Source organism: Elaeis guineensis, chromosome 15, assembly GCF_000442705.2.
Source record: "Elaeis guineensis isolate ETL-2024a chromosome 15, EG11, whole genome shotgun sequence".
NCBI classification, from domain to species: domain Eukaryota; kingdom Viridiplantae; phylum Streptophyta; class Magnoliopsida; order Arecales; family Arecaceae; genus Elaeis; species Elaeis guineensis.
The window spans coordinates 58,863,404-58,935,492 of NC_026007.2; the positions used below are offsets into that span (position 1 = coordinate 58,863,404).

General features: G+C 37.6%; 2 protein-coding genes, 1 long non-coding RNA gene and 1 pseudogene across 4 annotated transcripts; 1 reads left to right on the forward strand and 3 right to left on the reverse strand.

The window, feature by feature from the left end:
• Positions 1-15,198: 15,198 nt before the first annotated feature.
• LOC105058270 (uncharacterized) lies at positions 15,199-23,583 on the reverse strand. Its single transcript, XR_012137123.1, has 4 exons — positions 23,430-23,583; positions 21,205-22,972; positions 16,026-16,187; positions 15,199-15,919 (listed from the first exon to the last, which is right to left on the reverse strand). It is a non-coding gene; the product is annotated as an uncharacterized lncRNA (long non-coding RNA).
• LOC140850887 (diacylglycerol kinase 1-like) lies at positions 16,562-21,205 on the reverse strand (annotated as a pseudogene).
• A 328-nt stretch (positions 23,584-23,911) lies between the features above and the next one.
• On the forward strand, positions 23,912-30,903 carry LOC105058065 (microtubule-destabilizing protein 60). 2 transcript variants are annotated; one of them, XM_010940844.3, is made up of 10 exons: positions 23,914-24,943; positions 25,052-25,100; positions 25,222-25,299; positions 26,910-27,029; positions 29,262-29,360; positions 29,476-29,535; positions 29,635-29,729; positions 30,019-30,084; positions 30,169-30,208; positions 30,363-30,902. In XM_010940844.3, coding segments are annotated over exons 1-9 (1,404 nt in total). In that variant the 5' UTR covers positions 23,914-24,107; the 3' UTR covers positions 30,170-30,208; positions 30,363-30,902. The 2 variants fall into 2 exon arrangements, with proteins under 2 accessions (XP_010939145.1, XP_010939146.1); XM_010940843.3 differs by lacking the exon at positions 30,169-30,208 and having other exon boundaries at positions 23,912-24,943; positions 30,363-30,903.
• A 7,204-nt stretch (positions 30,904-38,107) lies between these two features.
• On the reverse strand, positions 38,108-42,185 carry LOC105058066 (small ribosomal subunit protein eS19y). Its single transcript, XM_010940845.4, has 4 exons — positions 41,955-42,185; positions 38,895-38,985; positions 38,582-38,765; positions 38,108-38,437 (listed from the first exon to the last, which is right to left on the reverse strand). The coding sequence occupies exons 1-4, from the start codon at positions 42,033-42,035 to the stop codon at positions 38,365-38,367; spliced, it is 429 nt and encodes a 142-aa protein (XP_010939147.1). The 5' UTR covers positions 42,036-42,185; the 3' UTR covers positions 38,108-38,364.
• Between the last annotated feature and the right edge of the window lie 29,904 nt (positions 42,186-72,089).

The following is a 72,089-nucleotide window of genomic DNA, read 5'->3' on the forward strand; positions in this document are numbered from 1 at the left end:
TTAGATATGGTATTAAATAATAAAAAGTGTGTGGAGTCTCATCATGAAAGGACGATAAAAAGGAGAGAACTTTTGAGATTGGTTTAAAGACTCCTTGCATCTTTCTCTCTCTTCTTGTTCTCTCTTACTTGCTAGTCTCTGGAGGACTTTATTGAAAGAGAGAAATCTTGAAAAATTTGGTCAAATCTGACCGACATTGATCGATCTGCGGATGGTCGGATTTGACCGACATTTGGGCCGATATGATCTTTTAGAAATTTGGTGGCACTGGAGCGATATGATGATGCTCCTTTGGCTAGATGCTTAATCCTTTTCGTAAATGAGTCTAAGTCCTTCTTTTAGCATTAATTTATTACAGTAGAAATCTATCTTGAGGTCAGATTGACTGGAGCTTGGCAGCGACTGCAGGTCGACGACGGTTGGACGGCGATGGCAAGGCCTACAAGAAAAGTCTCCAACTAGAGTTGGCTCCGGTGGGGACCCTCCAATACTTAAGTCAGATCTCTGGCATTGATGGAAAGTTGTGAACATATTGGGAGAGAGATTTTTCATACCTTGGAGATCCTCTGTGGGCCTCTATTTATATGCAAGACTGAAGAGCTATAAGAAGCAAGGAAGATTAGACGGTTAATTTTACGTTATCTAATGAGATTCAGCCGTTATCCTTTCTTTATCTAGAGAGATTTATTTATTATTTATTGTTGCTCCTAGATTGATTTTGATGATTACAAAGCAGATTGAAGGGATACAAATAATTTTAAAATGAAAAAGTCCTTATGCTCTTCAAGGGCAAAATCATAATTTTACTAAAATTCTGATTTGATAGTACCATTTGGTAGAACAAATGATTTGAAATCTATTGGTGAAAATTTCATTGTATTTGGACTTATATTTTTGAAGTTATGAAGGTTTGAAGTGCATGAGTCGACTCATGAGTCAACTCATGGCACTGTGAGCTGATTGGCACGCAAAAATTCTCCTTGGCACGCTAGTTTTCTGGCTTGGCACGACCTGTGAGTCGACTCATGAGTCGACCCACAAGGCATGAGTCGACTCATGAGTCGACCCCTGCTAATTTGAGCCAAGAATTTCCAGAAACGCATTCTCTGATTTTTGCAAAAGAGGTCGACTCATGAGTCGACCCCTGAAGCATGAGTCGACTCATGAGTCGACCCCTGCGATGGGAAATGTCAGCAACGGCTATTTTTTTGCCCGTTTTAATTGCTATTTATGCTTCCTAAAAATCCTCTAACGGCTCTTTATCTACCTAAATTGTTTTCTCTTGCTTCTAATGCTACAAAATGCTTTAAATGGTGAAAGAAATTGCAGATTAAATAGCGGATCAAACGTGAAATCAAAAGAAGAGAAGAATAGAAGAAAGAATCCAAAATTTGCAAGAAAAAGCCTGAGATCAATGAAAAATCCAAAAAGAAAAAGAGAGATGATCCACAATATACCAGAGAGATTGTGAAAGAGAAAAGCAAGATCTTTCAAGGAGAGAATTCTTCACGCCTATTGTTTCAACATTGATCTAGAGATCGTTCAAAGCTTTCAAGAGATCTTCAATCAACAATCAACCTCTTCTCAAGCATTCAAACGTTCATCCACTTTGAGAAAATTCGAAAAAGGGGTTCTTCATTTGAGTAAAGCTTTTATTGTTATATTCGCTCATTTAAAGGAGCTGTTATTGTATTAATCTGTGCTCAAAATTTTCTAACTCTTTGTGAGTTTTTGTTCTTGTTTTTGGAGGATTTCCAAAACAAGGAAAGGTTGATCCGAACCTGAAATCGGAGTGTTTTGGGTTTACTTGTACCCGGGAAACAAGTGATCTAGCTTGGGATAGCTAGTGTCGGAGTTTCCGACGTTTTGTATTCGGGTTGAATACAAAGGATAGTGGATTGAAATTCCCAAGTAGGATCTTGGGGAGTGGATGTAGGTGCAAGGTTAGCACCGAACCACTATAAATCCTTGTGTTTGTGGTGTGCTTTATCTCTTCACTTTATTTCTTTATTATATTCTTGCATTCCTGCCTTAGGAAATTAATATTGAATTAAAGTCTTTGTTTTGTTCTTCATAAGTAATCTGTTGAGCTTAAAATTTTTTAGAAACCCAATTCACCCCCCCTCTTGGGTTGCATAGCTGGGCAACAAGTGGTATCAGAGCCGGTGCTCTAGCCCTTCTTTGATCTAATAATCAAAGAGCCAAAGATCTATGGCAACCCATGTTGGTACTTCTCTAGCCGAGGGGCAATCAACAAACCGACCTCCACTTTTCAATGGGTCTAATTATACCTATTGGAAAGCTCGGATGAAGATTTTCATACAAGCACTCGACTATGATATGTGGAGTATTATAGTGAACGGTCCTCACACACCCACCAAGATTATAGATGGTGAGGAGTCAACCAAACCCGAAAAAGAATGGGATGAGGTTGACAAGAAATTGGCACAATTAAATGCCAAAGCCATGAATGTTCTTTATTGTGCACTAGATGCTAGTGAATTTAATCGCATTTCTACTTGTGCATCTGCTAAAGAAATATGGAATAGGTTAGAAGTAACCCATGAGGGAACAAATCAAGTAAAAGAGTCTAAAATAAACATGCTTGTACATAAATATGAATTATTCAAAATAGAGCATGATGAGTCCATAACTGCTATGTTTACTCGTTTTACTGATATAATCAATGGTTTAAAGAGTCTTGGCAAATCTTATACTAACAGTGAACTTGTAAGGAAGATCTCAGGTCACTGCCAAGAACTTGGGAAGCAAAGGTGACTGCCATCCAAGAAGCAAAGGACTTGAACACTCTACCTCTAGAAGAGCTTCTTGGATCCTTGATGACTCATGAACTTAGCATGAAGCAACATCAAGAGGATGAAGTCAAAAAGAAAAGAACCATTGCCCTCAAATCCACAACTTCGTCTGATTATGAAACGGATGACTCTGAAGATGAAGAACAGGATGAAGAGATGGCACTCATCACCCGAAAATTTAAGAAGTTTCTAAAAAAAAGGAAACAGGGGATGAGAAAGAAATTCACAAAAGGGGATCAAAGCAAAGAAAAGGAGAAAGATCAACTCCTTACATGCTACGAGTGCAAGAAGCCGGGACATTTCAGATCCGAATGTCCACAATTGAAGAAAGGTCCAAAGAAGTTCAAAAAGAAGGCAATGATGGCGATCTGGAGTGCGAGTGATGACTCAAGCTCCGACGAGGAAACCTCAACAGAACAAGCCAATCTGTGCCTGATGGCACATGAAAATGAGGTAACTTCTGAATCCACTAGTGAATTTACTTTTGAAGAATTGCATGAAGCATTCTATGATTCAATTGATGAATTAAAGAAACTAGGGAAAAAAAACAAAGAGCTGAAATTGGAAAATCAGTCCTTAGTGAAACAAGCTGAAAATCTTTCAATTGAAAAATTCACCTTGATTCAAGAAAATCAAAACTTAAAGGATGAAATGAACAAGCTGAAATCTATAGTAGATAAGTTCACCTTAAGTTCAAACAAACTAAATATGATCCTTGAAAATCAGAAAGCTATATATGATAAGGCTGGACTTGGTTATAAACCCCTGAAGAAACAAAAATTTTTTAAGGATATTTATTCAAGTAACAAGTCTACAAATATTACTTGTTTTAAATGTGGAAGAATAGGACATAAATCATACACATGTCTTATTAATAAACATGCAAACATAAAGAAAATATGGGTTCCAAAAGGAACCATTCTGACTAACCTGAAAGGACCCAAGAAAGCTTGGGTACCTAAGACAGAAACGTGACCTTTGCTTGCAGGTGTGTCTAGCATCCCAAGAAGAAAACAGAAAATGGTATCTTGACAGCGGATGCTCGAGACACATGACTGGTGATGAATCATAATTCATCACGCTTGATGCTAAGGATGGAGGGATGGTCACCTTTGGAGATAATGGCAAAGGAAAGATCATCGGGATAGATAACATTGGTATCACTCCCTCCAAATACATTGAGAATGTTTTATTAGTTAAAGGTTTAAAGCATAACTTACTTAGCATTAGTCAATTCTGTGATAAAGGATATAAAGTAAGTTTTGAATCATCTGTTTGCATTGTGACGAGTCCTATTAACGATGGCATTAAATTTATAGGACATAGGCATGGCAATGTTTATATGGTAGACTTGAATGATTTAACTAATTTAGACATGCAATGCCTAGTTTCCTTAAGTGCTAAAATAAATGAGACTAGTTGGCTGTGGCATCGTAGACTTGCACACATTAGCATGCTTTCTCTCTCAAAATTAATTAAAAAGGATTTAGTTCTCGGTTTGCCAAAATTGAATTTTGAAAAGGATAGAATTTGTGATGCATGCCAATTAGGTAAACAAACTAGAGTATCATTTAAATCCAAAAATACTGTTTCAACTTCTAGACCTTTAGAGCTCTTACATATGGATTTATTTGGACCAACTAGAACCACTAGTCTAGGAGGAAAACGATATGGATTTGTAATAATTGATGATTACTCTCGTTTTACTTGGGTTTTCTTTTTAGCTCACAAAAATGAAACTTTTCAAATTTTCACTAAATTTCATCGAAAAGTCACTAATGAAAAAGGGTTTTCAATTCAAAATATTAGAAGTGATCATGGAACAGAATTTGAAAATCATGACTTTGAAAATTTTTGTGATGAAAATGGAATTGGCCATAACTTCTCTGCTCCTAGGACACCCCAACAGAATGGGGTAGTTGAAAGGAAAAACAGAACCTTAGAAGAAATGGTCCGTACCATGCTTTGTGAAAGCAACCTTCCAAGATATTTTTGGGCAGAAGCTATTAACACAGCATGTTACATTTTAAATCGTGCTTTAATTAGACAATTTTTAAAGAAAACTCCCTATGAACTTTGGAAAGGAAGAAAACCAAATATTACATATTTTCATATTTTTGGTTGCCGATGTTTTGTATTAAATAATGGCAAAGAAAAACTTGGTAAATTTGATGCAAAATCAGATGAAGAAATCCTTCTAGGTTACTCCTCCACTAGTAAAGCATTTAGAGTTTTCAACAAAAGAACTTTAGTAGTTGAGGAGTCCATACATGTTGTCTTTGATGAATCTAACGATCTTCCTTCAAGGAAGAATGAGGGTGTTGATGATGCAGATTCACTAATAGAAGGTATGAAGGAGATCACTCTGAAAGACTCAGCAACTCCAGAAGACAAGGATCAAGAAGTCAAACAAAATGAGAAAGGTGAAGAAATTCAAGAACAACCTCAAGGTATAAATGACTTACCCAAAGAATGGAGGTATGTTCACAACCACCCTAAGGAGTTAATAATTGGTGATCCTATGCATGGGGTAAAAACCCGTTCTTCACTTAGAGATGTACTTAATCATTGTGCATTTGTATCTCAACTTGAACCTAAAACTTTTGAAGAAGCTGAAAATGATCATAACTGGATTAATGCTATGCAAGAAGAACTTAATCAATTTGAAAGAAATAATGTTTGGACCTTAGTAACAAGACCTAAAGATTATTCAATAATTGGCACAAAATGGGTCTTTAGAAACAAATTAGATGAGCATGAAAATGTAATTAGAAATAAAGCAAGACTGGTTGCTAAGGGATATAATCAAGAAGAAGGAATTGATTTTGATGAAACCTTTGCACCTGTTGCTAGATTAGAAGCCATTAGACTTCTACTTGCTTATGCTTGCTTTATGAAATTCAAACTATTTCAAATGGATGTTAAAAGTGCATTTTTAAATGGATATATTTCTGAAGAAGTATATGTAGAACAACCCCCTGGATTTGAAAATCATGCTTTTTCCAATCATGTCTTTAGATTAAATAAAGCTTTATATGGTCTAAAACAAGCACCTAGAGCATGGTATGAAAGGCTAAGCAAATTTCTACTAAATAATGGTTTCTCAAGAGGCAATGTAGATATAACCCTATTTATCAAAAGAAACCAAAATAATATGCTAATTATACAAATTTACGTTGATGACATAATTTTTGGGTCTACTAATGAATCCCTTTGTCAAGACTTTGCTAAGCTTATGCAGGGAGAGTTCGAGATGAGCATGATGGGAGAACTCACCTTCTTCCTCGGACTCCAAATCAAACAATCAAAAGAGGGAATCTCCATCATCCAAAGCAAGTACACCAAGGAACTACTCAAAAGATTTGGAATGGAGAACTGCAAACCAATTGGCACACCAATGAGTCCCTCAAGTAAGCTTGACAAGGATGATGAAGGTAAAAGCGTAGACTTAAAATACTACAGAGGTATAATTGGCTCATTATTGTATTTAACTGCAAGTAGGTCTGATATCATGTTTAGTGTTTGCTTATGTGCAAGATATCAATCTAATCCTAAGGAATCTCATTTGAATGCTGTTAAAAGAATCCTTAGATACTTAAATGGTACACAAACTATAGGGTTATGGTACTCTAAGGACTCACAAATTAATTTGTTAGGATATTCTGATGCTGATTTTGCTGGATGTAAATTAAATAGAAAAAACACAAGTGGAACTTGCCAATTTCTTGGAGTAAACCTAATCTCATGGTTTAGCAAGAAACAAAATTCGGTGGCACTGTCTACGGCTGAGGTCGAATACATTGCAGCCGGAAGTTGTTGTGCTCAAATCTTGTGGATTAAGCAACAACTCGAAGATTTTGGAATCAAACTTAATGAAACACCAATAAGATGTGACAACACAAGTGCCATAAATCTATCTAAAAATCCAATACAACACTCAAGATCCAAACATATTGAAATAAGACATCATTTTATAAGAGAACATGTTCAAAACAAAAATATAATTCTTGAATATGTTTGCACTGAAAATCAATTAGCCGATATCTTTACAAAGGCCCTTAGTGAGGATAGATTCTGTGAAATTAGGAGAAATCTAGGAATTCTAGATCCATTTATCTGAAATTTCTCAATTTCCAAAGAATAGATGTCAAAAACTCTTAGAGCTCAATTTTCAACATCTATCCTGGTCCCAAAAGCTCAGATTTATCACTCTAAAAACTTATCTTTGAGCAAAATTCCTTCTCCCAAAATTTCAAATTTTTTCTGGAATTTATTTGCATTTTTCCTGAATTTCTGAACTTCATGAGTCGACCCCCATGAGTCGACTCAATGGCAAACTTGTAAATCCCACCAACTTTCAACGGGTTCATTGTTTTTATAAGGGTTACTGTTTGTGAGACGACTCATCTTCCCATCGTTCTTCTTCCAAAAGCCGTCTTCTCCAACTCTTCTTGCTCCAAATCCAAGGATCAATTCTGAGGCAATTCTCCCTCCTACTCTCCACCAAAAATCGCCTCCTTTGAAAAGAGATTTCTCGTGCTTTCTCGCTTTGCTTGGCGCGGTTTGAACGTGCCCTAGCACTTCACCGAACTTCCAAAATCCACTTCTTTTCTCTACTAAAATTCCTCTTTGCTCTCTTGTGATCCCTCCTCCTCTCAATTCAAGTCTTCTTGTCTGCTACTTTATTGGATATGGCTCCAAAGATAAAGCTTCCTCAAAGAAAGAAATCAATCCGTGAGCCTGAAGATATTGTCCGAAAGAAAAGGCATGCTCAGTCTTCAACTGCTCCCACTCCAGTTTCAGTACCTGCTCAAGGTCTCTCTCAATCCTCCATAAGCCCCAGTGTAAATCCTCTTTCTGATAGAAAAGTAGAAACCGGAAAAAATATAGATTTTCGGTTCTTTGAGAAAGAAGGCTTTACTTTTGCTACCAAGATCAAAAATCAAGGATGGGAACTTTATTGCTCTCTTAAGGAAGTCACCTATGTTGATCTAGTTAGAGAGTTCTACCAGAACCTAAATTATGGAAATGGGTCAGTGACTTCAACAGTCAAGGGGATTGACATATGCTTGGATTCTAGGATATTGGGAGAAATACTTCAGTTGCCTAGTGAAGGATACTCATATATGGAACTCCCAATTAAAGAAGAAGGGATCAGAATTATCTTAGGAGAAGCTTTTTTAGGAAATTTAAATAAATTGGAAGCAAAGCTATTATCCATTGAGATGAGGGTCCTGCATCAGATTGTAACAAAACTCTTCTTTCCTAGGAGTGGTAGACATGACTTACTATCCGACAGAGATGTATGTGTCATGTTTCATATCATCACTCAGACCCCCCTAAACCTCCCTGCACTTATGATAGAGGCCATGAGAGAAACTTTGAACAGATCCAAGGCACACTTGCCTTATGGTATGGTCCTTACTAGAGTATTTAGGAGGTTTGGAGTTAGTTGTGAGGGGGAGACACCTACCAAGCTCTCACATGTGGATACTTTCAACCAACACAGCCTGCACCGAATGGGAATTACAAAGACTGTTGGTGGTTGGATCAAGGGCTCTGAAGAAAGAACTGAGGAGAGAGTTGAGGAAAGTGCTGAAGACAGAACTGAAGGCAGAGTAGAAAAAGAAGGTCCATCTTCTCCTGTACATGACTTCAGGGCAGCTTCACCAGATACCCAGTTCATTCCTGATACCGAGGCTGGCCCTTCTGAGTTTACTAGGATGCCCACACCAGTGTATCAACCAGAGAGCAGAGCACCTCATTCAGAGTTCAGACTGGCTGATGATCAGATCGAGCATATATCTCAGCGTGTGGCTTCTTTGCTGTCTAACCAGTGGAGTAGTACGTCTTTTGCACCTGGAGCTACCTCTTCTGATCAGACCATTACTCCCCACATCTCCACTGTATTTCAGATGATTTCAGATCAGTCCGTCAGGATACAGCAGCTTGAGGACACAGTCTGGAGACTGACTGGCAGAGTTCTTGACTTGCAGGGGCAAGTCCTTGCATTGGCCCATCCCCAGCCACAGGAGTCTACTATTGAGGTCACAGACCTCACTGCAGAGGCTGGCAGGCTCAGAGGAGCACTAGAAGGTGGATATGAGCTACTGAGGAAAGAGATCCGAGGATCAAGTGAGCATGCTACCACCCAGTTCACTGCTCTACTTCAATCTGTTTCCAGAGCACTGAACGTACTTGATTCTATTAGACTCACCCTTTCTGTTCAGTCCCTAGCATCTCAGCATTCTCAGCCACCCAGTTCATCTCGCCCTCCTACTCGTGGCAGAGGCAGACGGGGTAGAGGACGCACTTCTGATCCATCATCTCCTCACCCTATATCTGATGACTCCGATCATTGACTTATCTTGATCTTTACTAGGTCCTAGGAGTTAGTATCTTGTTCTAGGATCTATACCTTGAGGCCATGTATTGACAATTAGCTGGTTGAATTTTATTTTTAAGAACTATGTATTGAAACAATTATGATATTAATGGAATCATCTTTTACCTATATTTCTACCTCTTTGTAATGATCATATTTTGGTTATATATTTTCTTCTTGAAATATTGTCTTCTCCTTGTTGTTGTTTGCTGTTGATAATTGCTATATTAAGGGGGAGCAAACATCTGTGAAAAACTCTAAAGAGGAAGAAATTAAAGAATATTTCAAAAAAAGAAAAGGAAGAGTTAACTATGTTTGATGATGTCAAAAAGGGGGAGAAATTAAATAAAAACAAAAATTGAAATTAGACAAAAAGCAAAACTCTAAATTATGAGAAAAAAAAAGGGGGAGAAATTAGACAAAAAGCAAAACCCTAAATTATGAAAAAAAAAGGAGGAGAAATTAAACAAAAACAAAGATTGGAGAGATTAAAATAAATATTGAAGAGATTAAAACAAATATTGGAGAAATTAAACAAAAACAAGGATTGAAAGATTAAACAAAACTTTGAGAAATTTGGTATCGAAATTTGGTATCAGACAGAACTTAAACAAAAAGCCATCCATCAAAAGCAAAATTATAAGTACAATGCAAATAAGTATTTTTTTATATGCTCTGATATATTTCAAAATTTAAACTTGCTCTGATACATCTTTTGAAATTTTATTCACCTTGATACATCTTAAGAAATTTGTTCTACTCTGATACACCCTACAATTTCTTTTAATTTGCTCTGATACATGATAAAATTTAATCCGATACAGTGTGAAGGTTTCTCTGATAAATTATAACATTTGATCTGATACAGTGAGAAAGTTTCTCTGATATATTATGACATTTGCTCTAATACAGTGTGAAATTTTCTCTGATACATTATAAAATTTTTTTTTGCTCTGATACATTGTAAAATCTTTTCTGATAATATTGTAAAAAAAAAATTATTTTTCTTGCTCTGATACATTGCAAAATTTATTTCTCTTCTCTTGCTCTGATATATCTTGAACTCAAAATGATCTAATACCCTTTTCAAATCTTTAAGAAAATGGAAAAACTATTTTTGCATTTATATTACATGCCAAAAGAATCATACTCTTTTCAAGCATATACACCTATAATGGATTCTTTTGAAATTAATGCATTAACATAAATATTTTTGTTCAAATATTTTGTCATCATCAAAAAGGGGGAGATTGTTGCTCCTAGATTGATTTTGATGATTACAAAGCAGATTGAAGGGATACAAATAATTTTAAAATGAAAAACTCCTTATGCTCTTCAAGGGCAAAATCGTAATTTCACTAAAATCCTGATTTGATAGTACCATTTGGTAGAACAAATGATTTAAAATCTATTGGTGAAAATTTCATTGTGTTTGGACTTATATTTTTGAAGTTATGAAGGTTTGAAGTGCATGAGTCGACTCATGAGTCAACTCATGGCACTGTGAGCTGATTGGCACGCAAAAATTCTCCTTGGCACGCTAGTTTTCTGGCTTGGCACGACCTGTGAGTCGACTCATGAGTCGACCCACAAGGCATGAGTCGACTCATGAGTCGACCCCTGCTAATTTGAGCCAAGAATTTCCAGAAACGCATTCTCTGGTTTTTGCAACAGAGGTCGACTCATGAGTCGACCCCTGAAGCATGAGTCGACTCATGAGTCGACCCCTGCGACGGAAAATGTCAGCAACGGCTATTTTTTTGCCCGTTTTAATTGCCATTTATGCTTCCTAAAAATCCTCTAACGGCTCTTTATCTACCTAAATTGTTTTCTCTTGCTTCTAATGCTACAAAATGCTTTAAATGGTGAAAGAAATTACAGATTAAATAGCGGATCAAACGTGAAATCAAAAGAAGAGAAGAATAGAAGAAAGGATCCGAAATTTGCAAGAAAAAGCCTGAGATCAACGAAAAATCCAAAAAGAAAAAGAGAGAGGATCCATAATATACCAGAGAGATTGTGAAAGAGAAAAGCAAGATCTTTCAAGGAGAGAATTCTTCACGCCTATTGTTTCAACCTTGATCTAGAGATCGTTCAAAGCTTTCAAGAGATCTTCAATCAACAATCAACCTCTTCTCAAGCATTCAAGCGTTCATCCACTTTGAGAAAATCCGAAAAAGGGGTTCTTCATTTGAGTAAAGCTTTTATTGTTATATTCGCTCGTTTAAAGGAGCTGTTATTGTATTAATCTGTGCTCAAAATTTTCTAACTCTTTGTGAGTTTTTGTTCTTGTTTTTGGAGGATTTCCAAAACAAGAAAAGGTTGATCCGAACCTGAAATCGGAGTGTTTTGGGTTTACTTGTACCCGGAAAATAAGTGATCTAGCTTGGGATAGCTAGTGTCGGAGTTTCCGACGTTTTGTATTCGGGTTGAATACAAAGGATAGTGGATTGAAATTCCCAAGTAGGATCTTGGGGAGTGGATGTAGGTGCAAGGTTAGCACCGAACCACTATAAATCTTTGTGTTTGTGGTGTGCTTTATCTCTTCATTTTATTTCTTTATTATATTCTTGCATTCCTGCCTTAGGGAATTAATATTGAATTAAAGTCTTTGTTTTGTTCTTCATAAGTAATCTGTTGAGCTTAAAATTTTTTAGAAACCCAATTCACCCCCCCTCTTGGGTTGCATAGCTGGGCAACATTTATTTCTTATCTGTTTGTCATTATTTATTCCTGATAGCCACGAGATTTGAAGTTCTGCGTGGGGGTTGACAGTCAACTTTTCCTGTTTTGCCGAATAAGATCAACTCAAATGCTTTGTTGGGTCGGCCAGCATCAAGGTTGTTGGAGATAGATCACCGAAGTAAGGACCAGTGTTTGAGGGTTGGGATTAGAAAGACGGTCGAGCCCCTATCGGGCTTCAGATCGGAAGCTATCCGAAGTAAGCAAATCAGAAAAAACTGACCGAGCCCGAAATACCTTCGTGTCCTCGAATGCCTCATATCTTTGGCTAGTACGAAATCACCCCCAACAATAAGTTAAAAGAGAAAAATATGATCATTTTCCTTATATATTAGCATCCAAGGAGATTATATTCACATATCTCAATGCAACACTTCAATTCATGGTTCCGTGTAGGATCTACTATTTCCCCGTTGGTTAGGTTCAAATGACCCTATTTCTCAAGCCGAGCCTTATCAAGCTTTGTACAAGTATTGACCGAGAATGCACCACTCAAGACTCAAAATCCAAAACCTCACACTATCAAATAGAGCATGACCGATGAGATAACCCTTGGATCATGCAGTTTCATTATCTAATATTCTCTAGTGCTAATAACATTTCTATGGTTCATACTCTACCCACCAGATCAATAAGAGAGAGGGGTCAAAAATTTATTTTTTTTAAAAAAATATTATTTAAATTTTTTGATCCTATATAAATATTCAAAATTTATCTTGAACATAGTCAATATGAGATTAAATATATTTAAATCCAGTCACAAGCATTATTGTGATGTAGAAGGGAGGGCATCATTAGTCTCACATTGGTTGTGAATCAAGGAGAACTTTGACTTATATAGGAATAAGCCATCCTTCCCACGTGAGGCATCTTTTAAAGATCAAAATCGTGAGGCCCATTAGCTAAAGCGGAAATACCTCACGTGCTGAGCCATGAGCCCTTAACCGCAATAGTGGCATCCCAGGTAGGAGACCACCTTTGCAACTATAGGGTTCCTTCTGATTGTACACCAGTTTGTGGTAAAATAAAGAGGACACCTCCTATTTGTACACAACACCTCCTATTTGTACACAGACTCTCCCTTGACTAAGAGGCTATATTGTAGTGTAGAAGAAAAGAGAGGGCATCATTAGTCCCCCATTGATTATGAGTCAAGAGGAACTCTGGTTTATATAGGAATGAATCATCCTTTCCATATGAGGTACTTTTTGGAGGGTAAAATCGTGAGGCCCATGAGCCAAAGCAGACAATACCTCACGTACTGAGCCATGAGCCCTTGGCCATAACAAGTACTATAATCAGCCCATAATCAATCCAAATATACATATAGATTCATACTACGGTATCCCTCAGTCCACATGGATTATTGATCAAATCTACTCTAATATCATTTATAACAACTTAGGAACTCACTCAAAAAGACTCATCGAAAAATATTATTTGAATTTTTTGATCTTATATAAATACCTAATGTCTATCCGATACATGACCGATGTGAAACTAAACATACATTTACATAACCTTCACAATATTTTCTTCTTTTTTTATCTTCAAAAAATAAAAATATAAAATCCAATACAATAAAGATGTTTGATTCTCCTATTTTTATTTTTTATTTTAAAAATAACTTATATAATTTATAAAAAAATTATTTTACTATTTTTAAAAATAACCTTTTAAACCATAAAATCAAATTAAGCTTAAGCTTCTGCAATTTATTTCTCTTCCATTCTCGAAGATTGCTACTCGTCCCCTCGACCCCCACCGGCTTCACCAAGAAGGTCCTCCTTTCCTCCCTCTTGCCTCTTCTACTTAACCTGTTCTTCTGGTCCTTAAGTCCCTCACCTCCTCTTGGCCCCTCCTCTCCCTGCTATCTCGTTTAGCTCTCCTTCCACTCCGACACCATCTTTTCTCTTGATCTCATGTATCATCCATTCAATGATCGCTAGTCACTCTGTGCCTAACATCCACCATAGAGATTTTCTATGTTTAGCTCCCCCAATGTACCTTTCTATTTTTTATCATGAAAAATAAAAAATAGTATTGTCTATCGATCATGTTTTGTTATCAAAAATTTTGAAAAAAAATAAATAAATCATTTTTAAGAAAAAATGACAGCGAAGTCTAAATTCCGCAATCAACGAAATGCTGGACTACGGGACTTGCAACCAAACCCTTTTGTTTCTTTCTCTGACGTGAGACAATCTGGTCCATGTACTTGCATTGACTTGGATAAACTGTACCATGGAAATGCCACCGGGAGCCACCTACCATGACATTGGGCTTGGTTTGAAGAGAATTAGCCGTGGACTAGTGGTAAACGTGTTAAACTTGTGTACCTAATTATCGCTCCAGTTTGAACGTCGTGGTGCCGAAGACCCGGAACACCGGATGCGTTTTAATCATCGCTCCAGTTTGACTTGCAGGTTAGTCACTACACATAAGATCAGGTATAGCACCTGATTTTTTTTTTGTTTTTTTTTCAAAGAAATGCATCCAGAGTCCTTTTTTTCTTTTCGGTAACCATCCGGAGTCAATTTGATGAGATGGTAGATTTTAAATGTATTAAGTATGTTTTGAGTTTACAAGTTCTAAAGATTTGGTCCAAATCGACTTAGGACACCAATCTGAGTTTAAATTGACTTACTATATATATAATATGACCCTAAGCGAAGAGAATAATTGAGTATCTTAGATATTATTAGGTGTATTGAGGGTTAGAATTTGTAAAAGAATCTTGTACTATATATGTAAGCTCCCATCCTTTATATATATATATATAGTAAAATTTTTGCATCATCTCCGCCTATGAATGTAAGTCGACAAACTGAATCATATAAACATTATGTACTCTTGTTCTTCTCTTATTATCTTCTTGTTCTTTTCTCTTTTTTCTTCTTGATTCATTATTCTTCGTATCTGTTGCAGCAAGGTCTATCTAAGAATGGTGGGGAAAGAAGTGATACTTGAGGGAGAAGGCATGCAACCATGATAAAATGCTGCCATCCTCCTCTGAAAATGCAGCCATCAACCCCTATACCTCAAGTTGGCTCCAAACCCCGACATGGATCCTCTAAAATTTGAGTAATCAGCTGATAATCTCTCATAAAATTCTAGAGATGCATGCTGACTTTGCGCTGTGAAAAGGTTATGACAGCCATGCGTGATTCACAACGTAGCAACACATAAAGCTGATTCACAACTTGGCAAATGTGGCCACCCTTCTTGCACCCAAACAACACCTTTCTCGAAAACTTTGTTTGATTCACAAGAGGTGGGCTCAGATAATAATTCAGATATAAGAGGGTGCAAGTGTCCTCATAGTCATAATAACCTAGCATGACATGACATTTTGCTCCCAAAGAATGCCACGTAAGCTTGGATTACAACTTTAGCTAATGTCATTGCCATGACGTTAACTTAATCCACCTACTCATTTCTCACAAACCAATAGTTTTACACGTATTTCATCATTGAGCTCGTCATTCCAATCTATAATTTTGTTTCCTTTTCTCCTGGAATCTATCGAAGTGACATAGAATCCTATGTTCCCTCCTCAGCATCATCGTCGCTAAAATACCTTCCACCACCCCAACAAGCCTTAATGATCACAGAAGAAACAACAAAATTTTCCTCCTCTCTCCAAATGGAACAGCCACCTTCCATTTCAAAAGACTCACCATCCCCAGGAGAGGTCAAACAGCCTCCACTAACAGCCGCCACCTTTCTTCCCTTCCAATCACCCGGCATCCGAGATCGAAACAGGAGCTTACTCTATGACAGGCATGAGCTCGGGTCCCTCACAAGCCATCTCGGCCGGGCCTTTTCACCATTCTGGAGGTCAAGCCCCAGTAGAGGTGGCAGCACTTTATACGACTCCTATGAGTTCAGAGCTGTGGTAAAGCAGCTTAATGGTGCACTGCATGCAGCCCATGGTGGCTTGTTGCTCGATTCCAACCCAAGCTGTCTCGATCATCTGAACATGAAGAAGAACAAGAAGCTGAAGCAAATCACAGGACCGGAAAAGGGAAACAAGACAAACTATGCTGGCTATGAAGCAACAAGAGGACGACCACTCATACCAAAGATTTGGAGGAAGCTGAAAAGGGTCTTGTTTAGAAACCAATCAGCATGAAGCATGAAACGCGCCCCAGAGCCCTTGATGTGCAAAGTGAACTTAAAATACATATGTGTATTCTGTATCCAAGCAATTTGCCAGTCCAAGGATCTCAAAACTTTTAGTCCTAAAGAAATAGTGAAATCGAAGAATATCAGTGCACATAAAAATAAGACACATAACCATGAGGCCCTCATCTAAATTGTGTACTACTTCATTCTCCATTGTGCCTACTCCTGCATATCATACTCCTTTTTAATCCTAGAATTACGATGCAGAATGAACTCATTTATGCAGGCTCACACTTTATCAGGAACAATAAGAAATAAAATACAACAACGATAATTCCCAAATTTGGTAATTAGAAAGTGTTATGGATTTGACAGTCAAGAGCATCATGTTGAATCCTCAAAGCAGGAGGCATTGGAAAGAAGCATGCATAAACTTGATCTTTGAACATGGGAAACCAGTCATTTATCATCAGCTATTGTTCAGAAAAAATGAACTCCAGAATGGAAAGGATGTATATAGAATTATGGTTCTCCGTTATCTACAGAAAAATTTCATGATATATATATTTATAGCATATCAGCAATGATTTGTGAGACATCACAAGAATCACCAATATTGCAGAAAAAACAACAGCTGATGAGAAAGACAATCAACTTGCTGAAGAGCTGCTGCCCTTGGATAGACATCGCATATAAAAACATAATTGTCATGACAGCATCTGGCAGTGCTGCACAAACTAATAAGCTTTTTCAGATATCTAGCAGACTCGATCAAAGCTCTAGTGTCATCTCCTGAAGGAGGGCCCCCTTCTGTGAGGCGGTGATCATCACATGGCTCATTTCAGCATTTTCAAGCACATCAGTTATTATGGCAGCAGCATGACCAAGAGGCTCCTCTGCGGCTCTCTTGAACATGAAAGCCTAAGAATTTCATCATGGACAAAATTGAATGCAGTTATAATCTATCAGTACATCATGTACATGAAGACAGCAATGGATAGGGGTTGAACCTGGCCATGACGAGATTTTACTAAAGTGCAAGGTCACTGAAACCAAGCTTCTCCATCTACTTGAACAGGGAAGTGAGCAAAGAGCTGAATCTTGATGGATTGCTCTTGTGCCACCCTCCGAGGTCGAGAAAGCCCAACCTAGCATGTAATCTGTTAGATAACTCTAAATTGAATTTTTGTGCATTCAAAGAGTCATAAGTGCCACCAATAGTTGCTAGTTCAGCCGGTTGGTACCTTCCTCTCCAAGTGAGAAGTTTTATTTTGTCCAAACTAGAGGGATGGTGATTAGTGAATAACCACTGTATTCACAAAAAAATAAAAAGGTTGTAAGTGCCTTACTGTTATACTTCATGGACAACCCTAATCTTATTCTAGTGAGTTCAAACACCTACAAATTCAGTTCTGAAAAGATTTGGCTGCCACCTGAAGCTCACCTAAAGCTTTGGCTGCTTTATAGGCCAGACCCATGTTGCTATTAGTTTGACCAGGCACTACAAAGAAGATGATTTATGACCCACACTCAACTCGAATGAGAAGGCATAATGCCACTCCTGATGCTAATATATCAGGACATTAAATTCCATGTTTAGGCTGATTGCAAAAGCTACGTAAAAAACCACATTTTATAACAAACCAACCAGAAGAAATTGAACCTCCAATTTTAAAAAAATTAAAAAAAAAAAGAAACATAAAAGAATCTTAAAAAGCAAAACCGCTTTTATGAGCCATATTAAGTTTGTCTAGGGGTTTTTCCTTGTAAAGCTTATAAACAAACAATTCAAAAGAGGAAGTGCTTTTAGATTGCCATATATGGTGATGTCACATGCAGGTTGCCGCATATGGAACCAATCCCGACATCCATACTGTCAAACTCATGGTTGTGGATCACCACATATGGTCACCTAAAATGGTCCCTTCAAATAAACAAACCCAGGACAGCAATACAAGGCAACTTTACATGTTGGATTCAATTTACAAAATGCAAATTAATAGGGGAAATTAATACAAAAATATTATGTTAGCATGTATATGAAAAATATTTTGTACCATAATATATAGAAGTTTCAAGATGAATAGCAGAAACTCAATATAACTTGTTTTTGAGTCATCATGTGAAGCAGATAAGTGAGTGAGATGAGCAAACAATTGCCTTTACGACTTTCAAGAATAGGCAGAACAAAAAATTGTTGGCCAATGATTGATGAATAACTAATGATGATTACTCACCTGTATTGGATTTAGAGAATATACAATGGTGCCTGAGTGAATCTCCTCATGGGGCACCACTTCTTTTGTTGATGAAAATGAGGAGGGGTCCGGCATTGGGAGGCAGATCAATCAGTTCATACTCTTGTTTCGTTCCTAGTATCTGAGAATGATCACCTTGAATGAATGAAGCAGTTCTGCCTGACACTGCCTCCATCTCCCCCTTGCAATCACTTTCACCGCTTTGATGCTGGTTACCCGCATCAGTCACTCCATTACAATATTCTCCATTACCATGAGAACCATTAGATGTTAGACGAATATCTGCTGTGCTTCCTGGAGGGATGTATGTCACTGGTGCTACTGCTATTAGCTGAATCGGCAGATAATTCCCTGTCATGCTTGTATTTTTTCACTCTCTTCTACATTGTTCGCCGAACCGTCCCGAACCAGATGGTTCCGAGCATTCCAAGCCGTATCGGCGGCAAACCAGAATGGTTCAGACAGGTAAATCAAGACATCCGACAAGGGAGAGGGAAAGAGAGGAAGGGAGAGAGAGAGAGAGGAGGGGAGGGGAAGATGGGACGATGTAGCCGGAGGCTGGCGGTGGCCCGTCGAGACCATTGGAGGGCCACAAAGGCCTCCGTGGCTCTGTATCACCCGATAGAGCATTTAAACAAGAGAGAAAGAGGGAGAGATAGGGGCCTCTGTGGCTCAATATCATCCGATAGGGTGTCTAAACGAGAAAGAAAGAGAGAGGTGGGGAGAGCGATAGTATTGGTGGGACGTGCAGCCAACGGAGAGGCTGTCGGAGGGCATGGATAGCCGCCATAGCCGTCGGATGGCATAATCGACGCATGTGGCACAGCTTGCATGAAACAGGGGTGCGCCCCTATTTCATAGATTTTTTTTTTATTTTAAAAAAAATGGATTTACGTTGAAGTCGGCAACAATTTTGCTAGCTTCACTTAGATCCGCCTTTTTAAAAAAAAAAATCCATAAAACAGCAGCACACCCGACGGCCACAGTGGTGAGCCAGTGGCCCTCCGACGGCCTCTCCGATAGCTTCGCCTCCCTGCTTTTCTTTCATTCCTACCCTCTCTCTCTATCTCTCTTTTCCTCCTCTTTGGTTACCTTCTTCTCCCCTGTGTCGGTTTGCGCCAGTCCAATCTAATATGGACCTGTACCGGCTCATACCACCGGCCGGCCAACATGGGTATTAGTTCCGGCTCTGACTTCCTTGCTCTCCTATTAATGTCCTCATACATACATGAGATGCCAATTCATTTTCCCCAATTGTTATAGAACTCGGAAGACCACTTGCTCGTGTACTGCTCGAGTCCTTCACCATCAGAGGTGATAAAAAAAACAGAAGGAAATTAAGTGTTCAAAACTTCAAATGTTCTGAGGTCACAAATCTCACCTGTTTCAGGAGGCATGATTGAGTGACAATCAATGTGCACTAGCTGCTGACACCACATACAGCAGCAAACAGAAGAGCCACCAAGAAAGGATCCACTGCAAGGTTCTTCACAATAACTACAAGGTGTTTCTTCAGGTTGATCTGCCACTTCAGTCCACTGGTGGATTACATGTTTATAACCAATCATGGGCACAGATTTGTTATCTCTTTGTGCTCTTGAAGAGCACATCAAATGCATAGCCGCACCACAAACATCATGGCAGTGTATGTAGTTATCCAAAGTCATCATCTGTCAAGAGGTTGAGGTGATAAAATCGATTCCAAACATACATGACACTTCAGACCTTTTGTATGAGAAATAGATTCTATGCTCCAAACATGAGATCTGAAAAGAACTTTATGCTTTGTTTTTTGGATTTGTCTTTAACCTTGCTATAGTCTTCATCCAGGTGGAATCATGGTTGCCTCCCCCTCTCCCTCTCCCTCTTTCTCTCTCTATCCATTAGGGTTTGAGTTACGGTTTCCCTCAGCCCTCCCCCTTCCTTCCTTCCTTCCTCCCTTGATCTCTCCCTCCCTCTCTCCCTCTCTCTCTATGTTGCTCTGCTAGGGCTATGGTTCCTTGGCTTTCTCCTTCCATCACTCGTTATCCCTCTCCCTCTCTCTCTCTCTCTCTCTTCCTTTCTCCTTTTCTCCCTCATCCCCTCCCTCTCCTTGTTTGTCGTACACCCCAAAATGGCACAGCATGGACTTATGTAATATGGAGCCAGTGGTCAACCGGAACAACCTCTAATACTGATTCAATAAACCTCATTAAATTGATATTATGCTTCTACAGGGAAAAAGCATTTGTTAATGTGAAGGTTCCAATAAAAACAGTTTCTATATAAGTAACACAAAACAAAATTCTGCCATATCAAAAGAATCATTGCCCCACTTGAGAAGAAACATCCCGAATTTTTCTTTAAACCAATTCATATTTCAGTAATTTAATGGCATCATCATGTTCCTTTTTTACAAATAAAGCTATCCAATTTAAGAAATTCCATCTCGGAGGTCAAGAGTGTAATTCATGCATCACACAGGATAGACATGTTCCAGATTTTTTAAAAAAAATGGAGCTACTAGATTATTAAGCATGGGTCCAAATTTCTAGCAATCTTTGTGTGTATTCATGAACCAAAACAAATAAAACTGAAGTACAAAATATGCAACATCTGGGAACTCCAATTTTGATGTATGTACACATGAATAGCAACCGTTATTACCTCATGAGGTGACTTTGTAAAATATAAAAATATTGCATTGAAAGCATCAAGACCATAAAACATCAAGGAACATCATTACCATCAGACTAGCTGTTACTCATGTAATGCCAGCTTTCAGTTCACACCACGAAGTATATTTATAACTTTATATCGGTAGGTATACCCGGCCAATTAATGTACTATCAACAACACCTTAAGAAAATGAAAAGTGGAAAAGTGGCTAACTCACCCAATTCAAACATCTAACATATTTCACTCCAAAAAATTGTGATCATCCCACCATTGTTGCTTCAACAACACAATATTAAAGAATACTATCCCACCAGTTGATAAGATGTGATCTGATGAGAAAAAAATAGTGTACAAAAGCTAATCAACAAAAAGTAAGTAAAGAACAAATATGAGTGAGACAATCTGCAATCAACAAAATAACTAAGCAATAATAATTTATCACCCCATGAAAGGCCTTAGTTTTTGCTAATGACAGCAATATAATTACTATGCCAACTATTTATGGTGGCATGCAAGATGTCAGTTTGATAAAAGGAAAACTGCCAATGGTAGTGCCAGTTGAAAAGATAATTATTACAACAAAGCCATTCCAAGTGTCAACAAACGATAAATATAAAGATCCATCCCAGTGCATGAGTTGTGATCTTCCACCTACAAGACAATGTCAATTTTTCATACAGCATATCAGCAACAATATTTCTTAATATGAAAACCGGTATACAGTAACCAGTGGTCCTTCAGCATTTTCCTTTATATGCTGCCATGTTCATATTAGGTTTCTGCTGCTACTGAAGTTGCCCCACTTTTTATCTTTATAAGCTACATCATACATTATATCTTCTCTAGCATGTATAGGAACTTTTCAATGACAAGTTAACCACCAAGGGCAAGAAGATTCATTTTAATTGGAAAATACAAGCCCTCAAGCATTACTTCATCAATCTATTTGCTGCTAAACTATCACCATATATCTGTTCATTTAATATAGCTTGTATGAAAACTCTCAATCCACTCAATCATAAGTGCCACTGTCAATCATAAAACAGTAATTGGTGTAACCATCATGATAAATCAATTCTCCCACAAATGATTGGCTGAGGTTAATTTGCTTGGGTTTATGAATCTAAAAAGTCTCTCTCATCACATATTGACTTCATGAAGCACCATGGGATAGTTGCCAATTGTTCTATTATCAAAACTTGGAAGCCAGGAGAATGTTGGCTCTAAGTGCGAACCTTATGCAGACAATACATGGAAAAGTCCAATCAGGAGGACCAGTACTCCACCAAATTTTTGCCTCATCAAATTAGTTAAAAGTAAATATGAAAAGCAGAAGAATTGATCCAAAATATGATTGGAAATTAATTTTTGAAACTCGATAAAATAAGGGTGTTTCCAATCACTGATCTGAACCTACATCTACTAGCTTTAAAACTCTCAAATGAAAAAAAATGATACTCCTGCTTCAGCAGATAAAGGCCTAAAGAGTTTACTTAAAAAGGTCCAGATACACATAAACCTCTGATTTGATCTCCTCTCATCAGCACATGCACTGGGGATTGGTCCAAGAAGATGCTGCTATATCTCCCAAAAATAAAAAGCAAACTGATCATACCAATTACTATGATACAAAAGTAATTAAGATCAAATAAAAAAAAATTCCTATCTTTCCAACATCAATTTGGACATATGAGATGCTTATCAAGACATTGTAAAATGATACGTGGAAGGATCAATTCTTGGGTGGACATATCTCATTCTAACTCCGGTTTAATAATTTTCACATTGACTTGCTCTAAAGGAATGCAAACAAATGATTCCTACCTGAAAGTGCCAGCAACAGTAGAGAACAACAAATTTCAAGATAACCAATAAACCCCAGCAACATTACATAGTTTTCTTTCTGGGGTGAACCTGCACTGGTACTGCAAATCTGATTGAAGAAGGGTATGCTATCACAATCTTCATAAACTTCAAATAATTGACTACATCATCAAAAAAAAAAAACATAAACATAAACCATAGCCAACCTGAAAACAGGTAACCAAAAGATTAACAATGATGAATTATGGATAAAGACAATGAAATATATACATTTGGCTCATTCCAAAACAGAATTACATGTTACCAACCACGAGTCAGCAGAAGGGAAAGAATCCAAAAAAAAAAAAAAATCATAAAAAAATTTGACCTTCCCTACTGATTAATACTATCAAAACTAACGGAAATCTCTACTGCTATAACAGCTCTCATATCTACAGCACCAACTAAAGTGAAACAAACAAAATTTCGTGGAAAAATGGAAACTTTCAAGCATTGCTATCGATCATTGTTTAAATAAAAAAAAAAACAGAAAAACGAGGAAATCGCTAAATAAAGGAAAAAATAAGAAGGGAAAAGAAGAAAAACGGGATAAAAAAGGAAGGGGATCCCTAATCTCACCCAAGGGCTCGGAAGTGATAGAATCGATCGAGAACGAACTCGGAATTCCCGAACCGGCAGCCTTCTGAATAAAAAAGCACCACATAAAGCTACGCCTTTTAGCGTACGCGCTCCGTCCTCGACGCCTCGTGTCGCTCCAACCGTCGGCGGATTAATAGATGGGCATCAATCTTCCCAGCAGGTAAGGAGAAATTATTCCCTGCACTGCGTGCACCACGTGGCCGTGCACTTCTTGTCCCAGCCGCTCGTTCCTGTAAAGGTTCACCGAGTAAGTGGGGCCCGCCAAAACGACTGGTTATGATTGGTGTGTGCACTGATCGCCCGGTGCTTGTAGTGTAGGAAATAAATTCTCAGGAGCCAAACCAATCCAACGGTTACAACGAAATATTATTTAAAAATTCTCTTGCTCGGGCCCTTCAGAAAAACTAGCCGTTACTGGAGTGTTTTTTCTTGGGTGCGGTACCGAGAGCTTCTAAACTCTTCGTTCCCTTCTCCCCGAACTCCCCTCTCTCTCTCTCCCTCTCTCCCTCTATGAAACCCTAGCATTCGTTCTTCCCATTTTTACCAAGAAGTTCTGAACCCGATTGAAAGAGAAAGCCAGAAAAGACCCCTTCTTGATCCAGTTTTCTCTCCTCTAAACCTTTTTTTGATCTGATCTGGGGCTCAAAGAATCCCAAGATGGCAACACCGGTAAAGAACACACACGCCTCTCGTTTTCAAACCTCGGAAATCTGCAGGGTTTCCGAGAATTCTGATCCCAACCTCCCCATTTCCCCCCCTTCCCAGAAGCCGATCAAGTCTCCGGCGATCAAGTCAGCACGGTCGAAGAAATCGGCCCCTAAAACCCCTAGTCGTGTCGTACCGCCTCCTCCGTCAGCCCAAGAGAGGAAATTTATCGTCGTCAAGAAGAACTCCAGGAGAGGGGGGAAAGGGTTTGATTTCAAGAAATGCCGGCAAGAGGCCTATGAGGCCCTTCGGGCATCCCAAGAAGAGTTTTTTCATAAGGATCATGCGACTGGTGCCACTGGAGTTGCAGACGCATCACCTAGCGAAGGCCAAGGGATGAAAGATGGAGTAGGGAATGATGGAGTGGAGAAAGATCAGAAGGTCAGGAGCCCGAAGAATATGAATCAATCGAGAGGAACTTGGTCTCCAGAGGTGGAGGATCTGGATGTCCAAGTTCTGGAGGGCAGTGCGAAGGTGAGGAAGATGAGGAGTCTCGTGATGGAGGAAGCGATGAGCAGTATCCCTGAGACAGGCTCGGGGCGGGTGAAGCATTTGGTGATGGCATTTGAGAGCCTCCTTTCCATTTCAAAGGAGGGAGAGGCTGTGAAGAATGAAGATAGAAAGCCAAGAGCAATGAATTGGGCCTTGCCAGGCTTGCAGCAGGCTACAAAGACTGCAGAGACCCAGGTTTCATCTGCATCTATTTTCTCCTCAGCAGAGTTCTTCCCTTCGCGGGACTTTGAAAGGGATTCGAGGTTGTACTCTTCAATGGACAGTAACAGTGACAGGTTAGTGAGGCTGAAAATATATTAAAGAATTGGGATTTTTAATTTATCATGTTTTTTTCCCTTAGATTTTGTTGTATTGAAGCTTATTGTAACTAAATTGTTCCGTAGATTGAGCTGGGGGAGTAGGACATCTGGTGGCAGCCGAAGTAGGCGTAATGTAAGTATACTTCTTGTTTCTATGACTCTGTTTTCTTTGATACCAGCCATTATTGTGTTGGAGCTGGCACTGCAATTTTTTGGTATCGGAATTAACAGTGGAAGTTGCTTGTGCTGTCCAGAGCTCTGAGTTTCCAGGAAGGAGCTGGAATAAAAAGCTAAGGGTAACAAGCCAACAGCCATTCAAGTTGAGAACTGAGGTGCTCTCTTACATTCATATTTTGATCTTTGTTATACTGCTAGGTAGGACAAAAAGATGTGGAGAAGGGATGAATTAAATGCAAATCTGTAATTCTAGAATTAACAGTAGCCAACAGATACACAGGACTGGAGGTTAACTAGATTTTTCGATCTTGCATTGCAATTTAATCATTAAATGACATTGAAATATGAGAACTGAAACAGTACAGTTTTACACTTGTTGTGGATGCTTTTCCGAACCCGAAGTAAGCAAAGGGTCTATTGTTATTAGTAAAATGAAATATTAAATGATTGAAAACTTTAGAGAAATAACAAAATCTACAATCAAAGGCACAATAGATGGACTGCAGATGTTTGAGCATGCTCTCCTCTTTTTCTTTTTTTTTTGTTTTTTTTTTATTATAGCAGTTGCAACCTTATGTAGGTAGTTGTTCAAAGTTTTAAGGATGAGCTTCCAAGGTCAAGATTATAACTTCAGACATAATTGGATACCCTGCAGTGTCCTGAAGAAGATGATTACATAATTTAGATGCAACATGGTTAAAACCAGCCAGTATTCAGAGATAGGATCTTTCATGAAGCTATATATCTTGGGACACAGAAATTCTTAGTGATGGAGGCATTAACTGAGCATCCTATAGCCAAAATTTCCAATGTGTTTGATAAGATTGTGAGAGGGAAATTTGCTGTTGCAGTAGTTGATTATAGCAGTTGCAACCTTAAAAGGAATTGATGATGAAATCAATAATCTTTATGTGATGACTTTGAATTTGAATTATGATGGATTCATTTTACTGTACATTAGAGAACATATTATGGTGTACATTGAAAAGAATGGATACCGAAAATCTCTCTTGTAACCTGAAGATGTTGGGACAACACTTGCAGGGACTAAGGATCACCCGGAATGGGGGTCACAGGGGTTTGAAAGAGCAATGATATGTTGCATGAAGGAAGATTATATGTTTAGTTATGATAAATGAACTTGTAATGGTACAAAAAGTTACATTTAAACTAGTCATCATATGATTAACAAGAAGCAGAGTTACTGGAACAAATTGCTGCACATTTGTTTTGGTTTGGTAAAGCAAATGATAGTGGTTTCATCAAAGTTTTGTTGAATTTATAGAAAAAGCTATGGTTCATGAAAGGTAGAACCAAAGTGTTTGGCAATCTTTTAAGCAGGAAGCCATCAAAACACATAATCATCTGATGGTTTGTTTCTTTTAAGAAGACAGAAAATGTGGCAACATTGAATCATTAAAGCAGTGAACTAGATAGAGTCATTTGGTATCAGGATGGAGAAGTTTGTTTTGAATTGTATTCTGATCTGGAATGCTAGTAGCTTGTGGAGCTTTTGTCACTGCACTCTTCTGCTGAGATATGAGTAGTCATTGCATGTCAACTTCTCCTTTGTGTTCTTTTCTTGGTTAAAGGGAATGCTCAAATATCATATTGTAATTTATACCAATTCCATCTTAGGTTTATTAATTTTAACCAGATTCCTAAAATTTGTGTGCTATAGTAATTATAAGAAACTGAATGTAAAAATTGGCACTAATATATGCTGATTATTGTAAATTTAGCCATATATGTTTTGTTGTCACAGCAAAGAGGAAGGTTTAAAGAAGAACAATTCCTTAAGAAAGTCAAAGAGATGCTTGTAGAGGAGGAGAAGAAACGTATACCAATAGCACAAGGCCTCCCATGGACCACTGATGAAGCAGAGGTGCCCTTGCTGTTTTCTATCTATACTTGAATTAATTAACTTGAAATGAATGTTGACATGTTGTAGTATATTATCGCATTGATATCTTTGTTTGAAATCTTTTAATTGCAAGATCTTCATATTCTGGCAAAGAGGAATTTAATTTTTATGCACAAGATATCATGCTGTTTGCTTGAAGATTCTTTAAGGTTTATGAATAATGTAAACTCATATATCTCACAGTGGAATATTCAGCTAATAATCAACTAATATATGTCTTTTAGCCTAGAGAAAACTATGGTAGCTGTAACCAAGAGAAGCTGGCAAATTACCAACATTAGCTGATTAAAACTAATATTTGATGTTATGGATAGTTAAATTCGATTAACTGTTATGGATTCCATTCAATCATAGATTATATAAAATGTTTTAAATTGTGAGCTTTTCTGCTGCATGAGAATGAAATTGATACCAGAAACTTAACTGGTGGGGTTCTTTTTCCAAAAATACAAGCATGGCTTGGTTTTAGTTTGCTGCAAAATATTAGCCTTCTCAATTTCTAAAACTCAAAAAGGCATACATTTTGTTTCTAATTATGAACAAAAGACTTAGAGATATGCATTGCCTTTTGCACCTCACTTTTATAGTCTCTACTTACAGGTGTTTCCATGCAAGTTAGCTTTTCAAACTGTGTTTGTCCACCAATTATTTTGTAGTTCTGTGGAGCACTCATTTTAATTTTCTTGTAGTTCCATGTATTATTCGCTATGTTATTATCTCATCCCATTTCATAAGAACATTGATCTCCACTGTTTCATTTTTCTTTATTCACAAAAAATTCTGGGCCAGAACTTTGAGGTTTGGCTCTACCTCTAATACCACCCTGTAGAATTTTTTTTGTAGTGATAAATGCACAAAGAAATATTGACTTTGAAGAAGAAAAAGAGTAGATGAGGATATTTAAGTCACTGATTTACATGCAAACCTGAAGATATAATGCAAGATTACCATGAGTTTAATGAACAAACAATTGCATGTTATGCTCTACCACTCTAATCTATTTAGTTACCTCAATTGATTAGTCTAAAAATTCTTTCAAAAGGATAGGTGACAGTACTTGCTTTTCATTTTATTTTCAACAATTTTGAAAAAAAAAAGGATCTGTAAAGAAAGAATCCTGGTTTGGATTTTTATGTGGGTTTCAAGTATTGTGCAACCATACATCCAAACATACACGCACATGATTGCACATACATGCATTTTTACACGCACATGATTGCACATACATGCATTTTTACATAACATACGATCATTTTATTTTCAACAATTTTGAAAAAAAAAAGGATCTGTAAAGAAAGAATCCTGGTTTGGATTTTTATGTGGGTTTCAAGTATTGTGCAACCATACATCCAAACATACACGCACATGATTGCACATACATGCATTTTTACACGCACATGATTGCACATACATGCATTTTTACATAACATACGCACATGTATACATACACTCTATGTATTGTGTACGTACACAACATAGGTGTAATATATCTGCCCTAATTTATATAGGCAATTGTTGTTATCAAACATACTGACTGAAACCTTGTGGAGCAATTCTACTTAAAATCTTTTTGAGAGACAAGTGATAATGATTCTATTCTTGTATGTGTGCAGAACTTTTATCCCAATTTTTCATGCAAATTGTGTGAAGAAAAACTGAGTTCCTGATGTGAAACTTCATCAACTAAAATAAGTATATCTTGAACAAAATTTTTAATATAAAGAATCACATCTACTGAAAATTGACCTGCCTTATCCAGCAAAGATGATAGTAGTGACAGCATGTTTTTACCAAGAAAATTTATGACCTGCATTATAAATAATGCTTTGTGAACAATCAGTAATATCATTGAAGATCATTGATTGAAGATTATTGATTGAAGATCAATCAATCATTGAAGATCATTGACAAGTTAATGTGATCAATCAGTAATATTTTCTCACCATCAATTCAATTTAAGGAATTAAGGAAAATGTTAAGATTTGAGAGAATTTTCCTTGAGTCACCAGGGAAAAAATTAAATGTTCTTGACCAAATTATGTCCCTCTTGCAACAAAGCTGCGTAGGATTTGTCAAAAGTTTTTGTCATTTTATGGAGCATTATGATATCTTGGTTAAATCTCCACTCTCTTTTTGAATTCAATATCATAATTTTGTCACTCATCTCCTGACATCTGGTTGTAACATTCTCAGTGCTTGGTGAAGCCCCTTGTAAAGGAAAGCACTGAGCCAATCGATATTGTTCTTCACAGTGATGTGCGTGCTGTAGAACGGGCTGAATTTGATCATTTTGTGAGCTCTCCACAAAATATTGACATTATTAGCAACATGTACATACATTATATGAACTTGTTGTGTTTATTACCTGAAATGTTAAAAGGTGTATTTGTTTTGTGTATTTATTTAGATTGCAGAACGGATGACTTTTGCGGAGCAACTAAGGTTGGAAAGAGAGAGGCAACAAAAGGTATATGTATGATTTAAAGACTAGTATATAATCCTCTAATTGATATTTTTGTATCATCTTTTTTGTACTCCTCTGAATTATCTTTTATTTATTATACAGTTGGAAGAAGAAGAGGAAATACGGAGGCTCAGAAAAGAGCTTGTGCCCAAAGCTCAACCGATGCCATACTTTGATCGGCCTTTCATTCCAAAAAAGTAAGTATTGTATCGTAGAAGATCCATTTCAACCTGTGTATATGCTCCCCAGACCCTCATTCTTGCTCTCCACTCCTTTGATCAATCTACATCTTCCAACCTTTTGATGCATGCAATGCCTCTAATTTTGCCTTTATAACACCATTTTATTGAACTGTTTATTTTCATTTCCCTTGAATTAATAGCATTTATCCCGAACATTTCCATTTCGATTGAAAACATTATTACATAGCTCGTTCACATTCCTGTGATTAATCAAACCAAACTTTTTTTTTTATATATATTAAAGGTCAGCAAGACCTCCGACAATCCCTAAGGAGCCAAGATTTCATATTCGCCCGGTAAACTCATCATGGTATGTCTTGAGTATCTCTTTCTAACTTCTAGTTCAAACAATTAGAGCACATGGATTATAGTATAATAATTGCTCTAATTGCAGATATAAATGTTCTGAAGAAAACTTGCATGCAATTTGAGAGGTTCTTTTTTTTTTTCCTTAAGCTTCTTTTTACGTAGAATAAAATCATGGTGAAAAAATTTATATATCTAGCATGTAATATATGCATATTTCAATTCGAACATCATCAGAATGTTATTCATGGATAATAACACTTCTCTGTTGATCAACTTTAGTATCTCGATGCTGGGTAGATGACGGATGATGTTGCCACCTGACAACAGTTTCCCTAAACCATCAAACAACTTATGAAAGGTCATCAACAAATTTAGGATGATGAAAGGCTATGCTTCAAGACTCATGGAAGATCCGCTGCAATATCTCGGATGCTTGTATTCAGAGGTTGCATTTTGCTTTCTCAATGCACTCTCTGTTTCTTTTTTCAAATCATTTGTTCCCATCCCTGGAAGAGGTCATCAGGGGATTGGTCATGCTTTGGACTAACTTCTGATGGGAAGATATTATTCATATGTGTTTATAATCAGAAGAGCCTTGACATTTGTTGCACCAAGAAAGTTTCAGCATTAATTGTTAATTTGTAGAGCTAGTCAAATGAATATTGCAAATGATAACCAATCAAATGTATGAAAATCCTAGTGTCATTTAGATGTCTGGAACCCACTTTACCTTCCATTGCATTTTTCTTAGTTTGAAATTTTATCAGTTTAAACAATGTCCATATTTTTTAGAAATGCATATATCTGTAATGTTTAGTCAATTTATTTAGTTTCTTTGATTTCTTTCCCATCTTAATGGAGGAAATGTTACCACCTTTCCATTGTGTTCATGCAAAAAGAATCTGATGCTTAATATCAGATGGTGAGATATTTTAATTAGTGGGTTATGGGGAGATTTAATTACTTTTAGCAACGAACTAAGCTGAAAATCCTGTTTCACTTCATAAATCTCCAGTTCCAACAGAACATCGCCTTCTGAGCTCTATTTGGAAAGCAACATATGCCCCTCTACAAACACAAACACAGAAGGCACGTCCAAGACAAATCCAATTAGAGCAAAAGCTTTCAAAGTCAATCTATAGAAGCTGCACTCGCTCAAAGTCTTGATTTAGTAAACTTGTTCAGCCAAAAAGAAAAACTAGACAGCCTTGAATAAAGCTCCACCTCTTCAATGATCCAAGTTCCTTCAATCAAGAGATTAATGATCTCAAACCTTTCTTCCTTTCTTCTTAATCTTCTCTTCAATCAAACCATCTCAAAAAGGCTAGGCAGTCCCTTTCCCATGTCTTAAAATCAGGTTCTCTTCCACCTATATATTTGATGCAAATGTGTACATATGTATATAAAGTAATATGTGTAGTAGTGTTCCAATTATCTTCTTATTAATTCGGTGCAGGGGTAATGCCATCATTTCACATTTTGGACTTTGGTCAAGGGCAGCAATTTTTATATTGGCCTTTGAGGTATTTTTGTATTAAAAGTTATGTTATTGGGGGGTTAGGTGATTATGTGATTTTTTTGGGAGATTTCTTATGTAATATGTGTTGGCTCCCTCAAAAAGCCTTAAGGTATATATAAGTTTAAAACTTCTAGCTTGCTCCATCAGCTTTTAGTTACTTTTTCTAGGGAGAGATTCTGCAGAAAGCTATAGCTTCAAACCAGCTAGGGTTTTGAAGCATTAAGAGGTTAAGGTTTTGAGGAGTCAACCCCGTGATGCCTTTCGATCGCTTTACGCTACAGTACGCATGAGAGGCTAGCAAAAGCTGTTGATTTTCTTTATTGTCCTGATTTGAAAGTGTTCAGATTTCAAATATTTCTCCTAATTTTGGGTGAATACTTGATGTTCTATTTTGATCTACTCCTAGTACCAGTTGTTTGTGGAAGATTTGGCATGAGTTTGCTATTCTGAAAATTTTCAGCACTTATTTTCTAGTTTATCTACTCTATTTTTTGTTGTTGTTTGCATCAAATTGATATCAGAGTAAGTTCTTTCCTTGTTGTTGTTTGTTCATAGGTTTATTAAGTTTTGAACTATGAGAATGATGGCCGTAAGAGATGGAAGAGGAAATCGTGGCCATAGGAGCAGATGTGTTACTGTTGAGAACTTGAGATGTTTGAAGCACTACAAGAGCAAGTTTAGTAATTTATTTGTTTGGTTATTCAACTAAATAATAACCATAATCATGGGGATGAGAGCGACCGAGAATCTGATCATGTTAGGGAGGCTGAAAATGAACTAAATCATGTGTCAAAGGCAGAAAATGATAGCTCTAATGATGGACGCATATCTTTTTTGGGAAGACCTGTTCATCATAATAAGAGGCCTCAACTATGGGAAACTTGCATTGTACGTGCTCTACAAAATTTCAAAGAATATAGGGTTTAAGTTTATATTGCAAAATTTGATGGAGACATAGAAGCAAAAGAATTTTTGGACTGGATAGACAGCATTGAAAGTTATTTTGATTGGAAAGAAGTGCCTGAAAAAAGAAAGATGAAACTTATAGGAGTAAAGCTAATAGGTCCAGCTTCTACTTGGTAGAAATGCTATCAAAATGATCAAGAATCAAGGGAAAAAAGGAAGGTTAGAAGATGGGACAAGATGAAAGAATAGTTAAAAGCTCAATTTTTGCCTTGGGATTATGAACGGACTTCGTACGAAAGCATGTAGAACTTAAGGCAACATGAGAAAATTGTGGAGTACACCCATGAGTTTCATAGATTGTCATTGAGAAGTTATTTTGTTGAAACTGAAAGCCAAAGGGTCAACATATATGTGAATGGTCTCAGAATAGCCATACAAGATCAAGTAAGCTTACAATGGCCTTATAAAGTGAGTAATGCTTATCAACTTGCATAAAAAGTTGAGGCCCAGCTCACTCATGGATCCTCTAAAAAGATTAGAAATGATTGCAGCAGTGGTGCATCAATTAGTAAGGTGAGTAATACTGCTCAAGGTGGTCGAATAGCAACTCCCACTCGTCCTAATCAACAAGTGACTGTTAATAATGGGAAGGAAGTTCAAACATAACAAAACACTCAAGGGCCAATGACTAATAAATGCTATAGGCACTTTGAAGTTGGGCATAAGTCCAATGAGTGTCCAAATAGGGCTAATGTTTGTGTTAATCTTGCTGAGAATCATGAGATAGAATTTAAAAAAAAAATTGCTAATATGAATTATGTGGGTCAACAAGTTGAAGCTTGCGAGGTGTATGGTGTTGAGAAGAAGGAATTGAAGATGATAAAGTTAGCAAAGTGCTTGTCATCCAACATTCCATGTTTGCACTGCCAGTTAACAACAAAGATGACTAGTTTTGTAAGAATATATTCTGAACGCATTGTATCACGGGAGGAAAGCTTTGCAATTTGATTATTTATAATGGAAGTAGTGAGAATCGATTGCTCAAGAGATGGTGGATAAGCTGAAACTCAAGCTAGAGAGACACCCACAACCATATCACATTCTTTGGTTTAACAAAGAAAATGAGGTAATTGTCTCCTCAAGATGTCTTGTTAATTTTTTCATTGGATTTTTTAAAGAGTCAGTGTATTGTGATGTGGTGCCAATGGATGCTTTCCATATTCTACTTGGCCGACCTTGGCAATATGATCGAGGTACACTCCATGATGGCAGCAAGAACACTTATTCTTTCTTTGTGAAGGATGGTGATAAGAAGAAAAAGCTTGTATTGAAACTTATGAGAGATGATAATGTCACAAGGAAAGGGGTATTCATCTTCTCTTCTAAATATGAATGAGTTTGTAGATGAAAGCAAAAAGAGTGGAGTTATATATGTTTTCATCAGGATGGAAGAAACGTAGCTACAAATGGTGCCTGAAAATGTGAAGGGCTTTTGGAGAAATTTGCTAATGTTATATCCAAAGAATTATCTGATGGTTTACCTCTCATGAGGGAGATATAACACTATATTGATTTGGTACTGAGGGCTACACTACTAACCCTATCACACTATCGAATGAGTCCAAAAGAGCATGATGAACTTTAGAGGTAAGTTTTGGAACTTCTTAGGAATGGCTTTATTCAAGAGAGCCTAAGTTCGTGCACTGTGCCAACTTTGTTAACTCCTAAGAAGGATGGGTCATGGAAAATGCATGTGGATAGTAGAGCTGTTAACAAGATAACAATCAAGTATTGATTTTCAATCTCAAGATTGAATATTATGTTTAGACATGTTATCGGACTCTAAAATCTTTTCAAAGATTGACTTGAAGAGTGGTTATCATTAAATAAAGATAAGATCAGGAGATGAGTGGAAGACAGCTTTCAAGATCAAAGTAAGGCTCTATGAATGGCTGGTTGTGCCGTTTGAGCTTTCAAATGCTCCCAACATTTTTATGAGATTCATGAATCAGGTGCTAAAACCTTTCATTGGGAAGTTTGTTATTATCTACTTCGATGGTGTATAGCAAGGATGGCAAACATCATGTAGAACATTTAAGGGTTGTCCTAGAGCTTCTGAGGCAAAATAAATTGGATGCAAATGCAAAGAAGTGCAGGTTTATGAAAGAAAAATTGGAGTTTCTAGGATTTTTTGTTTCAGTCAAGTGTGTAGAGGTGGATTTGATGAAGATTCAAGCTATTATAAGTTGGTGTACTTCAAAGATATTGATAAAAATTAGAAGTTTCCATGGCTTGGCAATTTTTTATAAAAGATTTGTCAAGAACTTTAGCATTGTAATGGCTCCAATTACAAAATGCCTCGAGGATAGAAAGTGCACTTGGAATGCAAAGATTGAAGAGAGTTTTCAAGACATAAAGAGGATGATAACAAAAGCACCAATACTAGCCTTACTGAATTTTGATAAGCTCTTGAAGTGAATTGTGATGCACCCAAGATTAAGATTGGAGGTGTTTTAAGGCAAGAGGGACATTCGGTGGCATACTTTAGTAAGAAACTCAATGAAGTTTGATAAAACTATTCAACTTATGATATTGCGTTTTATGCTACTATCCAGGCCTTGAAATTTTGGCATGATTATCTGATCCAAAGGGAGTATCTTCCATTCATTTTATGAAGCTTTGCGACATCTAAATTCTCAAAACAAGTTAAATAAAAGATATGCAAAATAGATGGCATTTCTGCAAGAATACACATTTTTCCTGCAATATAAAGTTGGTGTGCAAAACAAAGTGGTTGATGCTTTGAGTAGAAGGGTCTACTTATTAAAGACTATGCCTACTAGTGTTGTTGGCTTAGAGGTGATTAAGGAGCAATAGTTAGAGGATCCTTATTTTCAAGGAATACTTAAAAAACATACAGCAAAAGATAGCATAGTGTGTGCAGAATATGTTGTTAATAATGGATATTTGTTCAAAGGTATTAAGTTGTGCATACCCGAGGGGCCCCTAAGAGATTTCTAATTGCTGAACTACATGGAGAGGATTGTGGAGGTCATTTTGGTAGGGAGAAGACACTGAATTTGATGGCTGATAAGTACTTTTAGCCACCTATGAGATTCGATGTGTATCGACATGTTGATAAATGCTGTACAAGTCAAGTTTTCAAGGGATAGCAGCAAAATATAGGCCTGTAAACCCCATTATCAATTCCTATAGCTCCATGGGTTGAAGATAGTATAGATTTTGTGTTGGGATTACCAAGGACAATAAGGGGAGTTTATTTCATTTTCATCGTTATGGATCGGTTCTTCAAGATGGCTCATTTTATTGCTTGTAAGAAGACTTTAGACGCAACTCATATAGGAAATCTTTTATTTTAAGAAGTGGTCAGATTGCATGGGGTGCTTAAAATTATCACATCTGATCAAGATTTCAAGTTTCTTAACCATTTTTGAAAGACTTTATAGAAGCTATTGCCGACCAAATTGCAGTATAGAAGTGCGTATCACCCCCAGACAATGGGTGAAATAGAAATGGTTAATCACAGCTTGGGAAAATTTGTTACGGTGTATTGCACAAGACAACAGTAGGCAATGGGACTTAATCCTACCACAAACTGAATTTGTCTATAACAGCACTATCAATAGGTCGACTGAGAAGAGACCTTTTCAGTTGGTGTATGGGTGGAATCTGAATCAGGTTGTTGATCTTGTGGATGTATTAAATCAGCCACGAGTTAGTGATGATGCTATTGCTTATACAGAAAATTTGAAAGAAATTCAAAAAGAGATTCGAAGAAAGCTGATAGAAGTGAACAAATGGTACAAAGAAACTATTGATCGCCATTGAAGGTTCAAAGAGTACAATATTGGGGATTGGGTCATAGTTTTTCTTCGAAAAGAAAAGTTTCCACTAGGCACTTATCACAAGCTGAAGAGCAAGAAGATTGGCCCTTGCAAAATCCTCCATAGATTTGATAAAAATGCCTAAGAAGTTGACCTCTCTTATGATTTAGATATTTTTCCCATCTTCAATGTTGCTGATCTTTATAGTTTTCATAGTGATTTGAGATCATAAATGCATAGTACTAAAGGTGAAGCATCAACATAGCTATCTAGAAACATGAAAGATACTTTTGAAAGAGTAATCCAAGTATAAGAGATCAAGACTAGAGCATGTCCGATTCTTTATTAAATAGGTAGGAAAGCCTGATCATGATAACTTATGGAAGGCTGCCAAAATGGCAACTTGTATGGAGATGAGTTCTTTCTAATGAGGGGAGGATGATACATATGTACATATGTATACAAAGTAAAATATTCAATAGTATTCTAGTTATCTTCTTATTAATTATGTGCAGGAGTAATATCATCAATTTATATTTTGAGCTTTGGTCAAGGACAGCAATTTTTATATGAGCCTTTGGGGTGTTTTTGTATTAAAAGTTATGCTCTTGGGGTGCTAGGAGATTATATGGTCTTTTGTTGGATTTCTTTATATGTTGGCTTTCTCAAAAATCCTTAGGATAAATATAAGTTTGAAACTTCCGATCTACTCCATCAATTTTTACTTATTTTTTTTAGAAAGAAATTCTACAAAGAGCTACAACTCCAAACTAGCTAGAATTTTGAATTATTAGGAGGCTAAGATTTTGAAGAGCTGACTCCACCACACCTTCTAATTCCTCTACCGCTACAGTATGTGTGAAAAGCTAGCAAAAATTGTTGATTTTTTTTCTGTCATCCTAATTTGAAAATGTTCAAATCCAAATATTTTTTTTCTAATTTTGAATAAATACTTGATGTTCTATCTTGATCTAGTTCTAATACCAATTATTTGTAAAAAATTCAGCATGAGTTTATTGTTCTTAAAATTTTCAACACTTATTTTTTAATTTATCTACGGTAGTTTCTGTTGCTGTTTACACTTTGACATATCAAGGACACATACGATGAAGCCATGTCTCAGCGTAACAAAGCCAAATTTAAAGCTTTTCAATGTACTTCTCAGCAGCTGTTGTCATAGGACCCAAAATAACAACCAGAAAAAGGAAAAAAAATTGAAAACAGACCTCGATGTAAAGCCTCCCCACCTCCACCCCAGTCAGGAATCAAGTACCAATCAAGGTTTCAATCAGACCCAAAAAAAAAAAAAAAAAAAAAATTTGTGATGTCCAGGCCCGGGCAGGCATCCTTACTAGAAGACACCAGACAATCATCAAATGATGGCCAACCGATTTATATCATAATCCAGAGCCCTTTGCTCTCGAGTAGTTTTTTCCCTTATGCTCAAATTTCAGGTTGTCTTCCTCCTGTGCATTTGACTCTCAAGAAGGCCTTGCACAATCAATGCATAAGAACAGCAAAACCCATACCATCGCTCAAAGCAGAGCATTCAGCTTTAAGATGAAGTTGGCTTCAGCATGGACCCCCAGAAGCAATGAATTCTTGTTACAAACCAACTAGCCAGACTCGAGAGCCCAGGTCATGATTTTCTGGCCTAGACTGCAGCCAGTAAAGAACAAAGTCCAATCGCCAAAGTTTGGTTTTGAATCTAAGACATGCTTGATAGAGTAAACTACTTACTTAACTATCTCATATGTAGGAAACGCAATCAATAATCCGTTAAGCTTATGGTAAATGTTCGAAACTTTCAGCATCAACATTAAAATATCAGACATGATAAAATTGATTAGCAAACAATCAGAAGTCTTGTCAAGAATAATGCAATGGCCATGGACTTTGCTACTTAATAAAGGTTCGAAGCTGACAATTATAGACTGAAGAGGGAAATCCTAAAACCAAAACTGCCAAAGACCACCGTAGCTCATGGATGATGGACCAGAACTGTAGCAATTCAAGGAACAACGACAATCCGTCCTGCTACTTGATCTAGATCACGTTGCCCCTGGGAAGTTATTTTCCTCCCACTGAAACATGAAAAGAGAGAACACAGTGAGACTATATAGAATCCAAAAACCAAGTGTCCTACAGAGTAATTATCTAAAACTATGAGAAAGCAATGATCTGACTCTACATTAAAAGAGAGAGAAAAACAAGCAGGTATCACTCACCCTCTTGGATCAATCTCAATAATGCTCATATTCTGCAATTGTTGCAAGATGTGGCGAGCTATTGCACCACTGCTCTTGCAAAAATGTGGCGGACGGGATCCATTCCTCTTGCGCCCTCCATAAATCTTCTGGAAACCACCAACGCCAGTACCCTGTCTCAGATAGATCTTTCTTGCCATGGAAGCTGCAAAGTGAAACAAATGGATGTCACTGGAGAGAAGCTGGATGTAGTAATGACCACTTCCTACCGGGTACATCACTAGGATAACACCCAAGAAGTATGAAGGATAAAAACCATGTGAAGGTTGATTACCAGCTCTGACGTAGTACCAATCAGGGTCATATGGAGCAAGCTCTTTGAACCTCCCAGTCTTCACAATATCAGTCCAATGAGGAAGTTCCATCTATGCACAGAACCAAAAGTTGATAATCAAAGCTACATTAGGAGGTTCACTTTTTTTCTTTTTTTTTCTTTTTATGCTGTAGCTAATGCAAAAATTGCCTTTGCAGGTGCAATTGTTTCCAATGCATAGCCAAATCCCCTTATCAAACATTGTCACGAAGCTAGATATTGATTGTATCATATGTCTTCTTCACCTATATGTCTTCCATATCTAAGAATCTAAGATACATGTGGAAAGGTATTGTGAACCAACCACAAAGATGTAAGGAAGCACATCAGATAGAATATGTCACTGCTTAGAAAGCACAAGAAAAAAAAATTATAAAATATATTTTATTTTTAAAAGTGGATCTCAAAAATCTTAGCTACATTAGAAAAACTGCTTAGCATATTTTAGTAAGATCTAAAACATATCATGTCCAAAAAGATGTAAAATACAAGCAGCACGAGGCAGCTTTACAGTAGACCTGAGCATTTCAGGCCCAACCCACCTGGCTAGAAATTGGAGGGGTCCAGGTAGAACTTTCTGGCCATACTGAGGTTTCTAGGCTTGACAAAATTTGGGGCCGGGCTTGGGTTCACCCAAAGTTGGCATAGCTAACCTGAGCCAGCATGACTATTAAATTATTATTAAATATTGGATATAATATAAATAAACATTAGTACATATATCTTTTTAACCTAACTGCGGAAGGTTCGCTGGCCCTCTCCCTTCTTCCCCTTCCCCGTAAAAGGGGAGATTATCAGACCAGCAACCATGCATGCGAGCTAGTGATCTGAACCAAGTACCATTCCCTCCTCCCCTGCATCCTCCCATCTCCCTTCCCCCAACCCAGGCATCAACACCAGCACAGCCACAACCACTGAACACCTCCGCCCTTGCCTCATAAGCATCTCCATCTGTACTATCTTCAACCATGCCACCCAACAGACCATGACTTGCCGATGGGTTTCCTCCCTTCTTCCTCTCTTCCTCCCTCCCTCCCTATCTCATTCCCACTCTTAATGCTGCCCTAGATCCCTCACACTCCCTTTTACCCACCCTCCTCTCTCAAGCCCCCTCTCCTTGCCCAATCCCAGCTGTGAAGCCCATGATAGGCTCCAATCAACCATCCAGGCGCATGATAGCAAAATTCATTTCCATTTCCAATTTAATTCTCATTGGCTTTCATTATTTTTTGCATGCATAGACCTGCTGAGCTCCACCCAATACCTATTGTATGTTCACATCAGCTCCTACAGATGAAGATTACCAAAAAGGGATAGGCTCATTCAAAATGTAATAAGAATTCAAGAGAATTAAGGTTGTATTTAATATGTGGTTGAAAGTTCTAGAATGATAGGAAAATATATAATTCCAACACCATAAATAAATCATTAAAAAAACCTTGATGGAAAACCAATCAATAATCTAGTCCCAATCTTGCTTCTCTTTCTTTCTCTTTTATTCCCCCGTAACCTTCCATCCCCTCATAAGGCTTCCATTAAGAAAGCCCAAGGCCTTGAAGTGAAGCAGGTGTTGATGGAAGTATGGCACCATCCATCCAGAAAGCCCCATGCCCTGGAGTGTGTGAAGAATTGAGGAAAATGTGGCAAGTGTTAAGGCACTCTGACAGCATCTTAGGGTTACGAGACCCAAAAGCATTTTCACTATACTACAGAAGTATTATAGTAGAATTAGGGGAGCAGTAAGTGTTAAGGTGAGTGTGGCAACATCCATCAAGACAACCCAATGCCTTGGAGTGGGTGAAGAATTGAGGACAACATGGCAAGTGTTGAGGGACTCTGGCAGTAAGTAAAGCAAGTGTAGAGTGGAGTGCGGCTGCATCCATCAACAGATCCCAATGCCTTGGAGTGTCGGAAGAACTGAGAAAAATGTGGCAAATGTTAAGGGACTCTGACAGCACCTTAGGGTTAAGAGACCCTAAGGCATTTTCGCTATACTACAGAATTATTATACTAGGAATTAGGGAAGCAGAATTTTACGAAGAATACAGGCAGTGTGTGTGAAGTCATAATTCTGACTATATAAATCTCCAACTTTCAAAACTTACATCCTCCATTAATAGTCTCTAAAACCTTTCAAATATACTCTCACTTCATAAAATCTGACTGTATATCTGCAACTTTCAGAACTTACATCCTCCATGAATGGTCTCTAAACCTTTCAAAATGTAATTTCACTTCATAAAATCTGCCTGCATATCTGCAACTTTTGGAACTTACATCCTCCATGGATAGTCTCTAAAAACCTTTCAAAATGTAAATCACTCCACTAAACAGGCTATAGGGACGACAAATATATTCCCAGCTTAACATTGCGGACATACTTAAATGATCCCAGGTTGCTCTGGCCACATGAAGCTTGATTGTAGCCAAAGGCCTGGTTTTGAACTCAGATCCACCAATCCGAGGGGAACTCAAAACCAAAACAGCTAAAAATAGCTACCAGACAGATAGATATAGAGATAGATGGATGAATGGATAGAGAGAGAGAGAGAGAGAGAGAGAGAGAGAGAGAGAGATGCTACCCACTAAATCAGGACCACTAGGAGGATTTTGGATTAAAAACATCCTTTTTTTTTGTTAATTATTAACAGATAACTCATTTAAACAAACTAGAACAAAAGGATGATTCTAAAACTTTAAACTTATATCTCCATAAAGAAATTAAACTGGATCTTTAGATGAAAAGAGCAGCAAATAATTGATCCACAAACGAACTGAACGGTACTTTAAGTAAACTTTAAAAAAACATGACACCAGAAGAATGGAAATTTACAGAGCAGCAAAGATCATCCAACGCAGCATTACGTGATCGAATCCCAAACAAAAATACTTCGAAAAGAGAATAAAGGCAAAAAAAAATTGGCGTTCTAGAGGTTAAAAAAAAAGGTTTTTTAAGGAAAACATCCGTTTGTGGAGAGATTTAGATTGGTAGATGAAAAGAACGAAGGACAGAAATCGAACCTTTCCGGATCGCTTAAGGTGGGCGGCGTACGCCTTTACGAAATCGTGAGGCGAGACGTCCTTCACGGCCCTGGTCTCCATGGTTCCGAGCTTGGGTTAGGGTTTTGCAAAAGCAGATTTTATAGACACGGACTTTGAGGGTTGGACGGTCCGATGCCTCGGCGCAGGCTGATTTGCCTCTCCGAAAACATTGGTAGTGTGATACCCCGACCCATCCATACACAACTTAAAGCAAATTTTTTTTTATAAAAAAAAAGAGAGCGGTGTTGGGAAAGATGGAATTAGCATGGAGATGGAAAGCTTGTGAAAAAATTTTTAAAATTTTTTTTTGATTCAATTTTTTTTTAATTTTTTTAAAAAAATTTAATTCAAATATTATTATTATTTTTTAAAAGATCTATTTAAAAATTTTAATCTCTCAATTTTTCTTCACCAAAAATTATCGTTTAATCTTTTTTTTTCTATTTTTTTTTGATGAAAAATCTTATTTTGGCCACCACAAATCTAAACAATTCCCATCAAAGATCATGTAAATCTTTTCAAGTATCTTCCTCTTAATTTGCTATAGGTCCTAAGCTCGAACTTTAGCCTAGATGGCTGCCAAAAATTCTATGAAAATTTTGTTTATCAAATCCCCTGTTTTTGTGTTCATTCTTGATTTTCCATCACCATGGGCTGCCATTGTTTGCTGGAAAAGGGGCTCCAATGGTGTTGCCAGGGCCCCAGCCACCATCCGCCATAGCCATAGCCAGACGGGAGGTCCTTAGTCTGGAGAAAGAACGGGGAACAAAAGTTCCCCTATTTTGTTAAAGAAAAAGAAGAAGAGAGGGATGCGGTTCCCTCTCCCATGAAGAAAAAAAAAAAAAAAAAAAAGAGATTTTCTCTCTCTTTCCTCTCTCCCTTCAATTTGAAAATCTCCTAATAGCCCTAGAGATCCTAATAAATGGATCTTGACCATCAACCAATAGATGGCCAGTCTAAGAAGATTTAGTATTTTATTTTGAAATAATTAGGATTTAGTTCAATAAAATAATAATTTTAGATATTAGGTTTGAAAAGAACTTTGGCGAAACTAAAATGGCCCCATGCCGGATAAATAGAACTACTTGGATTGCTGTTAGAGAGATATCGAACCAACAGGATGGTGATACTCCTCATCCGATTGGGGGCACTCCTTAGGAGGAGGGACTTGTTGATCCTATCGGAACTACTCCAACAGCACGTCAAGAACCAGACATGGCCCAATTGATGCAAATCCTAGTAAGGGTAATACAAAGACAGCAACAATTATTTGAACAACAACAGATACACCGAGATACACCTCAACAACATAGTCATAAAGAGCAGCTAGTGCAGCAAAACAACATCGCAGAATTTAAAAAGATAGCTCCTCCTGCTTTCAAGAGAACCATCGAACCTTTAAAAGTTGTCAATTGGATAAGAGAGATGGAAAAGACTTTTGCTGTCCAAGAGTGTCGTAATGATGAAAAGATTAGATTTGCTGCTTATTTATTACAAGGTGAGGCGTTTAATTGGTATCAAAAGTTAGAACATAAATATGAGAAAGAAGGAGAGCAACTCACCTGGAAAAGATTTCGAAGGATATTTCATGATCAATATTTTCTTCGAAGTGTAAAGATTCAAAAAGAGTAAGAGTTTATTTATCTGAAATAAAGAAGTATGACGGTGGCGAAATATGAAGCTAAATTTACTGTGCTTTTTAAGTTTATTCCGAGGATGGTTGAGGACGAGTGAGATCGAGTGCATAAATTTGAGATGGGTCTGAAGATAGAAATTAGAAAATAAATGGTTCCATTAGAGTTAACTACTTACACGGATATGGTAAATAAGGCACTGATAATCGAAAGAGAAGTCAATGAGGAACGTGCAGAAAAAGAAAAAAATTAAAAGAATAGAAATAGGTCGAATGTATCTCAAGGACAGGATAGTAAAAGTATCGAGGGTTCAAATAAGAGATCAACAAGTAATAGCTCTGGACCGATTGGTAGCATCAAGTGTTTTAGGTGTGGCAAAGCTCATAGTAAAAAAGATTGTCGTTGAAACATTGGTGCATGTTTTGTTATGGTTAAAAGGGCCACAAAATAGTCAATTGCCCGCAAAGAATAGAAAATCAATTTATCCCGATGATTAAACAAAATCAAAATAGAAATCCAAAACCCCAGACCCAAGAAAGGCTCTATACTCTTATGCAATGAGATACACAAGCTTCTGATATAAAGATAACAAGCTCCGAGAAAAAATTTTCAGAATTAATTGGATTCACTCATCAAATAAGTAATGCTTCACTTTTTTTAGATTTATCAGTAAATTATAAAATATTTTTTATATTAAATTATACATGATTTATGAATATGATATATAGAATTTTGAATTATTGAATATGCTCCTTTCTGATTTATGAATAATCATATTAAGTTATGTTGATTGATTTTGATATCGTCTGGTTTATGAACTTTTTGAATTGAAATATGAAAAAAAATTTTGAATTGAAATGAATTTTGACTCGCAACCTAACTAAGTTTCGAACCCCGTTAGTGGAGGTTAAATGCTAGTATTTCGATACCATACCAGTGGGATTGTGTACTGGTATTTCGATACTCTACCAGTAGGGGTTATATGTTGGTATTTCGATACTCTATCAGTAGAGGGTATATGTTGGTATTTCGATAATCTGCCAGTAGAAGTTGTACACTGATACTTTGATACCCTGCCATTGGGGGTTATACGATGGTATTTTGATTTAGTTTATGACTGTCAAGATATGTATGTTGTTTTGAAAGAAATTGATTTATGAATGAAATTGAATTTGAAAATAAATTTTGAAAGACTGAATTTGAATGATCTTATTTTGATTAGTGTTTTATGTTTAAACTGATGCACCATGTATGTTTATTTTTCAGTATATTGTTATTGCTAACTTTATCTAGGTAAAGTGCACATTACTTACTGGACTGTTTAGCTCATGATGAGTTTCTATTATTTTTACAGATTCAGAGATCTAGTTTGATCTGAAAATTCAATATGGAAGAGTGAATTAGAGGAAGACCTTGATATTTTATTTTAGATTAGAATTTATTGAGATTTGATTGCAAGACTATGAAATTTTTTTTTGTAAGGCATTTGATTTAGTTAATTGAAATAAAGTTGAATCATAAATTATTTGAATTCTATTCCACTCTGATGCATTGATATCGTGATAAGATGTCTTGTATGCTTTTGGAGAGAGTTCTTCATAAGTATGCGGTGGTTGTCACAATCTTCGGCTCACGATCTCAAGTTGGAAGTATGACAGGTAGCCATGAAGAAATTTAGCAATGTCAAAGATTGTTTGATATCAGCAAGCAAAAGATAAAAATGCCTAGAATCAGAATGCACTAATGTGTTTCTGTAAAGATCCAAATCCATTTGATAATAACCATCGAATCACCTTCCGACCAAACTGATTTGAATCCATAATGCAAGATTGCCATCATGAGACCTCTCCAGACAGTTCAAAGTTTAGCTAAGGACATCAAAATAGATTTAGCTCTCCTAGATGCAGCATGTATGACATTGCCTTCATGATCCATGACTATGAAGCTCAAACCAATAGAAGCATTATTCTAAGAGGTGCCGAAACTAACTTTCACCAATCTACATGAAGGGGATAGCCAAAACACCAATGATGGATGACAAAAAAATGCACTCAGTGAACTGTCGATATTTCAAAACTGCAGCCTGATGGTTGATACTGTCAAATTCGACGAGATGATGAAAAATTCCTCAGCTAGATGATGAGCTTATTGGTATATCCTGACAAAGATGATTTGTTTGTGCTGAAACACATATTACTTCTGTGCAACCTACGTAACAAAGAAGATAGTTGGCAAATACACTGACCAGCCGATCTAAACAGAGATTCATTATTCATTGTATTAAAGTAAATTTAGGTAGAAATGGATAGTTTCTTCGCAATTGATTCCACATATCCAAAGTGTATAGGCAGTGTGGTTGATGTCTTCTAGACTAGTTTGGCATAAGCCACAAAGAACATTTTGATTCTATAGCAACTCTCTTGAGTGAGGAAAATCTTTACGCTGCAAGCAACCCCACCTTACTTTCCATCATAAAAATTTTAGGATAAATTACAAGCATACCCCCTCAAATTTAGCTCAATTTCACTTATACCCTCTTGACTTTAAAACGTGTCAAACTAATCCTTCAAAATTTTGAAATATTTCAATATGATCTTACGGTTTACTTACCAACTAACGGTGTTCGTTTTCTATTTCAATAGATGAAAGCATCCTTTGCTCATATTGGATGGATCATTGAAAAAAAAAGATGGAGGTAGAGGGAGTTATTGTGGAGGGAAACGGTGGGATTGGGGAGGTCGGTATAGAAGGAGAGAGCGACAGATCCAAAATTAGAAGTTAGTGGGGGCGAAGTATATAATCATAATTGTTGCTGCTGAAATCTGGATCGTGATTGGAAGAAGCTGGAGTGGTGGTGCATCCTCCCAATTGAAAAATCTACACACAAGTCCTGACCGGATTTAGTTCTGGTGGTGACCCTCTGACGCTCAAGTCAAATCTCTAGAAAATAGAAGAGTGTAGAATATTATGGTCGCATACCTTGGGAGGTCCCTTGTATATCTTTTTGTAGGATGAAATCATATAACTATCGAGAGAGATCATGGGCTGATTCAAGCATGATGTGGTGAGACTTTTGGTCGAGATCGATGGGATGATTATTGCACCTTCCTTCTCCATTCCAGAATCAACTGAAAGCCGTGGGTGATTTCGAATTTTAAATTAAGGTGTAGGTGAGGTCGGCCGTTACCTCTTTAGTTGAGGGTTCGGTATAATTAGATGAAAGTAGGTATTGAGGGGAGGAAATAATCGAGTTGGATCTCACCCAACGAGATGAGGATTGGTGTGTGCTCACGACCGAAGTCAGAGCTCAGTATGCTTAAGTATCCCACCATCTGTAGCTGTCAGTATTGAATGCCAATCGCTGCAAGGGCAAGAGTAATATGACAACGAAACCAGGAATGGCCGATTCTCAAATTCTGCTCAAGATTGTGATTTTGGTTCAAGGATTATCATGGGCCAAAGCTAGGATCGGATCATCTTACTACGTTTATCATCCCATAACTAGCTGTCTGTCCTGTTTTCGACCCAAGGAGGAAATATCCCCCAACACATGCCCCCTACTCTCGAGCTCATTTGAGCGAAGGGAGAACCAAAATTTTGATTGACCTAAGATGCTTTGTCCTTTCCGTAAGAGTGGCACATGCGCTTCTTGAAAAAATCGAGGAGCCATTTCAAATTGCAATCATGACTAGGGGGCGATTGGCAGAACTAAAGAAACGGCACACCTCATTTTTTATGCATATCATTAATTGGCCGACTGATGCCTCTCTGCCATCCATAGATTATGTATTGTATTAAACATCAGGCGGTCGGGCAGAATTCAGTATTCAGACAGTTTTGATTTTTCATGTTTAAAAAAGAGGGTGGTCTCTAACTTTTCTGGATCTTCTTAGACCTTCTTTCTTTTCTTTCAGCTTTCCTTCATGCCTTGCGGGTTTTTCGGTTCATTGGTGATTTTTTTTCAGGCAATCATCCTCATCTCTCAAAGAATCGCTATCTTCTTCTTTCTTATTATACCATAGCAGGTTGATTCCCTTTCTTTCCTCTTTTTACTTCTTTTTCATCTTCTTGGTTCAGTCATTTCCTGTGTCTTTAATGGTGGCTTCTAGGAGTCATAGCAAAAATCATTCTTCTGAATTGCTTTCTTTTTCTTCTGAGGATATTCCTATTAGTAGAGATGAGGAACATGGCACCACATCTTTTGCTTTAGACCAGATTGAGTCGAAGTTGGGAGTGAAGGAGTTGAATCGCATTCATGTTCGCTATAGAATCCCATCTATCTTTGAATTAGAGTCTCCTGATCTCAGTGGTAAAGTAAGTAGTCATCCTTCTGAGAGGATAAGTTTGTATGAAGAGGCTTTTAAAGCCAGACTTAAGCTCCCTATCCATCCTTTTATTGTCAAGATTTTTCACTTCTTTAATCTTTCTTTGTGCTCTATTATTCCAAACTCCTTTCATTTTATCATCGATTTTTTGGTTCTTTGCTCTAGAGTCGAGGTCCAACCTTCTCTATCTCTTTTTTGATCCTTCTACACTGTGAAGAGGCATACCGAAGATTGGTGGTACATCTCTCCATCGAGAGAAATCTCCGTATTGATAAAGAGGGCTCCATCTTTGGTGCATAATTGGAAGGTTCGCTTCTTTTTTATTTTCGATCATTCTGTAGAGGATTGAGGATGTCCACACTGGGGTCGATCGAGGGATTCTAACTTTCAGATTCTGAAGCTGAAAGATGAAGATCAAGAGCACTCTGAGACCTTGAGGGGATATAAAGTTCTCCCGCTAAAAGAGTTGCTATCAAAGCAATCTTTTTTTAACGCTGGCATACCGAAGATTGGTGGTACATCTCTCCATCGAGAGAAATCTCCGTATTGATAAAGAGGGCTCCATCTTTGGTGCATAATTGGAAGGTTCGGTTCTTTTTTATTTTTGATCATTCTGTAGAGGATTGAGGATGTCCACACTGGGATCGGTCGAGGGATTCTAACTTTCAGGTTCTGAAGCTGGAAGATAAAGATCAAGAGCACTCTGAGACCTTGAGGGGATATAAAGTTCCCCCGCTAAAGGAGTTGCTATCAAAGCAATCTTTTTTTAACGCTGGTGTTAGTCTGGCCGATCCCAAAGATGAGAAGATCTACATTCCTTCTCTCGATGTTTCTTTTGTGGTCTTTTGCTAATATTGAATCTTTTCATTGCAACGATCAAGCCTGAAGAAGTAGAGAAATTATTGAGGGGATCATCGAAAAGGTCGGCACCTTCTTCATCTGCAGGAGTTCTGAAGAAACCTAAAGCTTCGGACAAAGGTGAAAAGGAGAGGGCTCCTTCAACTTCAACACAAGAGGGAGGTACTTCGGCTCTTCCCTCCCAAAGCCAGCTTTCGAGACCCACTATGCTCCCTGTCCCCAAGTTGGTTTGGTATTGGCAGAGTCGGACTCCTCTAGAGAACTGATGAATTAAGAACAAGGTCAGGGTTCATTCACCACCAAGGGTGTTTTCGATAGTTGGAAAAACTCCAACCATGCTTTCAAAGGTATGCTCCTCAATGATGGTCTAGAGGAGATTGAGAAAGAAGATAGCATGAAGCAGCAGAGGTAGATGATCTCTGCTTTGTGAAGGTGAATCTACTTCTATTTCTTCTCTCTTTTTTTTTACTCACTCCTGTCTTATAAGTATAAGTGGGACACTATGCGGCAACCCTTATCACCAAAATGAACGATGTTGAAAAGGAGCTAGCCGAAGCAGATAAGAAATGCAAATCAATCGAAGTTGTAAAGGCCAAGGCCAAATCGAGGGTAGAAGCAGCTGAAACTGAGGTGGCCCAATTGAAGAATAAATTGAAGGAAATTGAAGCTGTGTTGGCTTCGGAGAAAAAGGAGAGGTTAGAAGCGTAGGCGCCTTCCACGCATCCATCGAATACTCGGATGAAAAACTCACCTTAAGTCAAGATGCCTTCAATACTGGTCTGGATATTTACCGCAAGAAAGTGAGGGAGTGCTTCCCAGACATGGATTGAAACTTTTTATACTGCTTGGGAGAGGGAAAAAAGGAAGATGTCGTTGGAGAGACTTCGGTCACCAAGGCAAGCAGCAGACCGTCCGAAGCTATCACACCTCCAGAGGTTGTCCCTACACTCATCTCTGCTGATGTTGTGCCGCCTCTGCAAGCATTGGAGCAACCGATCGTGGTTACGTCCGATCCACCATCGATCGATCCTTTTGCCGAGGTTGGACATAACTAAATTTATTTTTTTTATTTTTTCTTCCATTAATTAATGTAAAAATTGATTTTTGAAATTAATGAAAGGAGAAGTTTTACCTATATTTTTAGATTTATTTGTGTGTGATGCTCTTCTCAGTTGATCCGATATAATTGTTGTGACTGCATGTTCATCCAATATCAGATTAAACATCTTCCGACGATCTCATCTTTAGTAATTCGAATCGAAACTCTTGAAAAAAACTTATATCAGCCCAGCTAGATGCCGTCGAAGCAAAAGCAAAATTTTGAAGGCTTGAGATAAGTAATGAGGAGGCCATGATGGAGAAAAGGAGTCAACAAAAGTGTTTGGAGGAGATGAATAGAAAATACTTCTTCAAAAAATATAGGTTGATTGTAGAGCATGATGAAATTGCCAAGTCTGTTGGGAATGCCAGCTGGAAGATGGGTGCAGAAAATTTTTTTCTCAATGAGCAGCTGCAAGAGATCCGAAATGAGATTGTAAGGCTGAAATATGACCTGGCCTCATGTAGGATCGATGATAAAGCTAAACCAAAAATTGACAAGCTCAAGAGAGAGCTCTATTTGGCCAAGGGTGAGATAAGGGATCTTTATCGCTCACTGGATGCCAAGAGGTTAGCGGTTGATGACATTCAGAGCAACTCATCACAGCCAAGAGAATGATCGTTGACCTCTTAGGAGCCCTTAATAAAGATAGATCCACATTAACCGATCTTCAAATTCAGCTTATGGAGATGATGGCTGTGGCTGAGCATGCTAAGATAATTGTTAAATTATTGGAGGATCGACTTACTTCAAGATTGTGCAACACAACTATCGCAATTGGTGATGTGTCAGCTCAAGCATTAGATCTTAGCTTTGATGGATGTCGAAGCTTGGTTAGGAGGCTTTTTTTAGAGGTTGATTCTCATCTTCCAATTTTGGATCTGGTAGGAGCATCGAACGTTAAAGCTCCACCAGCCAAGGATTGATCTTTCAATCCTTGTGTTTTCTTCTTTTGTCTTTTGTAGTCATCTATCCCATAAATGCTATAAGAAATTTTTTGATAAGGAATAAGATATAAAGCTTCGGTGTGGTTTCATCATTGCACAAGTTCGTTGTCTCGTGAGTAGAACTTATAACTTGGATGAATTATTTCTACACTGGGACGACTTGCCATGACATCTATAGAGCGACCATGTCTCTAGGTTTGGCTTAGTGTTTGGCCAAAACTAATGTTTTGAGGATCTTTTTAGGTTGGCCCTCACTCGTAGATTCCAATCTTTGGCCCAGACGAATGTCAACGGGCTTCAAAGGTGCTTGTTGGTTACACCCTACTGGTAGATTTTGATCTTTGGTCCGGATGAATGTCAACGGGCTTCAGGGGTGCCTGTTGATTAACCCCTGCTTCTCCTGATTACTAAGGTCTTCTTGGGCATTGACCTGCTGAAGAGCGAGTTCGGCCTTCAAGGATCCTCAAGAGTTAGCCCCTGCTTCTTAGTAACAGAGGTTTCTGCTACTCATTGGGAGAAGAATCATCGCGACTGATCAAACATCTTCTTGAAATTGAAACGTCCATTTATGGCATGCTTTGGGACTCCTTCTGCCATAATGACAGATGAAATTTTTCAAGAAAATCAATTGATGGTCTTCTCTAGACCATTTTTCGATCACCACATGGCAAATCAGGATGGCTTTTGAAGTGCCCCACTGACTTCACTCTGATAAGAGGGAGACGCAATGAATAGCGGCAATGGTTGAAATTTCAAAATGTGACACGTGGGAATCTGGATTGGCTCTCGCATGGGCGCACTTCCATTTGAATTTTCTATAAATTGCCCCTTCCTGCCACTAGTGCACCCATAAACTCTTCCTTTCTGCTCATTTCTTCTTCTCCTCTTTTTGAGACCATGGAGCCTGCTCTCTGTCAAATCAAGGAACCTACCAAGAAGAAGGTGGAGTTCCTTTGAGGGAAGGGCTCCACCAAAAGGGCAAAAATGGTGCCCAACGAGACTCCTTCAAGGACTCCTGGTGAGGGCTCCTCCACTGGTGTGACGCTCTACCCTAGGACTACTGAAGAGGCCTTTGCAAAAGTCCACCTCTGCTGCTTCGCCGAATTCAAGGCCTTAGAGGCCTTCAAGGGAGAACTTCTTGATGCCTTCATGACTGGATTTGTGCAGGACTTTGAGAATTGCAAGGCCCGCATCAAGCACCTGATGCCACAGCTGGATCTGCACCACCTTCACCTCGAGAACAGTGCTGATGAGGTTGGGGCATTCTTTTCTAATGAGGATTGAATCTTCCTTGTCTTGGATCTTGGTCTCGGTATCCTGGATCTTGGCCTTGGTGCGACCAAAGATTTGTGGTTCTGGAGGAGTCCCTGTTCTTTTTTTTTCTTTTATGTTTTTATTATCGTCTGTCTTCCTGTCTTCTCTTTGTAAATATTTGAGGTAATGAAAAAGTAAATATTTATGTGAATATTTATGCATACCTTCTCTGCATTTTTTATTTCTTGCTGGCACTTTCCTTTTTTATTAATTGCCTTCATAACATATTAGTCGATTAATCCCCAAAGAGAATTCATTTCATCAGAATAACATAGAAAGATAAAGAAGATAACAACATCTCTAAAGAAGAATAAACCATTCAAAAGGTGAATAATAACATCATCGATAATACATTCGTAAGTTATTAGAGTTTCAGGGTTGAGACAAAAGTGTCCCGGCCAATTGCTTAAGATGATAAGTACCTGGCTGGATAACTTTGTCCACTTAGTAGGGGCCTTCCCAGTTGAGACTTAGTTTTTCACACTTTATAGGCTGAGAGACTTCGGCTCATCGCAGGATTTGATCTCCGACTTTGAACTCTTTACCTCAGACACGTGAATTGTAGTACCACATCACCTTTTATCGATAGGCTGCCATTCTCACTCTTGCCTTCTCACAGGTTTCCTCAAGCAGATCCAGATTTGCCCGAAGCCATTCTTCATTGCTTTGGTCATCATAATTTTTGACCTGATGTGAAGGAAGTCCGATCTCTATGAAAATGACAGCTTCGATTTCAAAAGAGAGGTTGAAAGGAGTCTCCTCCATCGGAGTTCTTTGGATGGTTCGATAGGCCCATAGGATATTGTACAGCTTATCGACCCAAGCTTTCTTAGCTTGGCTGATCCTAGCTTTCAACCCCTGCAAAATGGTTCAATTGATAACTTCGACTTCTCTGTTGGCTTAAGGATGGCCCACTGCAGTAAAGTGCCGGGAGATACCACGGTCTTCACAGAATTCAGCAAATCTCAAACCTGTGAATTGGTGACCATTGTCTGTAACAATCACCTGAGGAAGACCAAACTTACAAATAATAGTCTTCCAAACAAAGTCAGTCACTTTGGCTTCAGTAATCTTGGCAAGGGGCTCAGCTTCCACCCATTTAGTAAAGTAGTCAATGGCGACTAACAAAATTTTTTTTGATCCAATATTGGTGAAAAAGGACAGAAGATATCCATTCTCCATTGAGTAAATGGCCAAGGGACGGCAATTGGAGTGAGCAGCACAGACAGTATATGTTGAATATTGGCATTCCGCTGGCATCGGTCTCATCGTTTAACGAAGTCAGCTACTTCATCTTGCATCTTGGATCAGTAATACCCTTGCTGAAGTAGTTTGTATGCTAGAGACTTACCAATCAGGTGATTGCCGCATATTCCTTCATGCACCTCTCGAAGAGCATATTTAGCTTCGGATGGATGAAGACACCTTAAGAGAGGCATAGAGAAGGATTGCTTGTAGAGTCTCCTATTATAGAGAATGTAGCGGATGGCCTGAAACCTGATCTTCCTAGCTTCCTTTGAATCTGTAGGCAGCACTTCATCTCTTAAGAAGCAAATAAAGGGATCCATCCAGCAGGATTTGTCATCAACTTACAGAATTTGGGCCGAATCTTCTATGCTTGACCTCTCCAGGACTTCAAAAACTGATTGTTTTGGAAGATCTCCAGGTGCAAGAGTAGCCAACTTCGACAACAAATCAGCTTTTGAATTTTCGGCCTGAGGTACTTGCTAGATGTCGAAGTCAGAGATTTTTGATATCAGATCCTTCACCTTCTGCAGGTATCTTTTCATATTTTCTTCATGAGCTTTGAAGTCTCCTCTTACTTATCTTGTCACCAATTGGAATCAGTGCAGATCTTCAGTTTTGATATCCCAAGTTCTTTGGCGATCCTTAGCCCTGCTAGAAGTGCTTCATACTCTACTTCATTGTTGGTAGCTGGGAAGCTGAACCTCAGGGCATATTCAGTAGTGAACCTTTCAGGTCCGAGCAGCAGTAACCCAGCACCTGACCCTATGGTATTGGATAAGTCATCTACATATATTATCCAGGAGTTTTTTGATTCTGATGACTTTTGTTCTTCTACTACATCTTCCTGAATAGGTTCAGACATTCTTAGATCATATGGGATGGTATTTTTTCTACAATAAAGTCCATCAGGATCTGTGCTTTGATGGAAGGTCGAGGTCGATATTGAATTTCAAATTCTGTAAGTTCAATGGCCCATTTCGTTAGTCAGCCAGAGGTGTCGGGATGATGCAAAGCAGCTTTGAGTGGCTGGTCCATCAACATCACAATTAGATGTGTAAGAAAATATGGTCAAAGTCTTCTAGCTTTGACAATGAGGCCAAAGATTAGCTTTTTCAACTTTGTATATCTGGTCTCCGCATCATGTAAGACTCAGCTTGTATAGTAGATTGGCTTCTGAACATTATTCTGCTCATGGACTAGCACAGTGCTTATCGCTACTGGAGATACCGTCAAGTACAAATAAAGCTGCTCGCCTATATTTGGCTTGCTAAGGAGTGGCACCAAACTCAAATATTGCTTTAGCTCCCCAAAGGCTTGCTGGCACTCATCGATCCATTAGAAATTCTTTGGCTACTTCAAAGTTCAGAAAAATGGAAGGCAACGTTCGGCTGATCTCGAGACAAACCTATTTAAAGCTACCACTAGATTGATGAGGCATTAAACCACTTTTATATTTCTTGATGGACTCATCTCTATTATAGCCAGAATCTTCTTTGGATTGACTTATATCCCCCGACAGGACATCATGAAGCCCAAGAATGTCTACAGTCACTTCAAAGGTACACTTGGTAGAATTTAGCTTCATTTTGTAATTTCTCAATATTGCAAAGATCTCTTTAAGGTCTTCAATGTGGGTCTGGGAGGCCTTGCTTTTGACAAGGATGTCATCCACATAAATTTTCATATTTCGATCAATTTGATCTTTAAAAATTTTATTAACTAGGTGCGGGTAAGTTGCACCTACATTTTTTAAATCAAAAGGCATTATCCTGTAACAAAAGAGACCTTGATCAGTAATAAAGACCATTTTCTCTTCATCTTCAGAAGCCATTCAGATCTAGTTATATCCAAAAAAGATATCCATGAAAGTGAGGAGTGAAGGATCAGGTGGTGCACCAGATCGATTCAGATCAGATGCAACAGAATTCAAAAATTTTTCACCGATTCGGCACGTCAGGCATAGATCAAAATCAAATTTATTAAGCATTATACTAACATATAAAATAGAGAGAGATGATCTTATCACCTTGTGTGGGTAAATGAACACCATAATCTATATACCATGGATCTGAAGGAGGTTCACTTGTGGAGCCACATACGTGTCCGACCTCTACATGTATCCATCGAGATCAATCTTGGATCATTTTCTACTGAGCTTTTCTGGATTCTAGATCAATGCTTGATCCTCTTCCTCATGATCTCAACACTTGAGATCACACCTTTTCTTCTTGGCACAAGAGAATTTGCCCAACCCTTTGGGCATACAAACAGGGAGATGGAAGAAGGAAAGGGGTGTGGACACAGGGAGATGGGTGCACAAAATTAGATTTTCTATTCACTCTGTCATGAACCTAAAAATAAGGCTCTTAAATAGAACTCATATTTCAAATTTAAATCAGAGTCAAAATCGAAATCTAATCGAGTTTATCGATAAGTTTTGTCATACAAAAATTGATTTCTTATAAGCTGATTTTTTTTTCAAAAAAACTAAGCTCATATGGAATCCAATCATCCCAAACAGGAAATCAGAGAGGATGCAAAAATTGATTTCTTATAAGTTGATTTTCTTCTCAAGAAAATCAAGCTCATATGGAATTCAATCTCTCCAAACAAGAAATCGGAGAGGATACAACAACTGATTCCTTATAAACTGATTTTTTTTTTTCCAAAAAAATCAAGCTCATATGAAATCCAATCTTCCCAAACAAAAAATTAAAGTGGGCGCCAACCTTTGGTGCCCCTCTTATTCTCATCCATGCAAGAGAGAGAAGGGTGCGTGTGCCCACCCTCCCTCTTCCACATGCTGAATTTAGAGAGGGGCGTGTGCCCCTCTCACTCTCCATATGCATTCCATGTGGCTTGCGTCCGTGGAACCTGCCAGAAGAAGAGGGGGTGTGTGCCCCTCCAGATCTCATCCAGAGGTGGCGTGCACCCCACAGGATACTTTTCAAAAGTTCAGTGCCAAGTCAAATGGTTAAAAGAGAAAGGCTTGAGGCTTGCACCTCCAAATAGGTTGGATCCAATCCAAACGGGCGTCCAAAGTGGTGCCCTTTAAACCCAACAAGATTAGGTTAGGATGAAGGCTCTTGACTTGATCTAAACCTTATCTAATAAAAAACCAAATCCAGAAAAAAATTTGGATTTAACCATGTACTAGCATGGTGCACCTAAACCCAATAGGATTTCATCAAATTCTAATCCAATTGTGACTTCACAAGTCCAATTGGATAAATCCAAGATTAATACCCTTATTGTGTAATCTCATAGGTTCAATTTTATCTGATAGTAAGATATACTATGATCTTCATCATAGTATCATTGAAACTCTTTTCAATAGTGTAAAATAATTTCAATTCATACCTATCAAGAATCATCAATCTATCAAGCTCTCACAATCCATCAGTGATATCTAGCAATATGTAGTGGCAAGCCAGTAGAACTGAAGAGAAGAACCTCTAAGTGTAATTACCGTATGATCCGACTCTTCTATCGTGAGTCCTGACAGGACCAAGGTAAAGGTTAACTCATCAAACCTGATCAATGTTATATGATAGAATCATTCAACGAGTTTGATATGAAATCCAATAGAAACACCTTTCTATCTTTCACAATGCCATGGCCATGGGCTTATGGACTCAATCTCATGATCTACATAAGACCACTCTTCCTCTATCGAGGTCGATAGATCCCATCATGGTGCAACCCAAATTCTACAATGAATATACTGAAGCCAACATGTACTTCAAAGCTCCATATGGCTAGGAGATCAAGTTATGATGTAGTCAAACTATAGCACCCTCAAGGTGAATGGCCGATGCACATCAAATCAGAGAACTAAACACACAACCACAGCTATGAACATACCACTGACGAGAAAGTAGATTTTTTTATGACTGTTTGTAAATGGTCACGCTCAGTACTCTTGTTCTTAACAAGCACCTATACTTTTATTTCAGTATCTCCACATCATAAATTCAAAACTCATCTATCCGAAAGAAGTGATCAGACATCAATCTTTTAGATCAATCATCATTCTTATGATGATCCTACAATCGAGAATAATTTATCAATTAACTATAATAACACATCTCAAATTTTCAACTCTTGAGAATATATGTTATCATACCCATTAATCCAGTGGATGATTCATAGATACTATTAAACATAATGTGAATAAAAATAATCTAATTTTATTAAATCAAAATTAAATTACAAATTATGCTCAAAGAATGTTTTACAAATATCAACCAATCTAGTTCTTAGGACACACATCCAACAAACTCTTGCTTGCACTAAAGTCAATTGGCTACAAATCTAAATCTCATCTTCTTAAAATGGGCTTTAGTCTTTTGCTGGCTTAATTGCTTCATCAGTAGGTCAGTCATGTTGTTCGTAGAGTCGACTCTCTTCATTTCGACGTATCCTTTCTTGAGGTAATCGTAGATCAGGTGGAATCACCGCTTGATGTGTTTGGATTTTTAGTGAGACTTGAGCTCCTTAGCTAGGGCTATGGCACTGTTATTGTCATAGTAGAGTGGGATGGTATTTGATGGCATCACACCTAGCTCTGTAATAAATTTTTTGAACTAAAATACCTCCTTCACAGCCTTTGATAAGGCAATATATTCTACATCCATGGTGGAGTCTGCAATCACAGTCTGCTTGAAACTCTTCTAGCTGACAGCACCACCATTGCATAAGAAAATACTTTTTGATGTCGACTTTCGATCATCAGTATTAGACATGAAGTCTGAATCTGTATACCTCTGCATTTTAAGTTTTTCATTCCCAAAGATGAAAAATATATCCTTAGTTCTTTTCAAGTACTGAGGGATACATTTCACAGAAGTTAGTGCTCTTCGCTTGGATTCGACTGATATTTACTAGTGACACTCACAGTATGGACGATATCAGGTTGTGTACAAAGCATGGCATATATGAGGCTCCCTATAGCTGAAGCATAAGAGATCTTGCTTATGCATTCAATCTCTTCCGATGTGTTGGAGAGTATTTTCTTGGAGAGATGAATATTATGTCTGAAGGGTATCAGACCTCTCTTGGAGTTCTCCATGTTGAAGAGTTCTTCATGCTGAACCCCTTTAGCATCTTCTCAATATACATCTTCTGTGACAATCCTAATATCCTCCTAGATTTATCTCTATAGACCTTGATCCCTAAAATGAAGTATGCCACACCTAGATCTTTCATAGAAAATTTCTTAGATGACCAAACTTTGATCGAGATTAATATGAAAATATTATTTCTAATTAGGATGATATCATCCATGGACAATATGAGGAATGTGACAGTGCTCCCACTAACATTTTTGAAGACACACAGTTTCTCCTAATTTTTGATAAAACAAAATGACTTGATTACATCATTGAAATGAGTATTTCAACTCCGAAATGCTTGCTTAAGTCCATAAATAGATTTTTACAATTTCCAAATCCTGTAATCATTATTACTGGAAGTGAAACGAAGTGGCTGTTCCATATAGATATCTTCCTCAAGATATCCATTTAAGAATATCATTTTCACATCCATTTATCATATTTCATAATTAAAATATGCTGCAACGGCAAGCAATGTGCGAATGGAGTTAAGCATGGCCACAGACGAGAAGGTTTTCTGATAGTCAATGCCCGCACTGACCACACCCTTTCGCCATGAGCCTAGCTTTAAAGGTCTCCATCTTTCCATTTGCACCTTTCTTTCTCTTGAAGATCTATTTATCCCAATAGGTACAATACCTTCAGATGGATCTACCAAGGTCCAGACTTGGTTTGAGTGCATCGAGTTAATTTCTGACTTCATTGCCTCTAACCACTTCTCAAAGTCGATATCTGATATTGCCTCATTATAGATTTTGAGGTCATCTCCATATATCTCATTTTCTGTAAGAAATATTTCCTCTACGTTCTCTGAGATAATATCTAAGTACCTCTCAGAAGGATGAAAAATCCTACTAGACTTATGAGGTGAAGGAAGAAGTGTATGGATCGACTCAGACTGATTAGGTTCCTCAAGTTCCAATGCTCGCTGCTCTTCAGAGACTTTCTCCTCGAGCCTAATCTGTCTTCTCATGCCTCCATCCTAAATAAACTATTTTTTAAAAAAGACTGCATGTCGACTCATAATCACATTATGATCTTTTGAAAGATAGAAATAATATCCTAACAATTTCTTAGGATATCCAATAAAATGAGCTCTAGGGACCTGCTTTCTAACTTATCCACTTATTGTCATTTGATATGGGTCGAACAATCCTAAATCTTGAGATGACTTGGACTCGATTTCTTACCAAGCCACATCTCATATGGTATGGTAGGAATGATTTTAGATGGAACCTTATTCAGTACATAAATGGCAGTCAAAAGGCTGTCCCCAAAGAAAAACAGAAAGGCCTATGAAGCTCATCATGGAATGAACCATATCTAATAAGGTCCGATTTCTTCATTCTAAAATTTTATTGAGTTGAGGCGTTCTAGACGGAGTTCATTGTGAGACTATGCTATATTGCTTGAGATAATTCAGAAATTCTCCACTAAAGTATTTACCTCCTCGATCTAATCGAAGAACCTTAAGAAATTTTCTGGTTTATTTCTCTACTTCATGTCTGAATTCTTTAAACTTTTTAAAAGTTTTAGACTTGTGATGCATAAGGTACACATACCCATATCGTAAAAAATCATCGGTAAAGATAATGAAGTGAAAAAAACCTCCTCTAGCTGGCATATTAAATGGGCCATAAATATCAGAATGCACCCAAGCAAGTATTTCTGTGGTCCCTTCCCCATATCCGACAAAAGGTAGTTTGATCATTTTTTTTGAAGGCATGATTCACAGACCAGATATGACTCAGAAGAATGGATCTAATAGTCTGATTTTCTTCAATCTGTTAATCCTATCTTCAATATGACCTAGCTTCAAGTGCCACAAATACTTTTTATTTATGTTATCTCTAGGATGTTAAGAACCTACGGCATTCACATTTTGCTTGATAAAATTAACAGATATATCAATATGTAACTGAAAAAGACTATTGATAAGAAAATCATTTTCAACTTTATTATTTCTCAAATAAATAGTACAGTGATCCTTAAAGAAACTAATTACATAGTCTTCTGATGTTAAACAAGATATAGAAATCAAATTTCTACTCACAGCAAGTATAAAGTAACAGTTCTCAATAGCAAAATATTCTCTGATGATAGTCGAAGAGGGTACATTTTTATGGCCACAGCAATAATTTTTGCTCCATTTTCTATGCGCATGATCATTTCACCATCTCTCAGCCTCTTGCTATCCTTAAGATCCTACAAAAAAGTACATATATGAGCACTAGATCCAGAGTCAAGCACCCAACTGGATGTAGAAGAAATCGTAAGGTTTGTTTCTATGACGAGCATACCTTCAGAAGCTCCACCTTCCTTCTTGTTCTTCAGGATCGCCAGGTAAGTCGGGCAGTTTTACTTCCAATGGCCATCAGTATTACAATGGAAATATTTTTTCTTTATCAACGATCTTTTTCTTCAGAACCACCTTCTTCTCCTTCTTTTTGCTCTCCTTTTTCTATTTTTTTGTGGACTTTTCTTCTTTTCAGTAGACTTTCTCTTGAAAGAAGTCCACTCCACAACAAGCACAGAGTCCCTTGAACTCTTCAAGATACCCTCAGTAGTAACCAGCATGTTGATCAACTCATAGATGGTGTACTGGATCTTATTCATAGAGAAGTTTACAATAAACTATTCGTATGAATTAATCAAGGACTGCAGAATAAGATCAACCTACAAGTCCTTATCCATAGACATACCGAGCTTTTTAAGCTCTTCAAGGTCCTTGATCATTGTCAAATAATGATCGTGGACCAACTGCCCATCATGCATCTTTATTTTGAAGAGTCATTTGGATACTTCGTAGCAAGCTGTATGACTCTGTTTATCATACAACTCTTGTAGGTGAACCAGCATTTGTCTAGCAGTTCTCATGTCCTCATGTTGGTATTGTAATTTATTAGACATAGATGTCAACATGCAGCACCTAATTTTATTGTCATCATCTAATTCACTTCTAATGAGACACTCTCTGATCAGCGATCAGATGGACTAGAAGAGGGAGAAGGTTCTGATCAAGGACATAGGCCAATTCCTTGAAACTTAAAATAATTTTTAAGTTTCGGAGCCCATCCTTAAAATTCGATCTGGTTAACCTATTGGTTTCTAGGATCCTGACTAAGAGATTTGAAGCAGACATGATTTCTGTAGAGAGTCAAAGTTTCTAGTTAAATTTTATAATTGACTTAATCAATTTATTTTAAAAATTTTATTTTAAAAATAAATATGGACTCTCACTATTTTTTTTAGATCCCCATACTCTCTAGGTAGAGAAATAAAAACCTTCACGATCAAAAATTTCTAGTGGGTGCTACGGTCTCACTGAATGGATCACCACCTCACCTAACAGTTATTGGTGATGGGTCAACTGATAAGTAGATAATTTTTGTCCAATATTTCTCTAAACATGATGCAGCCATCTTTGATCTCTAATTCATGAAGCCTCATCATGTCTGAAATATTGGCCCACTTCTTAGTTATGTCAGACCCATCGTTTGCGTAAAATGGAGCCATCATTGAGACTCTCATCATATCTAAAATATTGAGTCTAACCCTATCTCTACCTCACAGCATCTCATGCCTAATAGTGTAGTTGCATCTTCTCGATGTAACTAAACTACTATATCCAGTCAAGAATAATCAATCCTGAGGACCCGCACAACTACAACAGTAGAAGACTGCTAGACTTAATATTTTATTAGAAAAATTTTATTTAGGTCTCTTCTTTAATTGGTCATAACGGTTATAACTAACCTAGTGGCATGGTCTAGCTCGAGTTCAATAAAGTAACCTAATATAAAATATAATTTTTCAAAATGATCAGGTAAGTTAAGATATGTGAGGGTCCCCCTATTGCTTTTCTTAGGCACCAACGATTGGCCAGGTCAGACAATAGAATCAATTAAAGAATCATCATCTATATACTTACCTTACATACCAAATTGGTTGATTAGAATTGATCAGATTAGCCTATTGACTTGGGCTTGAACCACTGAGCTGAATTGGATCTCAAGTTGATCGATAATATATGGCTGTGAATCGATTTGACCAAACTTACAACTACTTGGGTTGGTCATGAGCACATTTGATCTCCTCCTAACCAATATTTGATTCGATTTGATCAACCGCTCAAACTAAACCTAATTGAGCTACCCACATCCTGAACCCATGTTTTATGAAATTGATTTAGATCTTGAATTCATAATTTTTTAGATCTATTTTAATTTTATATCTTAATTCTCAATTAAGTTTATGGGTCTAATGTCTAAACAATTTAGATCACATTACATTGTATCACATATAAAAAAATCTATTCATAGAACTGAGTCAACTCACCCTAAACTTGAGCTGGCTCAGTACAACTGGTCGACTCAGTCACAGAGATGAGCTGACTAATCTGTGATGAATAGAAACTTGTTGTCCTCTGCCTGACAACTTAGTCGGCTCAATCACAGACCAAGCTGACCCATCAGGATATTGAGTCGACTCAACAAGGACTAAGTCGACTCAGCAGGCGTGCTAATAGTAGTTTTTGCAATTTTAGATTATACATGCATCACAAAAGTTTTAATTTAGATTTGAAAATATTTTTTATATCTAAACAACAAAAACATGCATCACAATCAATCAAAATCTAAGATTCCAGATCTAGGGTTTTGCAAGAAATTAAGTTTTTTCTTTCACTGTTCTTCTTTATAAGATGTAACTATTTAGCACCCCTACACATCATAAGAAAACTCATTGATTGGGTAAGACAGGGACTTTAATCCTTGCTTCTTCTTATGACCAGATAGTCTGATGATAAATCTATTTAGAGTACTTGGTTACTCAGACAATAAGACTAGATCAATGCAATAGTTGCTAGCATATATCTCATATATCATATCAAGTCTAACACATGCTGAATTGAAATCTAAAACACTTTTAGATCTATAGATCTAATCTAAATATTTTCAGATCTGATCACTACTTTGGATCTTATCTGAATCAGATCTAATCCGATTTGGATCTATGATCTGTACAATCTGGCTCTGATACCAGTTGAAGGATCGGATGGTGTATCAGATCGATTCGGATCAGATACAACAGAATTTAAAAATTTTTCTCCAATCCGATACGTAAGGCATAGATCTAAATCAAATTTATTAATATTTATATTAGCATATAAAATAGAGAGAGATGGTCTCATCATCTTATGCGGATAGATGAACACTGCAATCTGTATACCGTGGATCTGAAGGAGGTTCACTTGTGAAGCCACACATGCACCCGACCTCTACAGGTATCCATCGAGATCAATCTTGGATTGTTCTTCTACCAAGACTTTCTGGATCCAAGATCAATACTTGATCCTCTTCCTCATGAACTCAATGCTTTAGATCACACCTTCTTTTCTTCTTAGCATAAGGAAATTCACCTAACTACTTTAGGTTAGTGGAGATGAGGATGCCCAACCCTTTGGATGTACAAGGGAAATAAGAGAAGGAAAGGGGCGTGGACACATGGAGATGGGTGCAGAAAATCAGATTTTCTATTCTCTCTATCATGAACCCAAAAATAAGACTCTTAAATAGAACCCATATTTTGAATTTAAATCAGAGTCAAAATTGAAATCCAATCAGATTTATTGGCAAGTTTTGTCATACAAAAACTGATTCTTTATAAGTTAATTTTCTTTCCAAAAAAATCAAGCTCGTATGGAATCCAATCACTCCAACCAGAAAATTAGAGAGGATGCAAAAACTGATTCCTTATAAGCTGATTTTTTTCTCAAGAAAATCAAGCTCATATGGAATCCAATCTCTCCAAATAGGAAACCAAAGAGGATACAAAAATTGATTCCTTATAAGCTGATTTTCTTTCCAAGAAAATCAAGCTCACACGAAATCAGAGTGGGTGCCAACCTTTGGTGCCCCTGTTGTTCTCATCCATGTAGGAGAGAGAAGGGGGTGTGTGCCCACCCTCCCTCTTCCACATGCTGAATTTAGAGAGGGACGTGTGCCCCTCTCACGTCCATATGCATTCTATGTGGCTTGCACCCATGGAACCTGTCAGAAGAAGAGGGGGTGTGTGCCCCTCTAGATCTAATCTAGAGATGGTGTGCACCCCACAGGATACTTTTCACAAGTTCAGTGCCAAGTCAAATGGTTAAAAAAGGAAGGCTTGAGGCTTGTGCCTCCAAATGAATTGGATCCAATCCAAACAGGCGTCCAAAGTGGTGCCCCTTAAACCCAACAAGATTAGGTTAGGATGAAGGCTTTTGACTTGATCTAAACCTTATCTAATAAGGAATCAAGTCCAGAGAAGAATTTGAATTTAACCATGTGCTAGCATGGTGCACCTAAATCCAATAGGATTTTATCAAATCCCAATCCAATTATGACTTCACAAGTCCAATTGGAGCAATCCAAGATTAATATCCTTATTGTCTGACCCCATAGATCCAATTCTGTCTGGTAGTGAGATATACCATGATCTACATCATAGTATCATTGAAACTCTTTTCAATGGGATAAAATAATTTCAACTCATACCTATCAAAAATCATCAATCCGTCATGATCCTTGTAAGCTTTCACAATCCACCAATGACATCTAGCAATATCTAGTGACAAGCCAGCAGAACTGAAGAGACAAACCTCTAGGTGTAGTTACTGTGTGATCTGATTCTTCTATCGTGAGTCCCGATAGGATCCATGTAAAGGTTAACTCATCAAACCTCTTCACTGTCATACGATAGAATCATTCAATTCGAGTCCAATATGAAATTCAATGGAAGCACCTTTGTATCTTTCGCCATAGCCATGGGCTTATAGACTCAATCTCATGATTTACATAAGACCACTCTTCCTCTATCGAGGTCGATAAATTCTATCTTGGTGCAACCTAAATCCTACAATGAATATATTGCAGTCAATATATACCTCAAAGCTTCATATGGCTAGGAGATTGAGTTATAGTGTAGTCAAATTACAGCACCCTCAAAGTGAATGACCGATGCACCTCAGGTCAAAGAACTAAGCACACAACTGCAGCTATGAACATATCACTGACGAGAAGGTAGATTTTCTTATGACTATTCGTAAATGGTCACGCTCAGTATCCTTATTCTTAACGAGTACTTATACTTTCACTCCAGTGCCTCCACACCATAAATCAAAACTCATCTATCCAAAGAAAATAATCATACATCAATCTTTCGGATTGATCATCATCCTTATAGTGATCCTATGATCGGGAGCAATTTATAAGTTAACTATAATAACACATGTCTCAAATTCTCAACTCTTGAGAATATGTGTTATCATATCCATTAATTCAATGAAGTACGATTCACAGATACTATTAAACATAATGTGAATAAAAATAATCTAATTTTATTAATATCCAAATCAAATTACAAATTATGTGCAAAGAATGTTTTATAAGTGTCAACCAATCTGGCTCTTAGGACACATCCAACAAGGAGTTCATAGCCCGAAGTTACATCCACCAACTGATCAATGGAGGGTAAGGGGTAGCTATCTTTTGGACATGCTTTATTAAGATTTGTGAAGTCAATGCAGATCCTCCACTTGCTATTCATCTTTTTCATAAAGATCATGCTTGCGATCCAACTGGGGTAGTTGACTTTTCGAATTAAGTCTGCGTCCAGCAGTTTATCTACTTCTTCAGTTATCACCTTTTATCGTTGAGATACGAAGCTTCTTTTCTTCTGCTTAATAGGCTTGTGCTTTATATTGATGCTCAGTCGATGCATCAACATCTTTGGATCAATGCCGGACATGTCAGTTGGTGTCCAAGCGAATACATCAACATGGCCTACAAAAAGGAGATAAGTCTTTTCCTGGTTATTTGATTGAGATTTGACCCAATCAAGATGGCATGCTCCTTGTTGCCATCTTCAAGTCCTCTACCGATTTTCCTCTTTCTTCAGATAAATTGTCTCAAGTATCCAGTCCATCTACTGGGTAGGCTTTGGACAACCCCGATCTATGAAGTACAATGTTATAACATCATCACGTCAGGGCCAGTTCTCCTCGTACTTCACCAACTTCGAAGTTCATCGAAAACTTCATCTTCAAATAATAGGTGGATACGACTGCCTGGAGTGCATTGAGTCCTGGATATCCAAGGATTGCATTGTAGGCCAAAGGTGCTTGGACTACCAGAAAATCTATCTAGATTTTAGATCGTCGAGGATATCGTCCAGTTATTATGGAAAGAGTTATTACCCCCTCGATCAGTATAGCATCCCTAGTAAAACCCACAAGAAGGGTGTCCATCCATCCCATTCGCTCTGATGGTATGCCCATTTGAGAGAAAGCTTCGTAAAATAAAACATCAATCGAACTTTCATTATCAATTAAGACACGGCGTACATCATAATTTGTAATATTAAGAGTTACAACCATCACGTCATTATATGGAAACTGAATCCCTTGGGCATCCTCCTCGATAAAAGCAAGGGACTCTTCGACCTTCGGCTTCTTGGATGGTTTGGCTGCTTCCTCCATCCTTTTGTGAGGTCCTCTAATTATTGCATTGATCACTCCCGTAGGAGGCTGATCTCCAGAAGGCTCCCTCTGCTGTGGTTCTGACGGGGCTGAAAATCTTCGTTGCTCCTCCTACTGATACTTTCAACGTCGGATGAACCGGTCCAAGCGACCATACGTAATAAGTTCTTCGATTTCATTCCAAAGTTGGATACAGTTTTTGATGTTATAGCCATGGTCGCAGTGATAAAGACAATATTTATTTGGAGTCCACCGACAGAGATCGAATTTCAACTTCGATGTTCTTGGAATTCGATCCCTGATCTCTATAAGCACCTTAGATCGGGTGGCATTTAGAAGGGTGTAATTGGTGAACCTCCTAGGTGGAGGCATGCATCGATCCTATTAAGAGTTGTCCCTCTGTCGAGAGTTTCATGGGGGAGTTTGGGATCTTCAACGTCTTGGAGGAGAATGAAGGTGCTACTAGCTCCTCGATGGAAACTCCAGCCTTTTCTCCCTCTTGTCTTCGATAGGAATCACTGGGGGCTCACCTTCAAACACGTCATCTGCCCTAGCATATTTCTTTGCTTGGGTCAGCATATCGGTGAAGTCTTAAGGATAGGTCTTCTCTAAAAAATAACAAAGATCGTTCTTCAGTAATCCACCCTTTAGGGCGGCCATCGCAACCGATTGATCTAGATTGCGTACTTCCAGTCAGCCATATTAAATCAATTGAGATAAGATCTGATGGACTCTCCTTCTCTCTACTTCATGCTCATCAAGGAGTTTGATTCCTTTTGCTATCTCTGACTACTCACAAAATGGCCAACGAATAGCTAGCTCATCTGATCAAAGGAATGGATCGTCTGGGGCTTTAAGCTGGTGTACCAATATCGAGCTATATCCTTCAAAATAAATAAAAAGATACGATAGAGAGTGGCATCGATTGCTCCATATATAAGTATCAGGGACTTGAAGCTCTTCAAATGATCTACAAGATCGGTGATCCCATGGTAGCTCTCGAACTGCGGCATCTTGAAGTTCAGGGGGAGCAGCTCTTGCATTATTTAGTCACTGAACTATGGGTTAGTGTTATATTCATCATCGAGAGTTGGTGCCAGATGGTGGATCACCTCGATCCGCTCATACATCTTCCAAAATTTACGGTCGATTATGCAGCAGTAGGATTTTCAAAACATTATGGTGGGGATTGCCGACTAGGCATTGAGTCCTACCTAGAATGGGGACTCAGTGATCGTCATCTTCTTGGTTCAGGGCTCCAGGATCGGCTGTAATGAGTCTGTCTCCCCCACCTAGGCCTTCGAGGGGGGAGTGAAGGTCGTGCCTGTGGTGCTGCTGCAGGCTGTTGTGGAGGAATTGCCGAAGGTGGATTCACCACCAATATTGTGCTAGTCGGGGGAGGTGCGACTGTAGTCACTACTGTCGGTGTCACTGCCGACGGCATAGGGTATAGGTGCTGCATCATATGGACAGTAGTGGTCAGGATTTGGACTTGTTGGAATAGTAACTGAAACTATTCCACACTGATAGTCACCATCTGTGGAGGAGGTGGTTGCTGGACTTCTGACTGTGGTTGCATCAAAACTTGCGGGACCACCACATTCTCTATGGGCTAGGAGGTGGTAGCGGTACTAGATCTTCGGGTGGATGCAAGTTGTGGTGCCATAATCGTTGTTTGGTGCTCCTTCTCAAATTGGATCAGGCCCTTCCTCTACCGTCAATCTGTTGCTGCTGAAATCTGGATCACGATTGGAAGAAGCTGGAGTGGTAACGCATCCTTCTGGTTGAAAAATTCACACACAAGTTTTGATCGAAGTTGGCTCCGATGGAGACCCTCCGATGCTCAAGTTAGATCTCTAGAAAATAGAAGAGAAGGAGTGTAGAAGATTATGGCCGCGTACCTTGGGAGGTTCCTTATAGATCTTTTTGTAGGATGAAATCATGTAACTGTCGAGAGAGATCATGGGGTGATTCAGGCATGACGTGGTGAGACTTTTGATCGAGATCGACGAAATGATTATTGCATCATTTTTTTCATTTCGAAATCGACTGAAAGCCATGGGCGATTTCAAATTTTAAATTAAGGTGCAGGTGAGGTCGGCCCTTACCTCTTTAGTTGAGGATTTGGTATAATTAGATGGAAGTAGGTCCGAGGAGAGGAAATGATTGAGTTGGATCTCACCCAGCGAGATGAGGATCGGTGTATGCTCACGATCGAAGTCAGAGTTTAGTATGCTTAAGTATCCCACCATCTGCAGCTGCCAGTATTGAATGCCAGTCACTGTAAGGGCGGAAGTAATATGATGATGAAACCAGGAATGGTCGATCCTCAAATTTTAGTTAGGACTGCAGTTTAGGTTCAAGGATCATCATAGGCCGAAGCTAGGATCAAACCGTCTTACTGGTTTCATCATTCCATAACTAGCTGCCTGCCCCTATCTTCGACCTAAGGAGGAAATATTCCCCAACAATAATTATCCTAAAAATTTATATAGTGCTTATATATAAAAAAAAGTATGAATGATTAAATGTCATGCACATTTCAATGATAAAAATATATGAAAAGTCTTTTATTTATATACCAAACAAGCAAATCACAATTTATACAAAAGAATATCATGATCTATCTTAAGAAATCATTATAGTTGTGTACGACACTCTTTTAGATCATAAAATTCATCATTGATGGAATCTGTATTAAACTTTTCAGTAATTCTTCTTTCAAAATAAGAAATCAAACAATCTATAAGAAAATCATCTTCCATCTTATTTTGAAGTCTATTTTTAATGATCTACATAGCTGAAAATGATTGCTCAATTGTTGAAGTTGAAATAGAAAAAATTAATATCAAATGAATCAAACGATCAATCAAAGGATAAACAATAGACTTTCTTATTTTTGTTAATCCTTGACGAAGTTCAGAAATTGTTGATAGCTTTTTCAACTTTGGATGATGAGGGATATCAAGCTCATAATATTGTGCCTGTATTCTCAAATGTAGCTTTTGATGTTCACTAAAATCATCAGGATAAAATTTGCTTACAGGCTCGCAAATATGATTAACATTAAATAACTTGTAATTGTCTCTTGGATCCAAAGTTGAGCCAAGAGTAAGTAGCTTCATTGTATGTTTAGTGAATCTACTATTAAGCTCTTGCCATTGAGAATCTATGGTGGCAATAAACAAGTTTATCTAATAATGATGCTCAAATGAAATATAATCCTATTGTTGATAAGCTCATCTCCTTTTAATGATGTGAGGGGCACTCATGTCAGGAATATCAATCTCACGCTTCTCACAAAATAAGTTTACTTCTTGAAAAAAATTTTCCAACCTGATTCTTTCTTTCTTTGTATCAAAGTTTTAAAACTAGATACTAAAGTGATGGCATTTAAGATGTCTTGAGATTTACATTGCAAGGCTTGACACAAATCATAAGTAATTGTCATAATATCTCTCATAAGATGCAATATAAAGACAAACTCATAAGATGTCATAGCATTATAAGCAAAATCTGCATCACCTCTTTTGGAATAGTTACCTTCTTTCATAATCGTTTGAAGGACTATGCAAGTGCCATCAAACATCTATAATAACCTTTTAATAGATGCCAAATGGAAACCCTATCAAGTATCTCCAGATCGTTGCAATGTTCTAATTTGATGCAGTCCACTATTTGTCTCAATCTCACCATTGGCAATTAGATTTGAAATATTAGTAGCATGTGTAGCTCTAAGTTGATCATATCTTTTAGGAGAACTACTAACAATATCGATAATAAATGTCAAATTAAAAAAGAATTGATGTACAGGGCTAACTTTTCTAACTGCTGCAAATAATGACAATTGTAAGCGATGAGCAAAATAATGAATATAATATGCATGAGGATATTCTTTCAAAATCAATGCTTGTAATGCATTCCATTCATCGTGCATATTACTCACTCCATCATATCGTTGACCTCTAATATTTTGAGTATTAAGGCCATGGCGAGAAAACACAAATGCTATCTCATTTTTCAAAGTTAATGTTGTAGTGTCAGACACATGAATAAGATCCAAGAATCTTTCTTGCACATAGCCTTCTTTGTCAATAAATCTCAAGACAATAGCCATTTATTCTCTTTTGAACTCATCTCAAGCTTCATCAATAATAATACAGAACTTTGAGTCACCAATTTTCTCACAAATAGTAGCACGAATTCTTCTTACAAAAATGAATAATATCTTTTTTTAAATACTAGGTGAGATATATTGAGCATTTTTGGGGCATTTTCAAGAATAATATTCACAACATTCTGATCATAAAATGCTAAAAATTTTATCAATTCAATAAAGTTTCCACGATTCAATGATGCAAAACTTTCATCATTACCTCTAAAGGCACATGCTTGAAATGTAAGCCATCGAACCATATCAATGGATGTCTTAAGTCGTAAATAATTATTAGCAATTACTTGAGCACTATGCTTATTGAAGACTTTCTTTATATACTGAGATTGAGCCATCAAAGTATCACAAGACATCACAGAAATGTTGTATGTTGAATTTGCACAAGCTCCAACATGAGCTAAAAATGCACAATTTTTTTCATGAACTTTTTTTCAATTTTTAAATCCTATTTCTATAAAAACATTGATACTATGATGAACTTTTGAAGGATTATTAAACATATAGCATGACAAACAAAATGTTGTATCTTTAATAGGTGAATACTCTAAGCAATTAGAAAATTTTTTAAACCAAGATTATTAAAAATATCGTGGTTATTTTTCTAAACTAGATGAAGGATATTCAGAAAGATGAGGCTGATATGGTCTTACTTTGATATAAGCACGTCGAATTTCATTACGTTGATCGATAGGATACTCCCATATTGGCACATGTAATCCTGGATCACATTTTGATGAAGAAATATTAACTTTTTTTTCTATTCTTGGATTCTTAGGAGGATGATTTTCAATATGAGTAGATTGTATATTTGAAGGTAGAGATGACTCAATAGCTTCATCATATTGAACACTTTTTCTTTTCAAAAAAATATCAATAGTACGTG

Bases quoted from the DNA above. Each gene is read 5' to 3' on its own strand.
- LOC105058066 (XM_010940845.4), bottom strand. From the start codon at position 42,035: ATGGAGACCAGGGCCGTGAAGGACGTCTCGCCTCACGATTTCGTAAAG. The intron at 38,766-38,894 runs GTAATCAACCTT...TTCACTTTGCAG, and splicing joins TTGGTACTACGTCAGAGCTG to CTTCCATGGCAAGAAAGATC. The intron at 38,438-38,581 runs GTGAGTGATACC...TTCATGTTTCAG, and splicing joins ATTGAGATTGATCCAAGAGG to TGGGAGGAAAATAACTTCCC.
- LOC105058065 (XM_010940843.3), top strand. From the start codon at position 24,108: ATGGCAACACCGGTAAAGAACACACACGCCTCTCGTTTTCAAACCTCG. The intron at 24,944-25,051 runs GTTAGTGAGGCT...ATTGTTCCGTAG, and splicing joins ATGGACAGTAACAGTGACAG to ATTGAGCTGGGGGAGTAGGA. The intron at 30,085-30,362 runs GTATGTCTTGAG...GATCAACTTTAG, and splicing joins CGCCCGGTAAACTCATCATG to TATCTCGATGCTGGGTAGAT.